This window comes from Phaenicophaeus curvirostris, chromosome 2 (assembly GCF_032191515.1).
Source record: "Phaenicophaeus curvirostris isolate KB17595 chromosome 2, BPBGC_Pcur_1.0, whole genome shotgun sequence".
NCBI lineage: Eukaryota > Metazoa > Chordata > Aves > Cuculiformes > Cuculidae > Phaenicophaeus > Phaenicophaeus curvirostris.
Window position 1 is genome coordinate 46,421,906 of NC_091393.1, and position 72,089 is coordinate 46,493,994.

At 39.3% G+C, this 72,089-nt stretch overlaps 2 long non-coding RNA genes across 2 annotated transcripts; one reads left to right on the top strand and one right to left on the bottom strand.

Annotated features, from left to right (window-relative positions):
* Positions 1-4,338: 4,338 nt before the first annotated feature.
* Positions 4,339-30,740, bottom strand: LOC138717458 (uncharacterized). The gene is made up of 3 exons (XR_011336862.1): positions 30,675-30,740; positions 29,902-29,981; positions 4,339-4,452 (listed from the first exon to the last, which is right to left on the bottom strand). It is a non-coding gene; the product is annotated as an uncharacterized lncRNA (long non-coding RNA).
* A 4,809-nt stretch (positions 30,741-35,549) lies between these two features.
* On the top strand, positions 35,550-40,170 carry LOC138717459 (uncharacterized). The gene is made up of 3 exons (XR_011336863.1): positions 35,550-35,682; positions 39,191-39,252; positions 40,008-40,170. It is a non-coding gene; the product is annotated as an uncharacterized lncRNA (long non-coding RNA).
* Positions 40,171-72,089: the final 31,919 nt, after the last annotated feature.

Sequence of the window (72,089 nt, forward strand, 5' to 3'; positions counted from 1 at the left end):
CAAGTTTTATTGAAAGAATTGAAAAAAAACTGGAGGAAGATTTTAAAAGCAGTTTCTTAAGAACCAGAAGAACTGTAATTGAAGCAGAAGCTTACGTTACATACAGGATTTAACATCCTGTTAAAACATCCAAACAGCAGTGCAGCAAAAGACTTGCTATGCTCCTGAAATTATGAGATACAGATGAAATGCTTTTAAAATACTTAAATTAGTCATAGACTTAGTCATACTGAGTGCAAAGATATCTGTATGCTAATTCATCTCTGCCTAGATTCTGAGCTATTAAGTGTCTTAGATACTGTTAATCCCATTCTCCATTTTATTTATAAAGCAGAACATTCTTCTAGTAGCGATACTGGGCATCTTGCCTCAGGTGTTTCATAACACACAATTCCAGCAGATTTATGTGTGTGCTTAAAGGTGCCATCACCTTTTGTTGTGTGAGAAAGGGAAATGCTAATTATCACTATACCCTGTGTCATTTTATAGGGGACAGGATACACAATGATGTTGAAATTTGGAGTTCAGAAGCAATAAAAACTGATTACATAATGTATTTTGGAACATTAAATCTTTACATATCTCTAGTGGAATACCCAGAAGTGCCTTCACTTTCATTCGGCACAGTGACTGAAGGTATTGCACAAGGTGCAACACAGGATTTAGCAAGAACTATTATTCTCTAAGTAGTAATTTCCAGGTACTACTAGATACCTCAATTTAAATACCTTTTGAAAGGAAAAGCAAATCCTAGAATAATTTCTCCTCTTTACTAAATATTCCAAACCCCACAGTTTATCTGGAAGAAGAACAGACATAGCTAAGGGATGGATAATTACACAGAGGCTGTGAAATGGCACTCCTCTCTCTCTGAATTAACAACAGAATTAACAAATTGATTTTGTTACCCAAGGCAAGAAACATATGGTGTGTACTGAAAATGCTTAACTGCAGAGTGGAATTTAAATGCCACAGGATTTTTTTTTCCCCTGTATCAGTAGTTGCTATATATACACACCTATATATATATTTCTTGAAATGAGATAGTGTTTTTCTCACTGCTAGGATATAACTCAGAAAAAATATTCACATTTTTACCCTAGGATAGTTGAGATCTTACTAATTTCTTAATTTCATTTTTGCTCTAAAACAACAATATCTAAAGTAATTTGTTTGGATTGCTTTCTGAAACCCCTAATTTAATTGATTTCTCCCTTCCATTACCAGAACAATAAGAAGTATCTTTTTTTAGCAGTAAACCTGAGTAAAGTTTAGTTGCCCCTACCCTTCACAATCATGCAGTGAGATCATATCAAGCCTCTGGTTTTGTTTCCCTTGGTGCTTGGACTCACTACAAGAAGGTTTTGAATAACAGCTTCTTGCAAGCATTTTTTCAGAAGTGGAGTATAGATAAAGAAATTCAAGAGTGACAAATTTGCATTCAGTGAGATCAGAGTGACTGTGAGACTGAGTAGAAAAATGATAGCCAGGAAAATAAAAGAGAGGAACATGGAAGGTTAAGAGAGTTGCGCGAGACAGGCATTTTCTATTCCATTGAGAATGATGAGTGTGTTTCCTGGATCTGTGTTCCCCTACACACATAGCCAGAAAATAAACTTCACAGTTTAATTTCTAGGAGCATGGAATGGTTTCCAAAGAACATTGTTATCTGGGAAATAGATTCTCTTTTTCAAAGTACATATTCTGTCTGTACTAGACCTAAAGAACTTGTCTGGCAAGCACATGATTTTCTTTTACATTGGTATTGCAAGAATTAATTCAAAGATCTTTTTTTCCCCTGTACTAGTTCTATTTCTGTAGGCCCTCCAGGAAGATAGTTTTTGGCCCTTTTCCAGTATATTAATGGCAAAACGACCTTTTAAAGAAAGAGGAATCAAGAGTTTTCTCCTCTCTCTCCCTGCTAGAATACTTGTGCTAAAGAAAAGGATGTCACTTCAAAGGAAAATTAATTGCCTGATTGTAAATAAATAAAGATAACTGAGATAAAACTGTAGATGCCCCAGCTCTTTGCTTAGTCTCTTCATCTCCCTGCAAAAGGGATTCTGCCCACATTGTGACTTATCAGTAGAAAAGGGTAGGAATTGTATTCTCCATTATATTTTAATGTTACCTGGCAATCATCTGGACAGCATACATGAATTACTCTGTGTACTTGAGAGCAGTAAATCTTTTTTCCATGCAGAAGACCTATACTGCATGTTGTACTGTTGGATTTGTAGGGAGGCTGGTATTTGAGATGGTATTTGTGATATGTTCTGAACTGTATGTCAAAATGAATCCAGCAACACTGAAAAGAAGGAAAATGGCATGAAATATTTAATTTCTGTTCAGAGAACCTATTTATCTAATGCTGTCTGTGTCACCACTATGTATGAGCAGGGTGGCAGGTGAGTATGACCATTGTACGTGGATGAATATCACCATCATGCTTTCTAGGCATTTATTTACTCTAGGGCCAGGAATCTGCCACCTGTTTCCCCTCCCTTCTCTCTGTACCGCTGCCACAGGAGCACTTGCTCCTCAGATCATGTGAGCCTTGCACTGTTCTCCTACCTAATACTGCTTGCAGCTGCATGCAGCTTTTCATGTCTACTTCAGCTTGGAGATGTGTGTCTGATGAGAAGGAAATCCAGCCACGAGACGCTTTAAGTAGCAGTTTGATCTTTGTCAGTGACATCGATTCAATTTAGACACGTACCGTTGAGAGGTCAAATCTGGACTGGAATACGTTAAGGGCTGTCAGAACATTGTAAGTGGGAAAGGCAGACATTGCAACTGCCAAGGGTTTGATTCCAGCAGAGAGTCTTGTAAATGGGGATGTTTAATAGACCGTGGAGAAGTTAAAAGGAAGGATTAGACAACTGGTGGGGTCAAGTGCACTTAAGTAATCATAAATGCATAGGGTGGTGCTGTAATTAAAAATGCTTCTGCACTCACTCCTCAGAGACAGAGCCTTGCCTAGTATGGGCATAACTTTGGATCCAAAGGGCTTATGTAGTTGGTCCAAAACTTCTGGAAATTTTAAAACTTGTACACAGGGTTGAACTGAAAAAGACAAGGTGGGAGAATGTACCATAATTATTCAGGCTCTTAAAAAATCAAATGTAACCACTCTGTACACTGAAGTGAATTTATTTGTGATAGCTGCCTGGAAAGCAGAACATTTCAAAAAAATATTTCAATTTTTATTTTGTCATGTTCAAGGAGACTGTTTTTAATTAGTATTTTTATTAATCATGTTACCTGAAAGGCCCTGATAATGTTTATCTGAAGCACTTTCATACCAGATGTCTGTAAAAAACATAAGCAACTTTTGGTTTTTATAATAAAAGGGTATTTTTTTGTTTAAAAAAATGTTTCTCTTGACTGTGTTTAGTATCTCTAACAAGCACACAAAGGTTATGCAACTCCATTAAATTCTTAGAATAATATTTCCAATGCACACTTTGCTTGTTAAGTTAATGGAGTGTTTTCTTACACACCAGGCCAGAATCACATGATGAAATCCAAACTGATTGCTCTAGGCTTTACTTCTCTTTGATTACTTATTTTGGTGAGTCATTTATAAAGAAGATAAATATAATATTTAGATAGATTGGGAGGTTGGACTAGATGACCTTCATGGTCCCTTCCAATCCAAAACAAACCAATCTATGATTCTAATATAAAAAATATTGACCTTCTCCTTGAAAACACACTTTCTAACAACTATGAGAGTTGCTGCTCTGTGCTCTGTGATGTGCTTATTGCTAAGTTAAAGTTCAGATTGATCCCTTCACAACAGAAGTGGAAACGGGAAAACCTAAGATCTTTAAATGCTGGAAAGAAAGAAGAGGCAGGAAAGGCTTGCTAAAGAAGGATTATTCCGAATATGATACTTATGTGACCCAAAATAGCACTTCTGTTTCTCTCATATTATATTTCTTGTATTTGGCACACAAATATTCAGCTGAGATCCTGGCTCCTCAAAAACCCTTTTTACATGAAAAGAGAAGTGACCTTTCTTCTTTAAATGTCCTGGGCTCTGTTGCTCCTTATATAAATTGCAGCCATGTGGAGTGGAAGAAAGTAGGTTACCCTGCCACCCTAATGAAGGTTTTCAGGAAACTGAAGTTAAAACTGGATCTGGAATTTATGTGGAAACTGATGGAGCTACAATGGAGCCTGTTCAGCAGCAATAAACTGATGAAGATTAACTGACATCGTACTACTAAGAATTTTGTTATGCACATTTTTTTTAATACCTTGTTATACCAAAGGCAAAAGTAAATGTCACTAATACAGAGACTGCCTTGGACCATAAGTGAAATGCCTTACGTTAACAGCAGGGGCTGGAAAGGATTGCAGAGGGAGATGGTGGAGTTGCCCTCCTGGAGCCTTTGCAGGTACCATCTTCAGGTGTTTTTCACAAACATCCATTAGACCATCAATCTAGAGAAAAAGAAAAGGAGGTGTGGTTTTGATAACACTTGAGAACTCATTTGAAGATGTCATTAGTGACATTTCAGGTGGTTTAGCATGAAACCCTCAGGGGATTTGTGAAAATCCAGAATACCATTTTCCTGCATAGATAATGAAGACCTGCATTTCTTGCTAGTATAATGTGAAGAAAGCATTTGTTCCTATATTCTGTCCCTGAAGGGGATACCTTCTCTCGATACCATACATTCTGAGATTGGGCAAAGCATGAAAGCAAAATCATGAGGAGCTGTATTTCTGCCTGGTTCTTACCAAGATAATAGGGAGTCTCACAGAGGATAAATGTTAGCTGCTTTATTATTTATTTTCTTAACATTATTTTTTGTGTTTTACCCATTCTGAACAATGCAGGCAGGGAAACAGAAAACTGCCTTTCCTCTTAGATTGTTTTGCATGCCACTGGAAGCATATTCCTAGTGACTTATCAGTCCCACAGAAACACTTCTGAGTTTATACAGCACCAAGAACAGCAAGGCTTTGCTCTATGATGATAATTTCCGGCAAATAATTCACAATAGTGATTTGTTGTGCAAAAGCAGATCCATTCTCCACCAGTAATGCCCTATTCACTGCTTGAGGGAAAGCAAAGGGATGCTCTGTGTCCAGTGGGCATGGCCAAGGCAAGGCCATGCAAACACTATCCGTCTGGAGGCTTTGGAGGAACTCCCTTCGTTCATGCAGCTTAATGCCACCAAAGATGCCTGGTCTGGGTAACAGGGAAGGCTGGAGATGCTGGCCTCATGAGCGGGGCCAAACCCGCTCCTCGCAAGCAGCAAAGCTGCTGTTTTTTTCCATAGTCACTTCCCAGTCTTGGATATTCGGTCTCCAGTTACTGGAGGGATTCAGAGCTGGCATAGGCGGTCTCTTAAGTATTAAGCTGCCCTGTGTGCTTGGCACCAAATTCAGACAATTTTGAGAACAGTTCAGATCTTCTGGAGAGTTTTTTTTGTTTTGGATTGGGTTGGTTTTTTTTGGTATTTCTTTCCATAAGAAAGCAGTTCTATATTTAGGACTTGGCCCAAATGGTTGCACCCAGCGGTCTGAGTTTTACTGTTGTTGTTTTTCCTTTCTTCAGTCAAAATGAAGTAGTTCTGGCTGATCTGATCTGAGCAATGCTGCTGCTTCTCTTAAAGCTACACTCAAGGACATTTTGTGAGTGCTTGAATGTGTATGTGCATGTGGAAAGTTTCTCTCCATTTCCTGGAATAAAAGAGGTCTTTGCTTCTTCAAATTCTATACTCTGTGCTTGTAAACGTCTTTGTTAAGACTGGTTTTGTGGAACATTGTGAAGGGAGGCTAACCTAAAATATGACATGTCATGAAAGTGAATTTTATATTTGAAACTCATCTCCCCAGTCTTTTCTCTATTATTTCTTGCTTCAGCTGTATACTATTGTGTTTCAATGTATAATGTTTGTCTTCAGCCCATATATATACCAAAACACCATGATTTTATCAGCTGTGGAAAATCAGACAGCATAACAAACCAATTACCAGAACAGTGATTGAAGCCAAGTATCCCTGTCCTCTCTCTCCTTTGGCTATGGCACATCTATAGATTCTGCACATCCAAGTTTGCTTCTGGATGAGAGGGAATTTTGCTTCCTCTGCATGCTGCTACGCTTCAGCTAATTAGCTTTTTTAGCTGTGCTGCTTCCAGGACCCAAAGGATTAAGGTTAACATGGTGAGCTACACGTCTTCATGTCAGCTACACATAGTGTATAAACCACCACTTGCTCTTCCTTTGTATCAGAGCATATATCTTCCGTTGCACAGGGTATCTGGGCAGGAGGGCATGTGCCTGTTTCTGGCTGGTTTAGGAGCTTTCCAGAGAAACAGGGTTGGGTGGAGCCCATTTCTCATGGTTTGGAAGGACTAAGGTGAGTAGCAGTCAGCCACTTCCCATAAAACTGTGAGTGTTGGCCAGGTCACTGTAGAGTATTCTGAGATCATTTTTGCAAAGCATAGCTGGACGTCTCTGCTCTGTGTTGTAATTTGGCTGTCTTCCTACAGATTTGATTTGAAGAGGGGAAGGCAACTTCCAGTAATGCCGAGTATGACACGTGGGCCATTGAGGACTGAATTAAAGTCTGTGCCTGTCCTTAGAGTTTTCCTATTTGCTTCTGGAGAAGCGCACTCAGGGTGGATGTGATTCCCTGTAGCCACCCCTTCACAATGGCTCGTGGTAGAAGCCCAGAATCGCAGGGCTGGGTTCTGGTTTTCTAAACACCAGACATCCCCTCACTGCTGCCCCTGAATCTCTTTCTAGATGTAGACTTTTGCTTTTACTAATAAGTATAGACTGAAGGCCCTCCTTCCAGGACTTGAAGATATTCAAAAGATCACAGGCTATTTTTTCAAACATCTGAGCACTCTCATCAAAACCATAATGAATTGCCAAACCAATTTCAGCAGTTTCCAAATGTAAATCTTCCCAGGTCTTAAATCCTATGGAAAAAAATGGAACCTGTATGGAGTTTACCGTTTCCCAGGTCAGAAGTGTTCTGGATTCTTTCTGCCTTTCACCATGGCTTCCAGAAATTCAGAAATGTGTGAAGCTCAAAACAAACCTTGTTTTCCCTTTCATTTCCATTTTGCTTTCCTTAGGCAGTTATGGCTTTTTTTTTTTCCCTTATATCAACTTGGAATTAATAGACATTCAAGGAAGATTGAATCTGATCGATTTGGGTTTTTTTTCCACCCTAACTTTCCTGCCAACACTCTAGCAATGCAATGTTCACCTAGCAAAGAAGCTTAGATGATTATATGCTAAAACTTACATTTTTCAAAGGAGCGAGGTGTTGCTTCAGTTTCCTAGGCAAATTCTCATACAAGTAATTATATTATGCCCACTGCATTCCTCTGCCACTTCAATTGGACATGGTGTTCTTCCTCAGTTGTGCCCTACACTTTTGCATAGCATTATTGAGTACTGTTAAATATTTGCTGTCCGCCATCCCAGCATTGACTTCACTATAGAGGCAGTGGTTAAAATAAACTGCAGGGTAAGTGAAAAATAGCATATTCTTGTGGTATTTTACCCTTCAAAAATACTTGTTAGTGCAAAACTTTCAGAATAAGATGTGTTTTTAACCATGACTAGGTAGTACAATAACTTGTGACGTGAAACAGCGACAAAATTAGCTAAGTTTGCCTTCAGATGAGGAATATTTGATGATGACTTTGATACAGTAATGTAAAAGGATAACTGTGGGCTTTCTGTACTAATATCTTTAAACTATGGCCATGATTCAACGATGGAAGCTGACATGTTATGTTGGTGGGTGAATTAGAGCGTGTTTGCTCTATGCAGAGTTAGGAAATGATCAGGATCATCCAGCCAACAGCAAAAATCTGAAGAGGGAGAAATAAAGGTTGCTCCCTTGGTGTGTTCACAGTAGGTATGAGCTGTTCACAGTGTTTGAAACAGCCCTGTACATGACCGCTAGCTAATTCCAGTGAACTTTTACACCACTCCCTGATAATCACAGCATTTCACAGCTCCCTGCCAGAAATAAGAGTCTTTTCCCCCTCCACATTTGAACATATTTATTCAGTAATGGCAGAACTGGGACCTGTGAATCTACTGTTCGAATCTAATTTTAGCTTTTCTTTAATTTCACCATGTTACTGAAAAAAAAAATCCTTTAATTTGCACAGTCCTTTTCCTGGCAACTCTCAGTCTTTAACACATTCAGTGTTGTGAACCAAAACCACTGATTCTTTCTTCCCCCTAAATTATACCAGTTTATTTGATTTCACCCACCCAGACTATTATACCCAAGAAGCTAGCTTTGTGTGTCACAGGGAAGGATGCCAAACCTGGTGATCATGTAGATGCTCCTGGGTCAAGACAACAGCTGCGCTGCCTTCCAAAACCACCTGCAGCCAGCTGCTGGGGGGCTGAGGTCAGCGTGGACCTGGGGAAAGCCACCCTCAGAACCTGGAATGTCATAACTTGGTGACCAAACCACACCAAATTCCTGTCTTGGAGAAAGAGGATAGTTTTTGTGGAAAGGAAAAGAAGGCAAGGCAAGGCAAGGCAATGTCATTTTATTTGAGGGCTGTAGTTATGGAGGAACTGTCGGACTTACAGCCCAGATGCCAGAAATTCAGCTAAACAAATCTAAATGTGACCTGACATAGATGCTGGAAAACTAAAATAATGAAGTATCTGACCTTCTTCTGTGTGTTTCCTGTAGTGGAACCATTCTTTGATAGCTCTGAAACACAATGGGTTGCTGTCACTCGGTTGAGCAGTAGTTGCAAAACTCGGCAGCAGTAGAAAAGCTCAATTGGAGTGGTAACTGTAGCCTTTGATATTGTATTTTTTCCCCTACCAGTCTTCAGGTTTGTTTGATATCTGATGCTGTAATATACTCAGATTTACGTTATACTGATTATTGTTGCTCTGTGCCAGGAGAGGAACAGCAGCAGCAGCCATTGGCCTGCACTTCCATAACAGAGTTGGGTGAGGGAGGAAGGTGAGAGTGCTTTTGGGGTAGAGGAAGGAAGGGACTCCAAGTCTGAAACATACAAACTCTTGAAAGGAAAAAGTGTTTTGATGTTTTTTTGACTAAAAAATGTAATCACTTCTAAATATTAGAGTCTGTTTGCTACCAGCACAGCATCCAGATAGTGGATGCTTACAGATACTCCAGCCCTTCTGATTTTTTTTTCCTTTCTTGTTTTTCTTTTTTTCCTTTCTTGTTTTTCTTTTTTTCCTGAAGGAGATGCCATAGTTTGCATTTGCCTTCTTGGCATGCTAAAGGCTTTAGAAACTAACCTCAGCAACAATTTTTGAACACAGAATTATAAGACAAAATAGTTCTCGTTTTCATGTATGTAGATAATGCTGTAAAAAAAAAATCATAAAGAAATTATTTTGTTTGTTTTCTTGAGTTGCACTGTAACTCTTGCATAGCAAACATTCTGAGTTTGTAAAGTTGTTAAGCTGCATCTACATATCCCCAGTTTTTTAGTGTTCCTTGAAAGATGCTTGCACTAATGGATTTCACAACTGCATTGCTTCACAATTGCTTCATGTCTTTTAAATCAAATGTCTTTTCAATTTCTCTCAGCTGGGAATTGTGGATTACAGAAAGGTCCTGTAACTACCAATGTGTTTCTCTTGACAAACACCTGGAAAGCTATAGTATTTCTTTCTATAAAGGGAGGTTATTCCAATCAAGAGGCCAAGCAATATCTCCATTTTTTGTTGGCTTTTTGCATTTAGTTCTGCTGAGAAGAACATTAACTTTTTTGGGGATCAAAATGTAAGTACTGTTTTGTCCTTTTTAATGCTCATTTTCTTCTGGTGGGCTTGGCCTGTTTTGGTTTGGTTGTGTGTATGCATACAGATGAGTGCTGGTAATCTCCTGTAAGATTTGAATTCAAGAACTTTGCAAGTTTTTCTGGTTTCCTTTTCAGAGGAAACCTCATGAAAACAAGGTCTTTAGACCCTGTCACCACACACTTGAAAGTCCCTGGGGCTGTGGAGCCCATGGGCACTGCATAGTGCAGCAGACCAGGAGGTTCATCATTCTCTTGATGTTGCACCGGGAGTGGAAATGTTGACAAAGGTGTGTGTAGAAAGTAGTGGAATAGGCAGTGGTTTCACAGAAGTACATGACGTAAATCTGTAAAGACTCCATTGCTACAAGGAGACAGCAGTGATGTGACATCAGCCATCTCAGAAGAGAGCGAGACTCTTGTGATCTCTCAATTTTATACCGAATATGACATATATAGCATAGGATATTCTACTGGTCAGTTTAGGGTCACCTGCCCTATTCGCCCCTCCTTGCAGATGCAGCCCTTTTTCCACTACTTGAGGATGGCCTTTGTTAAGTACAAGCATTGGCTTTTTTGCGTACTCGTGCCCTGTATTATCGCTTTTAGAAGAAAGCTATCTCAAAAATATGCAGTTAGCTTTCAGAGAATGAAGTTACTTACAGCAACTGAGTTAGTCACAAATCTGACTCTAATTTATCTCAAACAACAACACCCCCATCCAATGTAAAGCCATTCCTGCTCGTCCTATAATTACATGCCCTTGTAAAGAGGCCCTTCCCAGCTTTCTTTTAGGCTTCCTTCAGGTCCTGGAAAGCTGTTATAAGGTCTCCCCAGAGCCTTCTCCACTCAGACTGAACCATCCCAACTCTTTCAGCCTGTCCTCAGAGCAAAAGTGCTCCAGCCCTCTGATTGTCTTTGCAGCCCTCCTCTGAACCCATTCCAACCTTTGAATTCCATAGAATGGTTTGGATTGGAAGGGACCTTTAAAGGTCATCTAGCCCAGCCACCCTGAAGTGTGTAGGTACATCTTCAGCTAGATCAGGTTACTGACCCCTGTCTCACCTGACTTTGAATGTTTCCAGGGATGTGCACTGACCACCTTTCAGGGCAATGTATACCAGTGTTTCACCACCCTCATTGTAAACAATTGCATATTTATATCCAGTCTAAATCTACCTTCGCTTAGTTTAAAACAATTAGCCCTTGTCCTGTCACAACAGGCCCTGATAAAAAGCCTATCACCATCTTTCTTACAAGCCTTGTTTAAATATAGAAAGGATGCAATAAGATCTTCCCAGAGCCTTCTTTTCTCCAGGTTAAACGATTCCGACTCTCTCAACCTTTCTTCATAGCAGAGGTTTTCCATCCCCCTGATCATTTTTGCAGCCCTTCTCTGGACCTGCTCCAACAGCTCTATGTCTTTCCCGTGCTGAGGGCTCCAGAGCTGGATGCAGAACTCCAGGTAGGGTATCACAAGAGTGGAGTAGAGGAGCAGAATCGCCTCCCTTGACTTGATGGTCTTGCTGCCATTTGTTTGGCAGCAATGGGCATTTCCCCCTTCTACAAAGAGGGGAAAGATTCATTTTTTGGAAAAAAGCCTTGAATTTTGAAAAAGTATCAATGTTATCTAGAGGCCTGCAGCTGACTGAGAGGTTCGATTGCCCTGCCAGTCTCCCTCCCTTCCAGTCATACACTGCTGAGGGCACCGGCAGGGGAGGCAAGATAAGAGAGATGTGAGGGGTGAGCTTGGCTAATATCAGAAAAGAAAAAATTCTCCATGCTCTGCTAAAAAGGTAGAAGAAGGAAAAGTCCACAGTTAGGCATGTTTTTTCTTCTACTGCATTATAAAGGAGAATGTAGATACACTTTTAATCTAAACCATATATCAAATCTTATTTCAATTCAACTCTCTGAACAGATGACAGACACCCAGTTCACCAGGGCACTGTGTGGAACAATGATAGCTTGGTCATTCTTCATTCTGTAGGGATTTAGTGTGGACATGGTATCTGAAGAGCTGCTCTTCCACTAACATCTTCTGGGTGCACGTCAATGTTTCAGAAGCAGCGATCTGTCTGCATGCACACGTGGCCAGCTGGGTGCCGCTGTATGGCTGTTGGCTCAGTGGCCACCCTGAAGCTTTCAAGAGCTCATTTGACTGCCAGGTGTCACGTCACATAGGGGATGTGGCATAGGGGCCAGCCCGCTTTGCTCACAGGGAGGGTCAAACAGGAGGTGCTAAGCACCTTGAATTTTCTCAAGGCAAAAGGGGTCTTCTGGCCCAACAAGCCTATTGTAGGACAATACCTCAATATCATTGCACAAAGTTTCTCCTGTATAGGCAGACAAATATCATAGCCTCCTTGTGCTTTGCTGAGGTCTGAGCTTTTCAGTCCAGGTGAGCCATTAGTTACTCTCTGGCTCCCCTTTGACAGGCATTTAGACACAGGTTTTGTAGGGCAGCTGGTTTTCCAAGTGATTACTCTCCTTCTAAAATACACCTCACTACCATATAAAATACCACATGAGGCAAGGCTCTGTTAGAAGTAGTGACTATAAGATGAGACCAGAGAAAGTGAATTGACTTGATATTCAAATGAAGATATTTTTTTTTAAATCAGTTTACAAAATGGAGAGCAAGGGCTGGGGAGGAAGAGGAGAATTAAGTTTAGAACTTAATTCCTCCACTCTCAACAGCCTCATTTACAGGAATAATACAACATATCACTTGTTTTTGCAGCACAAGGGCTTTGTACAGGTAAACACATTGAGAACGTTGCCTGTAGTGTTTGCCCAGTTAGACCATAAAGAATTCTTGTGAGTGGGGGGAGCTAGTGCCATTGCACAGCCCCAGCGAGCTCTGCATTCCTCCTGCCTCCATCTGCCTCAGTGTCAGGGAGGGAGACTGCTGGAGTCATACTATTCCTGTGAAGCTGTCCAGCATGGTTATTCTGAGTACAGACACAGTGGTCTTCCATTTTGCAGTTACAGAAACAAGCATATTCTGTCAAGCTTTCTCACTTTCCTCCCTTCCCCGCTGCCACTGCTTGGTATGGCTGTAGGGAATATAAATGGAACAGGAAATTTGACCACGTCCAGGATCAATGTCATTAAAGACACGTCTTGTTTTAAAATCTAATTTTATATAACTGCTCTGTTATATAATATGCTTTTGTTTGTCGTCTCGATTTTTATCGAGGTAGTGTACATTCCCCTGGACCTTTTCATGAAGGAATGTTTATACCTGTGGGCAAGCACTAATGGCAGTGAAAGACTTGCATTCATGGGAACAGCATTTAGCAATTCATGGTTGCCAAGGTAAGCAGCTAAGGCATGCCCTCTGCCACTCCACTGCCTCTAAAAGAAACAGTCTCTAAGGTAACAGGGTAGCACCCCTTGAGGCCAAAAATCTTTAGCTTTTTAGACAGAAAAACACATTAAATAATACCAAGAAAAGCATTTTTTTTTTGTCCAGGCATTTTTTCTTCGCAACAGACAAGGGGCTCAAAGTGTTCTATTTTTGGTACCACGGAGGAATTTAATTCAGATGCTGCCCAGTGCTTTGTGCACTCAACACCCCTTTGACAGTTCAGTTTCAGGGGCACACAGAACTAATGAGCCAAGGCATGACTGCAGTTGGAGGCTGGAGTCTCCCAGGCCTGTGACTGTTGTTCAAGTGAATAGGCAATTTCCCTGATTAGCTTGGAATTTGCAGCATTATCTAGATGGTTATTTGGCATGAGCCCTTTTTCCAGAGTCATAGTCAATGTGGGAGATTGAGTCACCTGAAAAAAAAAGGTCTGCAGAGGCAGCACTTGCTAGATTCTGCTTGCGATGGGACAGGAGAATGGGCTTCTTGACTTCATCTTGCTCTGCAGCCACTTACCAACTTCTTTTATCTTACTGCAGCAAAGGGGAGAAGTGGGTGAGTCATCACATTTTCCCAGACAAGATTTTAATTAGGAGAAGAAATAAACAAGCAGAGGGCTGGTTTTAAAACTGAATTCTATCAAAAAGTAAGATGCAACAGCTGGATCACCTTCCCGCTAATCTTGATGCTTTAGACATCCTTTGCATGCAGAAGACTGCTGTCATCCGTAGGACATTCATGTGACTCTAATGCCAGTACAATATGATAGATATGGGGAAAAGCAAACGAAGCATCTTCTGGAATACTTATTTTTCGAAATGACTCAAGCTATTACAATTGCCCGGCAACTATGAAGTAGCAGTTCATGAACTGTAATTCAGTAATATAGGACCTGCTAGTCATAATACACCTTTTTACATCTGATGGAGTTCCTGTAGCTGTTACAAAGGTCTTAGAGCTCTTCATGATAAGGGAGATGCCTCCTGGAACCCTTATGCAACTTGCTTAGCAGAGTTGATGCTGACATTAATATGTTTTCACACAGAAGAGAGGCAGAATAACAATCAGACCTTGCCATATCTTCAGGTGCGCATCACATGCCACACATTTTGATGAGTCTTTGGGAATAAACCTATTGAGTTATTGAACTGACTTATGATAGTGTTGAGGAGACAACAATTCGCTTACTTTCAGTCTGACAGAAAGGATATTACCCAGATTGCATTCAAAGAAAGGATATATATCACTGACAACTTACTTCTCTGTTTACATTCACTTCATGTTCTACAGACTAAAGTAATTATGGAATGACTATGGACTTTTTAATGGTTAGAAGCATAGTAACACAAAGAACATTTAAAAAGGAAATTAATTAGTTATGTCATCCACCCGAGAAACACCCACAATGTAATGGTTTGTCATTGTGCAAAAGGTGCAAAGTCAAGGGCAAAATATGAAGTATCTAGACATTTTTTTTTAAGTTCAGGACCTTGTCATGTCCATGTTTTCATGCAGCACACATTCACATACTGTTATGCAAGAGAAGTCCTGCTCCATTTGAGATACAGATTGGATGAGGCTTACTAAATAAGAAGCAAATTAGCATTTGTTTGTTGCACAAATAGACTAAAATATCACTTCAGGTAGGTTGGAGACATGTAGTCGTCAGAGCAATTAGTAAGAAAGACCCTGTTTTCTGAGGCAGAGTCTGCAGGCACCTAAGCAGCCAACAAAAAAACATCCCTGCACTCCCTTAGTTCTTGGGATTTCACTGAGTTCTCTGAAGACAATAATCTCTTTCTGCTGTTTTGTAAGCTGATCAGCGCTGTGCCTAAGACCAATGGGACTGGGGTTTATAAGCAATAGCTTACCGTCCCTAGCATATAGCCACAACACTGTATTTGGCAGTCATAGCCACTTCCAGCTCAAACATGAACAAGATGTGAAATGAATTTGGTCAGGAAAACAGAAGCAATGAGTCCCTAATTTCTCGCATATTCTCTGGAACACCCCTATAGATTTTGGCTGAAACATTTCAGAAACATTAATCTTGAGGAAGATATACAATATTCAAAAGTTCAATTTGATACACTTTTAACTAATGGAAAATAAGTTCTTCAAATTTAATATTTCGGTCAACAGTAGTAATGGGGAGCAGTATTAGATTCATGTATGAAATAGCAAATAATAAGAATTAGGAACTGAGTTGAAAAACCCAGCTTTTTAAAACAGTGGCTTCAGTTAACTTGCTTGAACTTTGTATTGATATTTTTGTTGACTCCACTCAGAAGGTTAATATAAAAACTCTACTATCTATAGTTATAAAATGTGATGTGATGTCTGAGCAACCATTAATAACTGAACAGTCTAAGCTCTTTTATTTTCTTTTGTTTCCCCAAAGAAACCTTATGCTGTTACTATGAAAAGACAGGACCATGGGAAAATTAAAGTCAAACCCGATTGTTCATACTTTGACAGTGTGGTTTATAAAGCCTATCTTTCAACAGCTATAAAATACTCGCATTTGTGTGTTAGAAAGATGAAAATATGTTACTGCCATTTGCTTAACAGCTCTTAACTGCAGCTGGAAAATGTATTAGTTTCATCTGACTTAATTGCCATCATATTTTCTTTCTCTTCAATCTCTATTTTTTGATCTGTACTTTTGCAGATCCTAAGGTACAGTTTGCACATGCACTTATACAGCATCGATATTCCAATGTACACGCAAACTGACATCTGAGGGTCTGATCCAAAATTCAGCAAGGTCACAAAAAAGATTCTTAGCTAAGCATCAGTTTATCCCTGTGGATCTTTGAGCAGGACTTTTCTTACTAATGTATTTCCTAGAATCCAGTCACTACTCCCAAAGCAGGTACAGGGACTCCATTAATGAGGGGTTTTTTTCACATTCAACTCTTATTCATACATTTAGCAAAAAGGTGACTGATTACGGTTTTTCAAACAATCAGTGTTTTATACAGCAGCTGGATATTTGAGCTTTTAGAATATTCTTCCTATAACATTTTAACTTCCCCCATACCTAAATATTTTTGTCCCAAAATGTTGGCAACTTCACTTTAGTTTGTGTTTTTGGTCTGGCCACATCAGAGAGCTCAGACTCTTATCCAAACCTCACCTGAATGAGTCAAATGTCTTGATACTGCAAAACTGGAGAGGAAGTTATTTGAATATAAGACTTTCTGGACAGATTTCCAATATGTCTGATCCCAGTTGGCACTACACAGCTTCAGCTCTTCTTTTGTAAAGCTGACATTTATTTCCACACCTATCCCAGATCTAGAAGTGCAGAAGTAAAAATATTTGTGAATAAGACCAACCTAAAATTTCAGGAAGCAAGGAGAGCTTTGGGAAGTACCGATTCTAGGAATAGGCAAAGATTTTTTATTTCAATTAAACTACTTTTCTGATCTTCACCTCAGCATTTTTGAGGAAACCTCAAGATATTAAAACTCAGACCTCTTACAGGAATACAGACAAATGTAGTGATGTCTACTGATATATGTATTAGCAAAAGGAAAATAATTGTGAACTGTGTTGTCAAGGAAGGATTCATTGTATTTGCTAGGTAGTAGTAGATACTCATGAAGAAGGAGAGAAATCCTTCACTCAGACCAGTGTATTTACGGCTAGACTGCAGTCTAACTTCTGAAGTGCTTCTCTAAAAATGTTGGAATAGGCCATGGGGTTTGTCTCCTTATGGCTTAAAAATTTAATCCTGTAAGTAGATGTAAAAAATACTGGTTTTCTTTTGATCCCATGGGCATATATGTAATTTATGAAAGTAGAAGCTTTTAATCTTATCCCTGTACGCTGACACTTACCCCTCCACAAATACCATGTCAAGATTTGCACCTTGTGGTGCTTTCCTGGCATTTGGCCTTCTCAACATCTCCCTCATTTTCTGTGTTAGTATCTTATTGCCACTGGGGTTGGTTTAGAGGAGATGATACATGTGCTAGGAAGAATGTAGCTTATTTTCAAACCAAGAAATGGCTCATTGACCTCACAGCTAAAACTACCAGCATCCTTTTGTTTTTAAACTGAGGAAACATGAGGGGAAGTCAATGAAAGACAGTAAAGGTGAAACACTCTTAAATATCAACCTAGCGTTAAACAGTGTTTTGGCAATACAGAGGAAACTGTTTATTTTGAGACTAATGGGACTTATACAGAAGCTGGTGCAAATACAATAAAAATTGCAATGTTTACATGATCTATAAATAAAACAGTAAAGAAACCCAGGTCCTACCAAGATCACAAGTCAAAAAGGAGTGGGAATAAACAAGATTGTTAAGACACAGATTTGTTGATTTTTTTTGCCTTGATAAACAGTGAAGTCATTGAGGTACACATATCTGCAGATATATATAAATATGCAAAACTCAGAGAAAACAAAAATATTTATCAAGGCCCGTTTCCTAAAATGCTACTTACGGGAAGAAGTCGAAGGTTTAACAGGAAGGAACAGGTTTCACAGAATCACAGAATCACAGAATAACCAGGTTGGAAGAGACCCACCGGATCATCAAGTCCAACCGTTCCCATCAAACACTAAACCATATCCCTCAGCACCTCATCCACCCGTGCCTTAAACACCTCCAGGGAAGGTGACTCAACCACCTCCCTGGGCAGCCTGTGCCAGTGCCCAATGACCCTTTCTGTGAAGAATTTTTTCCTAATGTCCAGCCTAAACCTCCCCTGGCGGAGCTTGAGGCCATTCCCTCTTGTCCTGTCCCCTGTCACTTGGAAGAAGAGGCCAGCACCCTCCTCTCTACAACGTCCTTTCAGGTAGTTGTAGAGAGCAATGAGGTCACCCCTCAGCCTCCTCTTCTCCAGGCTAAACAACCCCAGCTCTCTCAGCCGCTCCTCATAAGGCCTGTTCTCCAGCCCTTTCACCAGCTTTGTTGCTCTTCTCTGGACTCGCTCCAGAGCCTCAACATCCTTCTTGTGGTGAGGGGCCCAGAAATGAACACAGGATTCGAGGGGCGGTGTCACCAGTGCCGAGTACAGAGGGAGGATAACCTCCCTGGACCTGCTGGTCACACCATTTCTGATCCAAGCCAAGATGCCATTGGCCTTCTTGGCCACCTGGGCACACTGCTGGCTCATATTCAGTCGGCTGTCAACCAACACCCCCAGGTCCCTCTCCTCCAGGCAGCTTTCTAGACAGACTTCTCCTAGTCTGTAGCACTGCATAGGGTTGTTGTGCCCCAAGTGCAGGACCCGGCATTTGGCCTTGTTAAACCTCATGCCATTGGACTCTGCCCAGCGGTCCAGCCTGTTCAGATCCCTTTGCAGAGCCTCCCTACCCTCCAGCAGATCCACACTTCCACCCAGCTTAGTGTCGTCTGCAAACTTGCTAAGGGTGTGAGTTAGATCCTAGAAAGACATTAGGAACAGTCAGACAATATTTTCTGGAGATAAAATTAATTGTGAAATACAACCTAATGCAGACAGAAACACAGCCTGACACTATGTGCTTGAAATTGTCCAAATCTGCACATGCAGGCTTGCTTACTCACGCAAAACTTCAAATCTTCTCTAAAAAAATTGACCTAATTATCACATATAGTAGAAAGATAATTCTTAATAAACTGGAGTGGAAGGATATCAACCTCAAGTGTTTGAGGGGGCAGAGGGAATTATATATTATGGTTCCTAATCTTCCTTAGGACTAGTTTTTTACAATGCATGCAAAATTAATGTAAATGCTTCTTGATCCTTTGGGTTCAAAGCAAAACCCACTTTCTTTTCCTCAGAATCTACTACTTATAAAAATCCAACTTTTCCATTTTTAATCTTCAAAGTAAATTAGAGCTAATGGATTAAGCTTCATTAACTTTATTTCCATAGACACAATATTAAATACAGTCTATTTTTCTGGTAGATATACATAAAAATAATGTAATTTTTTTGTGAAATACACTGGTGAAGGAATCACCAGCCATATAGATAGAGCAAGATTGCAAAATGAAGATAATTTAACTATTTACTTACACTTTGCACAACATTGGCAGAGAAGAAGAAAAATACATTTTAAAAGTTACACAATCCCATTCCCCTAGTTTTCCACCACAGAGAACCACTGAGCTAATGCTGAGCTGTACTGAATGATTTCCCCATCTTAAACAGAGGGCACAGTCACTGGGATAACTATGGCTTTTTTCACCTACATGTTAGTTAACGGCTGTGGCCACTGACCTTCTGTTACTGTCTTCTTGCAACCATTTATAACAGATCACTACATGGATGAGTCAGAAATAATGAAGCTCCTTAAGGAGCTATTTAACCAGGTATCCCAGTTCACCCTCCTGCAGTGTTCCTGAATCCTCTTAGCTTTCTCAGCACTGTCGGCTCCTTGCACAGTGCCAAACTCCAGGACTTGTGGCCTCTGCACTCTTGCCGTGTGTCTGCTTCCATGCAAGCACCTTCCTCACCTAGCTGGCAGAACACTGTGTTTTCTGGATGCAGAAAGTCAAATGTAATTTTGACACCATACTAATTGTGGAGCTAGAAATACGCTTGAGGCGTCATGCAACGGAAAATGTGGGTGGTTACGCCTCAGTTTGGGTTCAGATGAGCATATCAACCTGTTAACAAGAACTTGGTTGCTCTGATGTGCAATGTATGTTGGAATAAAATATCATAGGGAAGGTGTCAGGGAACCACGGCTATATGAAACTAACTCACAGGTTCAGTGCTTTTCAAAGAAAAGTTGATCTAGTACAATACCAAATAAATATGAATAAAGATATGAGACTTTTTTACAATGTCAGTGAAGAAAAAAAGATGAAAATTTATGTTTGTGTTAAAAGGAATGTAATTTGCAATATGGTAAGGTAAAATAGGGAATTCTTTTACCCTGCTTGGCTCCTAGTTACAATAGTGAAACAACTTTTGGATTGAGAGCTTGGGAGGGAGCAGTAAAAATTACAAGGTTATGAAACATGACGTAGAAAAGAGGGTAAATGAACTGGGTTTGTTTAGTCTAGAAAACAGAAGACTTAGAAGGGGCATGTTAACGTGATCCTGCAATATATAAAATATTGTAGAGAGGACAGTGTACTTTTACTCTTCTTTTCTGTTTGGGAACAGGACAAGAAGAAATCCATGTAATTTTTGACAAAGAAAGAATCATAGAATCATAGAATAGTTTGAGTTGGAAGGGAACTTAAAGACCATCTAGTTCCAACCCCCCTGCCATGGGCAGGGACATCTCCCACAAGATCTGGCTGCCTAAGGCCCCATCCAACTTGGTCTTGAACACCTCCAGGGATGGGGCATCCACAGCTTCCCTGGGCAACCTGTTCCAGTGCCTCACCACTCTCATAGTGAAGAAATTCTTCCTTATGTCTAGTCTAAATCTGCCCCTCTCCAGTTTATACCTATTGCCCCTCATCCTATCACTACAAGCCTTTATGAATAGTCCCTCTCCAGCTTTCTTGTAGGCTCCTTTCAGGTACTGGAAGGTTGCTATAAGGTCTCCTCGGAGCCTTCTCTTCTCCAGGCTGAACAAGCCCAACTCTTTCAGCCTGTCCTCATAGCAGAGGTGCTCCAGCCCTCTGATCATCTTTGTAGCCCTCCTCTGGACCCGTCCCAACAGTTCTATGTCCTTCTTACATTGAGAATTCCAGAACTGGACACAATAGTCCAGATGAGGTCTCGCAAGAGAGGAATAGAGGGGCAGAATCCGCTCCCTTGACCTGCTGGCCATGCTTATTTTGATGCAGCCCGGCATATGGTTGGCCTTCTGGGTTGTGAGCGCACATTGCTGGATCATGTCAAGCTTCTCATCAATCAGCACCATTAAGAAATTAGACTTCAGGTGAAAATATCTAATTGGGTTATTGATGTACTATCCCTTGTACTATTGATGTACACACCCTTCATGCAAGGATTTCTGAGACCAGTTTTAGATAAACATGTCAGACATGGGTTGTGTGTACTTCATCCTGCTTTCCTACTGGAAGACTTGTTGGGGGCTCCATTCTTAGGCATTTTGGAAGACCAGCTTCTTCTACAGCTTAGTAAGACATTGACAACAACATTGACAATCAAGTACCTCATATGCAAAGTAAGTTATGGACTAGATTTTTTAGATACTTTGAGTTATTTTGTGGTTATTAAACTGATCTTTCAGTTTCTGCTTCATCTTTGTAAATGATTGCATGCTTACATAATTGACTGTGTTGAATTAAGTAGTCAGAGGTACTCAGGGCAAGAACTAACTTACCCAGATTTTTTGATAGTGCAGCTGTTACACACCACCGTTTACAATTTAACCTCTGTTTACCTGGAAGTTCAAAATGTGGAAAGACAGCGTATCTGTTAATTATATTGTTTTAAAATCTTAAGCCTGCAGCACTAAAAGCTTTTTGCTATACTCCTTTATCTTCACTTTATTAGTCATTTGGATTTTGTCAAGGGACAGAAAAAAGCTAAAAATCCTCTTCTTTTAAAATGTTTCTAGCATTAAAATTGTTGCTACCATCCAAGTGTATGCGGGAGTTCTTATTAAGTGCCTGTAGTTATTTAACTCAGAAATGGAAATATAATCCATATCTTTTTGTATACAGTATCTATGATGCTGAAGATGACTTCCAGTCACTGACAAGCTATGCAGAATGAGAACATTCTTCTGTGCTTCCTACTGGTACTGTATGGTCAACTGTAAGGAAGGTACACTGGGAAGGATTGGGAAAGTTGTATTTTGTTTTTCAGTGCACTGTTAGTGTTTGGGTTGGTTAGATAAGAGACAGATCCTGGAGACGGTAAGCTGCTGGAATTCACAGGTTAACGTTATGCATGCAAGAGAGTTGCTACCTTTTTAGACTTTCATAAGAGTTGGTATAAAGGCAGCTTTTCTTAGGCTACTACCAACAGAGAAATACAGAAGATGATGACAAGCTCTCTCATTAGCTTGAACTATTTGGCCTAGGAAGCTTACAAATTGCTTGCCAGTTTTTTTAAAGCCTTTTCAGTAAATTTTCTAATAACAGCAAGGAAAACTCTTAACAGTTAAATAAGGATTTTAGTTTTCTAGGCTTTATCAACAAACACCTACTCCTAAGTGTTTAGGCTTTACACCTTAGTTGGTGATAAGTGACTTTCAACAGGCCAGTGTGACTGCCTACTTCCACTTGCATTTCAGTCAGGGGAGGCTAGCCTTTGGATTTAATGGACCTTGTACAAAGCTGATTTAAGGGGCCTCCAAAAGCCTCTTTCTGGGAATTGTTTCTCAAAATATTTTTTTGCACAAACCCCCAATGACTTTCTTATGAAGTGTGTGTTTTTACCCATAACAAGCAAATGTGGAGATCGACGGGACTATTACCGCTAACTGCTGACCACAGAGTCAGGACTCTGAAGTGTTTGAAAGTGTCAAGCTAATGTGGCTGAGGCAGCTGGAGGTCTGTCAGAGCATCACTGCCAAGCTTGCATTCCTCTCACCAGAGCAGGTAGACTTGCTTGTACAGTAGTGACCAAGACTGGAATGACCCTACTGGGATAAAACAAAATCTAACGGGTGGAGGTATTTGTCACAACAAGCTCTAATTTACTCCCAGAAAACAATAGTTCAGCTTGTTCATCTTTACACAATTTTCCTCTGCAATTCTAGCAAACTCATGCTCTCAGATACCTTCACACAGACTGATACCCCGTGTGTGCATTTATTTGACATCATACTATAAAGACACCTCTGCAGCAGGCTGAAGTGTTCTGAAAGGTCACAGCATAAAATTATTATGTCTTAGAGCCACAGGGACTTCGTAAGGGCTCCGGAAGAGGTGAGGTGCTGCACAGTATAACCCTGAGCAGTATAGATGCAGGTCACCCTGTGCTTCCTGGTGTAGGATTCTTCACTGGGGGAAGCCTGTAACGATGTGGTTGTAGATGGTGATGCATATATAAAAATGGTCAGTTCCCAAAACAGAGAAGAAATAGAGATGTTTTTCAGGTTTCTCAGAAGAATGAGGAAGACCTCAGAAGAAAAAAAATATTTACAATCTGTTCAGATAATAAAAGGGATGATGGATGAAAAGCATATGATTTTAATAAGAAGCTCATTGTACTTCTGCCAATACCTCATTGTAATGTGCCTCATCCAGGCCCCAAATTGTGATCTGCTGTACCACAATTCTGGCATAAAATTACCAGTGAAATACATTTATTACCAGTGGTTAGCATCCAGCCTTTGAAATGGTGCAATAAGTCCCTCCTTTTTATATTATTTAGTCATAAAGAGTCATAGTTTAACTTTGTTTTGCAAGTATTCTGACAGATTGAGGAAGGCTTTTTTTATTCTGCTGTCCAGAGTTTGGGTGAGTCCCTTGCAGAATTTTTCAGCATCCAAACTCCAAGAGTTAAATGCAGTATCTTTTCTCAGGATTCTATGCACTGAAAGCTAAGGGCTCCTTCCTGTGTCCCAAATCCCTGGAGAGAGAAGATGCAGAATGGTTCCTCAAACCAGCCTGAGGCTTTGCTCCAGAGATGCTCTAGCAAATATTGTGCCATTTCTTGAACTTCCTCTTCAGAAAAAGATGAGGACTTGGGAGATGAAAGAACTTGAACTGTAGAACTGCTGTGATAAGCAAACAGCAGAGCCTCCTTAGTACACCACCATCTGGGATATGCCTCCAATTGTATAGAAAGCAACCACTCACAGACCTATGGAAATATGTGCTAGAAATGCAATAGCCTTTTTCAAGAATTTCTGCTTCCCAGAGACCTCTGGCAATCCTGCCTCAGCACCAGCTGGTGTGCGCCCGGCAGTCTGGCCAGTAATATTTTCAGAAATGTGGGCAAGCACTGTATCAAATATCTTCAGTTTTGTTGTTAGCCTTCTAGCTACCAGTGCAGAAGCAATTCGTGGAGGTAGTCCATAAGAGCTTACTTCAGCAGCAATTTCTTCTGGAGCTGTGGGTTCTTGGCTGCCTGCATGTCCCAGATGCGTAGTCTTGAAGTAATGGGGATGGATTTAGAGAGATTTGGTGGATGCACTGACTATTTTATTGACCTCTTGGGCTTTCTGAGCAATAGAAGTATAGCAGAGCAAAGGATCTTCTGCATATACAGAATAAATCAAATGCCTTTATACTAAACATTAAATTTGAGGCTATTAATGTAAACATTTTGACCTCTAGCGGAAGAGCAGTGCAAAGCAGAGGAGAAGTATTTTTACATCATTTTGCCTCCGTGACGGCTCATGGGAAGAACTGCAGCCTCCGGCTTCTTTTTGGGGCCCTCCCTCTACTTAATAGTTTGGATATTTTATATTGGGCAATAGCAAAATGTTGGAACAGCAAAAAAAGAAAAGTCTTGAAGTATTTCAAATGCTGTTGTAGTCTTAAAAATTTGAGTACTACATGAAATAAAGTAGCAGGCCTTGCAGTTCCCTTTAGCTGTGATAGGCATGTGCAGAATGGCTTTCATCAGCTATCACTTTACCTCTGAAGTAAAACAAAATCATCCCTTTACTCAAAGACTGTTCCAAACAATGGTCCTATACTAATGACAATAAAAAACCCAGCTCTACAGGCACTCTCTGATTTGGTTTTAATTGTAGAAATCTTAATTTATGTGCACAATTTTAATTTAAAGTGCTGCATTCCTTGTTCAGGAAGGCTTTTCTTCCCTTTTGGGGATCTCACTTCCTTGAAGAATGCATGCATAAATACATATGTGTATTAAGCACAACACAGATCTATGAACTGGTCTCGTTGGGTTTTTTTGTTTTATTTTATTTCATTTTACAAGTTGGTCATGCTTCCGCATGCCGGTAGTCCTAAACCAAGCAAAATTGCTGAGATGGGTTTCTTATTTGGAGAAAATAAGTAGAGTTAAAACATGCATAAGTTTATTCCATGATCGGGGACACTCTGCACTGTCACTGCCCTCTTTCTCACCCATCTTGAGTGTATATAGTGGAACATCCTGAAAGAGAAGCTTCCATACACCACTCCCTTGATATTGATATAAATGCAGCTTCACCTCCACCCAGATTCTTCCCTTTCCTCAGTAACTGTGAAAACACAACATCCATCTTTTCCTCTCTCTCACTGTGCCTTTGGACTTTAAACCAGGCAAGAGTATGAGCTATAAATTGAAGTGAAATATACAGCTGGGTAAATAAAGTGAGACGAAAAGAAGAAAAAGGGAAATGTGTTTCCTATCAGAGTCTGAAAAACAGACTTGGCACACAAGGGGAAGAAACAAAACAGGAAACAAGGTTCTACATATAAATTAAACTTTTTCACCCTGAACCTTTTTAGATTGCTCAGGAGTAATAAGAACGTGTGTTTCTTGGACCAGCAAAGCAAGCATTCCAACACTAAATGGCTTCCTTTTCAACACGTTCAAAGCCAGAGACTGTTTTTGGGGGTTGGTTAGAAATATGTGTGAAGTATGCACTTTTAATGCAGGCCAAATAAAATGTTTTTAATGTTCCCCCATCCCTTCCCCCATGAAAAAAAAAAAAGGAAAAGAGAGAGAGAAAGCAAGCAAAATGTGACCAAAAGTGTCGCCTTCACTGAGGAAGTTCAATGATTAACCTTCAGTTAATCTGCAAACATTCACACTTCCCAGTAATATTACTTAAAAAGGAACTGGTCAATGTCATTCTGCTCTGGCATTTGAGGCTGTTAAGGTGTAATGAGTACATATGTACCAGAGTACAAGAACTTGGCCCCACACAAAACCAGGGAAACAGCGAATATTTGAGGGTGTGAAGTGTGTTACAGCATCTTCCCCCATTGGTGTCAAACCTATAATACACAAATTGCTGATCCATTTTCTTCTTCTACCACATCAGCCTCAAATATTATTTTGTACTGCATGTTCTTTGCAGATCTTTAGGGCTTTCTTTTTTTCAGGTTTACAAGGTTTGATTACATGGCCAAAAATGAAAATAACACGCATAAGAAAAAAGTGTGGAGTACCATATACCATGGATGTGCCAAGGTGAAGAGGTTTTCCAGTTCCTCACTGAAGCCACAGACTACTTTTTGCACAAAAAAATCATAAAGTACCATTTTGCTTTTACAGCTAGTGGGAAATAGTTACGTCTAACTAACCTAGGCCTCAATTTGTCCCTTTCAGTATAATTTCAGAAGTCTCACCAATTACTTCTTCTAGTAACATTTTTTCTCCCAACTCCAAACAAACAGAAGCCATGTAAATGGTAGCCAACTGTTTTCTTTTAATATTTTTTTTTCATTCCAGTGTTTTTGGGCAAACTTAGGATCTAAACACTGTTCTGTTTCAATATTTGAAGAATATTATGTACGGAGTACAGTCCAAGATGGTATGTCGTTGTGAGACATTGCTCTTCTCTGTTGTTTTTATGCCACCTTGAATGAACCTACCTGCATACTTTGTTTTGGTTTGCTCCATCTAATTTTTATAAAAACCCATTAGCAGGCCCTTATAAATGTGCATTTTTTGTGGTTTTGCTTGAAGAAAATGCATCTTAGGAAGAGATCTGGATCTCCAGTCTCACCTGATCAGCCTACGCTGACTGGCACCAAATTACACAATGATTTTCTTTTTGCCCAGCCAATTACAGTAGTCATTTCAGAACTGCTGCTGAAGATATAAGTAGTAATAAAGATAGTGGGACTTACTAGATAGACTCCACTAATGTCTCATTCCTGGACCTCCACGTACTTCAATATCACATCATATTGATATTCAGAGATACTGCTGGGGAGAAGCAAGGAAATGACCAATGAAGGATGAGTTTCCTGGATCTGTCCCTCTTTGAAAGTCCAGCTTTCCCAGGGAGATTTGTAGTTCAGTTTCTAGTGATTCTGCAGCAGCTGCACAGTAAGGCTCTTCTGCCACCTCCCTGCTGCATTTAATTTCACTTCAACTCCATGTCCACATTGTCCTCTGCCCTTCAGACTCCTTCCTTCCTGCATGCCCATCCAAAATAAAAGCATCGTGTTTGTTTGCTATGTCTGAGCCCTGTAACTTCCTTTCCCCTTGACTTTCACTATTAATCCTTTCTATTCTGGCTCCCTCACATCTAATACTGTATTCCTACACACAAGTCATTTTACCTATGTGTTAGATTAGTCATTAACAAACTAACATGGATTTTCAGAAAGGGAATTAGGTTTAGTTACGTCCCATGGAAACTGCAAGCTCAAAACTCTCCACAGAGTCGTATTGGCAAAACTACGGGCTCCCAGGAGGAATCATATCCACAGGTTTAAAAACAAAGGCATATTCTGTTGTGTAATCAGTATGTTTCTTGTAAAATTGAGTTTTGAAACACATCTTTTTACTTGGGACAAGAGAAAGCAAAGTTCTGCAAAATACTGTGAAGATACACATGAATTTTGTGACAGAGTGGTAACAGTTACTCCTCGGTTCCTCACACACACACACACTTTTGAGGAAGGACAGAAATAGAGCATGATGAAAAACCCAGGGAAGGGAAGGGAAGGGAAGGGAAGGGAAGGGAAGGGAAGGGAAGGGAAGGGAAGGGAAGGGAAGGGAAGGGAAGGGAAGGGAAGGGAAGGGAAGGGAAGGGAAGGGAAGGGAAGGGAAGGGAAGGGAAGGGAAGGGAAGGGAAGGGAAGGGAAGGGAAGGGAAGGGAAGGGAAGGGAAGGGAAGGGAAGGGGAAAGAGAGAAGGGAAGGAAAAAAGGAAGGAAGGGGAAGGAAAAAAGGAAGGAGGAAAAAAGAAAGATGGTTGAGAAAGGAAGGAATGAAGGAAACGAAGAAAGTTGGTTGAGAACACAAATACAGCTAAATATGGAAAAGAAAGCCAGTGAAAAAGAAAGATTTCAGGGATAATTTATTGCAGTTTAAAAACCTAATTCTTTTGCCACATAGAGAAATCCTAAACCTGTTACATGATCCTAACATCTTTCCAACTGCTTCAGTAAATCATTGCTATTACCAATATGGGCAGAAATTTACTATATCAGCTTCCCAGACACTGAACACAGTGTTGGCAGAGCTGATAGATATTAACTCAGTGAGTCAGATAGGGTGTTCTTTTTTTATCTCCAAGGCACACAGCAGCAGCTCCAGCTATGTCGCCACTGCAGTTGCTGCTGAAAGCTGGGCAGCCAATGTGATAATAGTGGGATTGCTGATCAGTGATACTGCAAGACTTGCATGGTAAATGCAAGTCACCCCAGAAGGTAATGAAACTATTGTTGACATCTTGGAGTACTTCCTCGAGGTCATGTCAATCATATTCAGGAATACTGAAAGAAAAACCCTAACAAAAAATACTGTAACTGTCATTCTAATGCTACATAGTTGCAGGCATCATTATGTCAGTTGATAAGCTTTTTCTTGAAACTATCTTTTCCAGTCTCAAAATGATTCCAAAAATCTCCCTCATTGGAGCTTTGTATCGGTAATATTTTTCACTGTGGAGGATTTAACATTTTACTATTTTTTCTTGCTTGCTTCTAGAATACACCACTTTCAGACACAACTGCTTAAGCAAGTGTTATTTCTTTTGTGGAAACGCATCTTTTGTCCACGCATCTACTCTTTACATAATAGGAATAGATTTCATTCCTTGGCAGGAAAGCCTTTGGAGCTTTTTCTGTGTCTTTGCTAAAGAAATAAGTAGGGCTGAAGGTGATCATGATAGAACAAAACAAGGAACAGACCCTGCACTCAGTAGAAACACACCATGAAAGCAATCCAAAGGTACTCTAAAGCAGTTGCATATGCTGTGGAGTCATTATATGGTTGACTTCTGCCAAATGGCATCAGTGGATGAAGTAACAGCCAGAGGCTCATGTTCCTCTTCAAGAGACATCAGTCTTTGTTTTCTCTGTTTTTTTCCATTCTTCTCAGCTTTTAGTGTTCCATACTTTAAAATATTTAAGAACTCCAAATTTCAAAACCAAATACTTGCTGAGAAAGTCAGACTATGTTGATTTGTAGGTAGGAAACTACAGCTATTTCTTCCAGATGGATGCATCACTTGTACTTCTCCGCAGCCACAGTTGGCCATAGGTCAAGAGAGAATGGTAAAGAGATGGTTGCATGTACCTCTTCTTATAAGTGACTTAACCTATCACTGTCCACCCTTTCTCTGCTACCATACTACATTACTCTGAAGCAATCTCCTTCAGGCCATCTGATAATCACCTCAGTTTCCACACTATGGGGGACTGATACTCTAGGTACTAGCAAAATGCATTCATAAACATTGGCCTACAGCTCCAGTTTCTATCCATGATATGCAAACATCTAAACAGTGGGACTTGTTTGACTGAGTTTAGCGGAAGGAAGTCTTTTGGTTTTCCACAGCACTTTTGTTCATCCCATTGGCCTGAATAATTTTGACAATGTTGCACTTCAGGCATATTCTGGACTAAAGAATGGATTCATTAAGTGATTTATACTGTCTTATCTATAATGCAATTGCTTTCTCAGTTCAGTTACAATTATATTGGCCCACCACATTGCTGCTGAGCAACCAGATGGGTATCAACACACTGCAGGGAGATCTAGGGTGTTGTTCTATACTGTCTTGATACAAGTTTCTGTGAAAAGTAACTGAGATATTGTTTCTGTAGAATGAAAATTATTTGCATACAATAGATTGTCTTACTTGTTAAAGCAAGCTCCTCAGATGAAACACAGTTCTGAAGACAAGACAGACTCTGAATTGCTCTCAGGAGAAGGCTTAAAACATAAAATTTCCAGCTTACAGAAGATGCATTTGCAGCTCACCAGATGAAAGACTGCAAGTTCTGACAGTGTACCTTCAGGCATCCTTGAGGGCTGTACTGCAAGAACAACCAGCAGGTAGGCTAGTGATGGAATAACATGAAACAAATTGTTAGTTCCAGCAGCAATGACTTTTCTAGTCTGCATAAATTACTGATGAGCTAGTATGATAGTTAAGAGAGGCTGATAGACTGTTATCCAGTGTTAGATGTTAGTGGTCTTGGTGCAATGACTTCCTTGCTCCATTTGCACCAGGCCATGATCCTTTGCTGTCCTTCTCGTCACCTCAGGACATCCCTCAGGTGCATTAAGTGCCCTGATGACAGATTGAACTGAATATGAGTACAAGGCCAATCTAAGTGATTGATTATCAGTGATTGTTAGTGCTCATTAGCAGTCAAGCCTTTTCAGGAACCTTACTAAGTGTAAACCAGCAACTTTCTCTTCCTTGTTCTCTGTCAACATGTACACATACACACACACACTCACTCACACACTCTAAAGTAAAAAAAAAAAAAAGCCCACATCAATTTCAGGAATGCTCAGATGCTAATGAGTGTGCTGGAATGCAGCATCAATGCACATGGATACCATGGATGCTATTACATTTGAATGCTGCTGTCACTAGAGAAATGCTCTAATCTGATAATTCAAGAATGGGAACTAGGCTGTTCTAGCCAGCTTGTTATCAAGACACCATATATTCATAGTAGACTAATTAATTAGCAGCTTTTCAAAAACAAGAACAGGAAACTTGCTATTTGACTTCAGGGTACCTGAAAGTCCCAGAAAATGCTTCTGAGCCACACACAGCAACTTTGTCAGAAGGCGTTGAGAGTGGAAAGGTGCAAGCAGGAGCAAGCAGGAGGGGAAAAAAACCCCAGAACCTGACTCTTTGGTTGTGCTGGGGGTCCTTTCTCCTTTCTTTCTGTGCATGAAGAAAGCAGCTGATCTGATACATTCTGCAAATAGATACAAATACATACATAAGAGCTGGGAACATCTTGTACAGAGATGTGAGTCAGTACTTGGCAGGTGGCTAAGTGGAGTCAGATTTCCCAGGCAATAATTACATTTTCAAAAAAAGAATTAAAGATCCAAGAGTAAAAAGACTAATTCCCACTGGTCAGGAATATGAGATCTGAAGTGAATTTCCCTTTTCTTTCCACATAGTTCATTCTATGTCACTTACAGTGTTGCCTGCATAAAACATCGAGGAAAGTTATAATGAATCTTTTTCTAAATGGGTGAAAGTTAGTCTTAAACAATTTTTTCTGTCCTTCAAGCTGCCCAGCCAGTTCTGATCTGAAAGCTGTACAGACAAAGTAATAATGTAGTGTGGTGTCCAAATATGTCCTGTGAAAATGTCACAAGAAGGCCCGTTTATCTGTATAGTAGACCAAGAAAAATGGCATGTGATACACCATTTGTTTTATTGTTGGCTGTGGGCCTGGAAAACATTTCCATAGCAAGACATCAAATGCACCTTGAGGGCTATGAACTCACATTCAGCTTCCTCTCAACTATGTGGGTCTGTATCTCAGGCTTACAGTGTGTTTTCTAATTTCAACATGCCAGATGTGGCCAGAACGACAGAGCTGTGGGTGGGTTATGAATCTGTATGCTGTAATTTGAGTTATTCTCTGATAATCAATCTTTTTACAGATATTTGAAAATCGTATTTTCAAAAACAGTAATACATGAGAAAATGTTTGCCTTTAGGAGAAAATTGTAGAATCATAGAATGATTTGGGTCAGAAGAGATCTTAAAGATCATCTAGATCCAAGCCCCTGCCATAAGCAGGATTATGTTCCACTAGATCAGGTTGCTCAAAGCCTCATCCAACTTGGGCTTAAACTCCTCCAGGGATGGGGCATCCGTGACTTCTCTTGGGCAACCTGTTCCAGTGCCTTACCACCCTCACAGTAAAAAGTTCTTCCTAATATAAATCTTCCCACTTTCAGTTAAAAACCATTACCCCTCATCCTATCACTACACACATTCATAGAGTCCCTCCTCATCTTTCCTGTAGGCTCCCTCTAAGTACTGAAAGGCTGCCGTAAGTTCTCCCCAGAGCCTTCTCATCTCTAGGCTAAACAAGCCCAAGTCTCTCAACCTGTCTTCATATGGAAGGTACTCCAGCCCTCTGATCATCTTTGTGACCCTCCTCTGGACTCACTCTGACAAAGCCATGCCTTTCCTGTACTGAGGACTCCAGAATTGAATGCAGTACTTCAGATGAGGTCTCACAAAAGCAGAATAGAGGGGCAAAGACATCTCCCTCAGTCTGCTGGCCAAATTTGTTTTGATGGAGTGTAAGATATGGTTGGCTTTCTGGGCTGCAAGCACACATTGGTGTTGAGCTTCTTATCTACCAACACCCCCTTGTCCTTCACTTCAGGGCTACCCTCAACACATTCTCCAACGAACCTGTATTTTTGTCCAGGATTGCTCTGACCCTTGCACAGGACTTTGCACTTGACCTCCCTGAACTTCATGAGGTTAATTCGTCTGTCTGTCTGTCTGTCTGTCTGCCTGCCTACCTAACTGAGTATCTATCTATGTAGATTACTGTCTATGGAAAAACGTAATACCAAGAGTCAAAACAAATTAGTTTTGGGCACAGCAGTACAGTTGAATCTTTGCGTTCAAATTTTCTGTTGGAAGGGCACACTCCTGTGTTGACATTTGGCTCCAATAGTGAAGCAGATCTCCTTTCCAAGTGAGGAGACTGTGATGTGCCCTGGAAATCTCAGTATAACTAGAAAGCCATGCCTAAAGAGGGAAATAGGAGCATAAAACTCAACAACTTTAACATATTAAAGGAATTATTCCAGTGAGAGCTGAAAATATTTAAATATTTTAATAATTTTTGTTAATATGTCACCAAATTTTCTGTGGAAAGTCTCCGTTGCCTTTATTCCTATTCAACCTCAATTCTCAAGGCAGGTCCCAAACCATATCCTGAGCTGCATTAAAAGAAAAGTGGTAAGCAACTCGAGGGAAGTGATTCTCCCCCTCTTCCGCGTTCTCATGAGACTTCACCTGGAGTACTGTGTACAGTTCTGAAATCTCCAACATAAAAAAGATATGAATCTGTTGGAATGCATACAGGGAAGGGTCACAAAGATGATTGGAAGGCTTGAGCACCTCTGCTATGAGGACAGACTGAAAGAGTTGGGGTTGTTCAGCCTGCAGAAGAGAAGGCTCTGGGGAGACCTTATAGCGATCTTCCAGTACCTGAAGGGGGCTGCAAGAAAGCTGTGAAGGGACTGCTTACAAGGGCATGTAGTGATAGGGCGAGGGAAAATGGCTTTAAATTGGAAGAGTGAAGATTTAGATTAGCTATTAGGAATAAATTCTTCATGGTGAGGGTGGTGAGGCACTGGAACAGGTTGCCCAGGGAAGTTGCGGATACTCCATCCCTGGAGGTGTTCAAGGCCAGGTTGGATGGGGCCTTGAGAGACTTGGTCTGGTGGGAGGGGTCCCTGCCCATGGCAGGGTGGGGGTGGAACTGGATGAAACTTTAAGGTCTCTTCCAACCCAAACCATTCTATGATTCTAGATGGGTTTTTTTCTGTTTATTTCTTTAATGCAGGATAGGGGTAGGTTATGGAAAAGCATGACCCATATAAGGTTGGACTGCATCTGAGACAGCATGAACCACAGGAACAGGGCTAGATTGTGTCTCTTCACAGGATTTTTTAAGATCCAAACTGCAGTTTGTTTAGTATGTTATCGTTTTCACTGTAATAATGTCCTTTAGCATGAATGCAGCTGTCCAAAGAAAGCTGAATGAGTAGGAACCACATCTCTCTAAGAGCCAGATATCACGACAAAACCAGTGGGATGTGAAACTTTCCAAGTCACAGAAGTGCCTCACCTTTAGATAGGACAATACCTCAGAACAGGATATATATGTTAATCATTTGAATAGGAGGGAGAGATATTTGGTGAGAGACAAAGTGCAGAAGATAACAGGTAGATTATATACAGAAAAGCCTTACAAAAATACTTGCTGGGAAAAAGTGAAATTAAATATTGCAAGAGATAATTAATCTGTTATGATGTTTCAAGACTAAACGCTTTTTTTTTTTAATATTCTCAGCTTCCTTTTCCTAAGTAAATTCCTGGGGTTTCTTATGGCACACAGCATTACAGCTTCCAGTTGTTTCCTATGACTGAAAGCTTGAAGGTTACCCAGCAGCTGTTAAAGGAAATGCTGCTCTGGGCAGGAAGCATCATTGTCAGTTCAGTCCTGACTATGGCTGATGGGAATCTTCTGGTTGACTGAAATGCTGTTGGATTGAGCCCTAAAGGATTTAATTTTCTGAAGCTTGTAAGGACCCAGGAATTGCTAAGCACATTTGTCTTTGGAACCATCATGTGCCTGGCAGGTATCATAAGAAGCAAGCTTGGTCTGATATTGCCATCCAAGGCTGCACCTTGATAGGTCCAATGATAGCCTGTAGAAAGCTTCCAAAATACTGGGTATATTTAGCAGAAAGTTGTCACACTTTGTCCATACCAATCTTCACGACTGAGCAGGAGTTCAGTGTGCTGGGCTAGCAGTAAGAATCTGGCCCCTCTCATTGCTTGCTTGCTTTTGGCCTTTCTAAAGACATGTAAGCTACTCAAAGGGAATATGTGCTCCATGGCCTGAAACAGTATCTCAGTTACCAGGCTCCAGATGCAAAAAGATATGATATAAAAAGTGTGTTATAAAAAGAACTAAATATTGATCTGTTCCTGTGGTGAATGGGCGTGAATAGGCTTAAAGTGCTGTGCTGTTACTTTTGTGGATCTCCGAATAGAAATCACTGTTTACAAAAACACATAAACAAAGAGCTAATTAAAAGCCTTTCAAGTCTAGCCATCTCTGAGTTTCAGGAGCCTGGATACCAGCTGGTTCTGAATCAGGGGTGCAGCATGCAGTTCTGATTTTAAGCAAATCTTCTTAGATGGGTGTTTAAGGTAGAATCTGTCCTCAAGAAGTCACTTATTCTGATGGTAGAGTTGTTCATTCCGTGGGATGACTGCTTTCACGTGTCCTTGAAGAATTTCTTAATCATCTGGCCTTTGGAAAACTTGTTTTCCACAGCTTCTGTTGAAGAGAAAACCTTATGCAAAATGGAATCCAGCAGTCACTGGGCCAGGAAGAGAGGGAGAGGGAACATGATGCTTAAGGGCCAGCAGGTTGCAGGGCAGTTATGTTTTACCCAATGTTTGCATAAAGTGACTCACCCTTCTTTGAGCTTCATCTCCAGCCTTGCCACTCCTGCTCCCTTCAAGGATTATTTTTATTTTTAGCTATGACGTATGACCTTCAGCAAGCAAGAATTTTGGCTAGCTTGAGTTCTATATCAAAACACATTTCTGTTTTGGAACAAAAATAACACAGATAACAGATATAACAAATAAGATGTAATTCTTTCTAATGTCTCTTCCCTTCAAGTGATAACTTGAAGGGTAGAATGTCTACTGGTACCAAATGGAGTTTTATTAATGGGAACTGACAGGGAATAAATACTTCTGTATCACGTACATGTACTTCAAACCACTCCTTGTTAGTACTCTTTGTTCTATATTGAGCATAAAGTTATAAACTGAGAGCATACCACTTGCATCTATTAATACATTGTCAGATTCTACAGCACTCACTACATCCAAAAAGTGCTGACTTGCACCAGCAAGTTCTGTTTAAAGTAATGGTGCTTTAGTTACTTTCTGGCTGCCTAATCTGGCCTACATTTTGGACTGCGACAAGAGTTTTTACAACACGGGTAAGATGATAAAAACAATTTATGGGAAAAGATTTTAAGCTCTTGAAATGATTGATGATGTTGTAAGTATCACTTTTACCGTATCCTTCTTAAAGCAGCAGAAAGCAGGACTCTCTTACTGAAATAGTTGCTCATATTTCCAGTTTCACACTCTTTTCCAAGAGGTCATGACCTCCCTACCTGTAAGTGGAGAAGAAGGTTGTCATGGAAGTGGCTTTTTGCTGTCTTGGAAGACTGATTTTGGACTTAAATTGCGAACTAAAGTAACTGTTAATGTTTGTTAGATACTTTTCTGTGACATTTGTTCATGTATTAAAACTTCATTTGCCTGCAATTAGCAAAATCTTCACTTTAAAAATGAGGAAACAAGGACTGCATGGAGAAGAGACTCAGAGTACTATTTTTTTCAACCCTTTAACCAATGTAGGAGGTTTTTTTTATGCAGCATTATGTGTTTTGTCAGTACCAAAGAGAGGCTTGAATATTATGTGAACAGAAGTGCTTGCAGCACCTCTTACAAGAGATCTAGACTCCTGTATTTAAACGTATTTTCTGTTGAAGAGAGGGGTCTCAGGCTCTCTCCTTGGATCATGCATAAAGCTGAGAGTTAATCACATATGCCCAAAGCCATGCTGCTGCATGACTTCTGTAGCCCCATTCTGACAACCATGCTAGCTGTGTCTATGGCCCTTATATTCCCATCTAGTCTTTTGTCAGTGCTGCTCTTTAAATTAAATCTTCTTTCTTGGTTGTTTGTTTTTGTTTGTTTTCAATTATTTTTCCTGCACTGTATTTGTAAAAGCCAAAAAATACTCCCTTTGCATTGTTTTCCCAAACCAAACAAGACATGCTAACTTATCTTCCATAATTTTTTTACCTCTCCTGATATTTTGAGAAATCTTCTTTGTCTTTACTTGACTATAGCTAAGTATACCGATATAAATGGCTGTACCTGTTCGCAATAAACCAGATGGATCCTAATAGTGAACATTGCAAAAAGAGGTTTTAATGAAATTTGTGCTGCCCTTAGCCTTATAACAATAACCCTGGAAATATTTTCAAATGGTGTGATCAGAATCACTAGTGAAATTTATCATCTATCTGCTTGAATCCACTACTTCTGGTGTTGCCATTTTCCATTCAGCATGTGCTTGGGGACCCCAATTCCTGTCACTAGAATTCAGATTCATCTCATTTAACCATTGTCATTTAAAACCTGACATCTAGTTCACTCTAGCTGTCTAGGGTAAGGCCCTACTCGATGTAAGGCCCTACTCGATGTAAGGCAATTCAGGTCACTGATTTTAAGGTGAACTCCAGATCAGAACAATACTTGAGAACTGGAGATGAGAGGATGAAAAAAGGTTTGAAGGAGGAGACAATACTGCATGTCTCCTGTTCCATTTTTAAAAAAGAGGGAATGTACCTAAAACTTCTGGTACTGCACAGTATGTTTGCAACAAAGTGCTCTCTAGAAAAGGCAGAGAGGAAAGAGACTCCTGAAAATATAAGTGAAGATTTGAACAGAGAATTGCAAGAGTTATTATTAACTCGTGTTTCAAATTTGTTTATGAAGACTTTTAAATAGAGATTTATTACAAAAATTGTAGTTCTGGCCTAAATGAGAAAATATTAGTAGTCTTTCAATGTTAAAGTACTATTTGAAGTTCATGATCTACCAAGACTACCTAACCATATCAGGAGAACCTGAAAGAAAACGTCTGCAAGTGGGTGTCACCAGACAAAAAGAAATAAACAGGGGCTAACATAACTATGAAATTCAGCATGTGAAAAGATACTAGGCAGACAATCAAATACAAGAACAAATACACAAGAGGGCAGAACTCCTACTGCCAACAATTACAGCAATATTACATATCACTTGTGTTCTCACATATGCTAATGTTATGCTAGTACAGCTTCCTTGATCTTTCTGGAACTAGTCCTGGTTTTCAGCAATGTGAAAGCAGAATCATCCAACATGTGCCTCTTGCTTTTACTTCCCCCTAGAACTAAGACTTGAGGAAAATGGAAACTTCTTGTGACTGATTATATGCTACACAAGATTGGGCTGAGAAACAGGAGTTTAATATTTTGTGTATCTCTGTTACATAAGAAATTATTTTTTAATGCAATCAAAACATTGACCCTGGATCTTATTGCATCTGACAGTGATGTTATTAATTCTCTGCAAGCTAGCTGAGCAAAAATAATGAAACACTAGTGAAAGTTCAAAGCCGGGCCTCTTGCCTCTAATAGGAAAATCCAGCAGATTCTCCAAATCTTGTCTTTCTCTGGTTCTGACTTTGAAGTGTTAACATCGTATTCAAGATGTTTTAAAGTAGTGCAATCAAATAAATAGTGCACTTTCAAGCACCAATTAGTTTCTTATGTAAATATTTAAAACGTATTAGAATAAAAGGTTCTGAATTTAGGGGCCATTTTTGCATTTTTTGAACGTTTGTTTCAGTCCTGATGAATAGGTCAGCTCTCTGTCTGGCTACCATAGTTATTACCATTGCTACTACAGCTACAGCTCTGCAATAGAGAAAAACTTTGAGAAAAAGCAAGTGCATCACTCAATGTAAGGAAGAAATCTTAAGACTTGAATGTCTTTTTATGAAAAGTCTAACGTAAGAAATACCACTCTCCCCGTGTTAGTAGGTCTCCCTAGTTGAGATGTAAGGGAATATACGTCACAAGCCCAGGGAGGTTGTTATTCTGCCTTCTGAGAACCAGGGCAAAAACCCAACTGGGCTATTTGCTGGTATCCTGAACCATTATTATCCTCTGAGTCTCATTAAAACAAAAGAAAAGAAAACAAAAACCTTGCCTTTGTCTCAGGTCATTCCAGAACACTTACCCTCTCCTGTTATGTATCCAGGCAGGAAATGTTTTTCTTGTCTTAAAATGAGCAATGCAAGGATATTGTGGAGAATGCATGTAGGGCAATATGCTATCAGCACCCTCCAGTTGTTTATCGTGGCCATTTTCAGCTCAAACGGGGACACTAAGTTCTCTGGATTCTCACTGTGCTGGCAAAATCATTTGTGTGTGACAACATAAAAACAACAACTGCTTCCTGATAGCTTTCAGAGGATTGCTTTTCCCAGACTTATCTCACAGTTTCACTTTGCTACTGAAAAGAAATGCAGAGTTTTACAGCAGGCTTGCCCATTTACTGTATATTTGTCAGAGATAACTACACAGTTTTGCCTTTTTGCTCTGGAGGAGATAATAAAGAGGACTTACTCTCCTTCACCCTGTGAATGGACATGGCCTACGTCTAAGGTTGCTTCAAAACCACAGGCCCTCAGCTGCAGTTGTGGCTAGGGGCCTTTTCTATAAAAGTACATTGTTTTGCTGGAGGCGGCAGACTCAGCAGGGTTATGGCATGCCAGAGATACACAGGAATGCGAGACTACTTCATAAGCACAATTTCCGATCTCAGCATGTGTCTCCACAGCAATGTTGTGTTATGAAATTAACACAGATTTTTTTTATGCAGGAAGCTTTACGTTCTAAAGTCCAACCATGGTGTCACTAAGGCAAAGAAGGTTTCTCCCTGAGGTAGGTCACAAGACCAAGAGCACAGCAAGAAGTCTCCTTTCTGCACATAGAAGGAGGAAAGAACAGCATAAAAGCAGTGTAAAAGTCCTCACACTTCTTCAGTCCTTTTTCTAAAGAAAGCAATTTTCAGGCTATTCAGGACTCACTGGTGTCGGCTGCTTGGTTATTTTATTCCTCAGCTTGTGACAGTTCTCCTTTATGCATATTTTGTATAAGTCCAAAACAAAGGACATTTTTAATTGTACCCTGAAGAGAAAGCAAAGCTCATTTTCCAGCTGTTGGTGCCAGCTGGAGAATACAGGGCTTGTTTTCTTTCTAAAACATAGACTTTCTTTCTAGCCTTAGCAACTACTTCCCACTTCGCCTCCAAATACTTATTTGATGCTTGGTAATGATTACTCTGGTGATGTTACTGATGAGAGGAAAAAAACAGGAGAGTGATCAGGATGATAGTCGCAAATTTAGGAAACATAAATTACAATCTGTCATAGACTTCGTGTGTTATCTTGCACAAATCACTGAGCCATAGAGCCACAACAGGCTGCATTTGTCTCAGTTTCTGTGCTTCAGTTTTACATCTGTTTAATGTGAAACGTGATTTCTATCACATGAATTTATGTAAATTCAAATTACAAAGTTCCTACCTGTTTGCTGTAATGGGGACCATGCTGCTTTTTAAACTAAGGCTTTTAAAAGTGATCGTTAAGATACATACCAAAAGGACTTGCCTTTATTTTTTTTATTCTCATTATGAGGAACTACAGTTTGAGCACAAGAATAAGTGCTGTGGAACTGCAGAAGAGGATTTCTTCATCAGGAACAGATGAACAGATACTTGCAAGCTTGTTGGAAGAAACTACTCCTCTCTCCTTGGGTTTTTTGGAATAATAAGTGTAAAAGAATGCTTGAAATAATAAATTCTTCTGAAAAATTAATGTTTCCTGTTGAGTAATCCAAGGCTTTCTTTTTTCTGAGGAAGAAGAGAACTGCAGCCTCTTAAAAAGAAAAAGAACCAATCCAACACTAATTAGAACAGTCTAACACTGGAACAGTTAACACTTAGTATTCCTTTCTTGGCATGCCTCTGTAGTGTATTTCTTGCCTCGGAGAATTCCCCAAAGGTTGTTTTCTGACTAATTTTGTTCGGTTCGTGGGAATTAGGGTCCATTGACATGAGTTACAACTTAGAAATACAGGAGGATAAGAAACAGTTAATTTCATTCAAGTAATTCTTTTATTATCTTCTTGTGAAGTACCTATTCAAAGCTGTCAGCAAACTGATAAATGTAAGTCCTAATCCCAGGCCTACACTGGCAGAAGTTGAAATGATTACCTTTAGTCAACATTAAGACAACGGACTTTTGCAAATGATAAACATACCAAAGCGCTGTGGACACAGGGCTTTTTGGAGTGAACCAGCACAAAGATCAGTTTGTAATTATCCAATGTAAGTGCACTGCTCTTGTGGGAGACTAGTTGCTGTGATCTCAGGGCTGGATCTAAGTGCTAGAGCAGCCAGCACCAGCATAGAGGGAGCAGCAGAACTGAGCCAGCTCAAAGTTTCCCACAGCTTGTCCGAAACTCGGCATCATCTTCTGACAGCAGAGGTAATATTTCAACTGGACCAGTTATTCTTCAGTTACCTGTTGTAAAAAAAATTAAAGCTCAATTTTGGTAGTGTGTTGCAACCATAAACTCTTCTGCAGCAGTGATAACTTCAGAATGATGTCTTTTTCCTACCAACCAATGTCACCTGCAAAGATTTTCATGAGCTGCTCTGGTGAGAAAACTTAGGAGGACAGAGTTATTTTAATTAATACTTTTCTCCTCAAACCATAATTTTGTTAACTTTAAGAAGTCATTAGAATGCTGGCATGAACAGGAGACAATGCTTATGGGTTTTAATGAATGCAAATGTGGGGAGGAACCCATTTTCATCTTCTAAGAAACAGAAGAGATTAATCCAAAATGACATATTTAATTACTCCAATCAGGCCTTCTTCACTGAGAGGCAATAAAAATAAGAGCCTTTGATTAGTTCTATATTTCTGAATAAAAATGTTGATGCCATTAGCTAAGAAATATTTCAGTGACAGTTCGAAACAAATGTCTCCAATACACTCTTAATGTAGATTTTTAATGCTCATTATTCTTGGCTAATTGCATGCCAGTTGATCATTAAAAACAGATTTGAAGAGGCTTAGGAAGCATGCATCCTTTACATGAATGCTAATTCTCAATAAACATGCTTTTAACAACCAATTGGCTCACTTGATATGTACAGCAGGGAATTAAAGTCACAGAATGTTCTTAAAATGCTTGCTTTGAAGTACTATCATTTCCTACTTATCCTGTACTGTCTTCTCTAATTAAAAGGAAAACCGATTGTTACATAGACATAAGACCTTTTTCTAATTTGGCTTTTGCCAGATCTCTTCTTTTCAGTAGTTCATTTCTGGTACGTTGCCTCATTTTAATATTAGTAGTGCATAAATAAGATATCAAGAAAAAAAAATTGTCAGAGAGAAAAAGTGCACCTCTTCAGTCCATACAAAGAACCATTGCATGTGAACACATCAATATTTTCTGAAAGATATGGTTCTGCCCTGAGCCTACTGACAATAGCTTCCAGCCTAAAGGGTTCAGAATGGTCTTTCCAAAGACTGGAAGCAAATTAGAATTTGATTAATGTCCAGGTACAGAGAAAATTTCATAGTGCAGATTCATTCAAAGATTCACAAACATGTGCAGTCATTTAAATTGGTTGTGTGAAAACAAAAAGCCTTGTTCCAAATTCTCTTGAACTTTGAAGACAAAAGGGGTTAAAAGTACAAAACTGAATTTTGTAACTCAGTTGATCTCCATTATCTAAGGAACGGGTAAAAAGTGCTTTCAGGTAGAAACCCTTTAGGAACAGGTGATGTCATCTAAAAATTGGACAGACTTACTAGTCTGCATTAATTTTATTTTGAGTTCATGCCTTTATTACAACACAAAATTCAACTAAAATTAAGATCACATAAAGAATTAACCAGGCATAGACACTAAGTAGGACAACAAACCTCCTCTCATTCTAATTTCAGTAATTTTGTGAAACGGAGGATATTGAGTTTTCCCTCTCATTCCGATAGTAGTGTATCACCCATGCAGTGCTGGTCATTTTTGTCTCAATTCTTTATAGTTTTTCTGAAATTGTGAAATATTTATGCCTGAAATATGTATTTAGCTATACCTTTATTATTTTAAATACATTTATAAGCTGACACCTTCCAGCACAGCTTGAAAAATGAAGAATATGCTTATTCCTTCTAACAAGTGTAAGGTTTTAAATCCTTTCTTTATTCAGCTATATCTCTAACCAGAAAAGAGAACATTGCTATATGGTTTGGTAGAGATGATTTCTTGTTTTCCTTCAGATCTTCCATGCCATCTGCACAATTATTAAATACAGAATTGGTTATTTTTATTTTGGCAACATCAGATATACACACATCTTTGTATGGATCTCCCTTTATTCCCATAGGAGGACAATGCCACATCCTTCTGCATGCTGTTTGTCCTGTTAAAGATCTACATCAAGGAGGAAAGGAATCTGCTTGGACAACCACCATGTGAGTTGGCCCAGCACTGTTTGGTATAATCCAGCTGACTGTGCTGCCTATAAAGCCTGTTAGCATATGAAAAGTGACTAAAGGGTAACTCTAGAGAAAAGCTTTTGAAATACATCTTACTGTAGAGAAATCACAGAACTAGAAGTTTTGCAGGGACAGGGAAGGTAAGAATTCTTCGCAGCTGAGTGATCTGAAGAAGATAGGTCTAGAAAAAGCTTTAGCTTTTCTCTAAACTATTTAAGTTGTCTGTGGAGAAGACAGTAGACTATCTTGCTTTGTCTTTCATTCTTTTTCTTTTCCTTCCAGAACAGATCAGACCTGAGATTCTCCAGATCATGATTATTTCACAGGGCTTTTTGCGATCAAAGTCCCTGGGCAAAACAGAAGGTAAATCATAAGGCTGAGAAGAAGCCCCTAGCCAAAATGCTAAAGGCTGCTGACCCAGCAGTTGCCTACTTCCTCTCAGGATGTCCTGGCTACAGAAAATTTTGAGGTCCCAGAGCGATGTATGCGTGCAGCTGCTCGCAAGAAGGGAAAGAACAGGCTTTTCTGTAAGCAAGTCATCCCAAATCCAAGACTGGCCTTATCTTTTCTGGTGGAAGCTGAGACTGGGTGGCCCTTGACTACTTGCAGATGGACATGTGGTTATGAACAGGGGTTATGTGATGATATTAATGATTGGTGATTAGTACAAGAAAATACCAGGCACAAGGCCCATTCTATAGGGGGTCACCAAGCTAGACATGTAGCTGTATTTCTAAAAAAAATGCCTAATAACCTGAAGGCTCTCTAATAGCATTAGAAGTTTTATGTTCTGGAGTAAGGAAATCAAATCTCATGCTTCGAGGCACATGCTGATCTCCACAGGAACCAGGAAGGCATTTCCACCAGAAGAGCTTTATGCAGTTGTCTGGGTGGTTTCCATCTTTTCCCAGATTGATGGTAAATGGAGGCCGTTGGAGGCAGGATGCTGAACTGCATGCAGTGACCCCCACATATCTGTGTCCCCATGTAGCTCTTTAAGTAGCTAAAGATTTTGAATCCTATAGAAATGAATGCAATATGACAGGAAAGCTTCAGCAAAATGCCTTCAAAGTGAAACCCTGGGCCAGCTTTCAGTCTCTATTAGGTAGGTGCAGTGCTCATTGAATTCACTCCCAGAACAGAGAACAATACTTGGCAAGCTGCTTCTGGTGAAAAATGATTAATGCCTTGTGTCAAGTGCTTATAAAATGGTGTGGCACTCGTACACAGTGTCTTTTCTCTTCTTAGGTAGGATGCTAGTCACTGCATCAAAGCAAAGCAGAGCATTCACAGCAACAAGTTTTTGTTCTCCGGCTCCTAATATGCAGTCATGCCAGCCAGCTTCTCTGCATCTGATAAAATCTGTGCCTGTTTTGGCTGCCTTCTGCTCCTCTTCTACTTTTAATTGTCTCTGTGGCTTTTTCTCTTCCTTTTTTTTTTTGTTTCCCTTTTAATTCTCTTCTGCCAAGCTGAAGGAAATAATTTGTCAGCTGTTATTGAAATTTCACTTTGATCTGGCTAATGTAAAATATTTTACTCCAGCACAGAATATGATGCTGCCACTTTGTCATTACCAAAAAGAATTTTTTTCTCACGGGAACATTTCTATACGCATATATATGTAGTTAACAGTATCATGGGCAAAGGAAAATTGCTTCAACAAGCCAACTTTCACAATCAGTTCAAGCCAATACTTGTGTTTTTTAATTCCTGGAACACAATGTTTAAGTTTATTTTTCTCATGATGTCATAGTCAATGTCTTTTTTGACCTCGCAGTTACTATTTTTCCCTAGAGATACACCATATTTATTGTCATTATTTTTCACAGCCTTGTAAAAGGTGTGATAGTGCAGCCAAGGAACAGTTTTAAGTTTTTACATCTCAGACACTGGGATTTAGAAAAATAATTGGCTTCTCAGTCACTTTGTGAGTTTGATCACCAACACTGCTAAAGTTTGTGCAAAATTGAAGCTTGCCTTCTGAGAGAATGACAAAGTAGAGAAATAAATCTATTATTTCTTTTTTATTTGCTGGTTAAAAGGGGAAAAAAGTGTTCTCTGTCCAGTAGAAGATACAGAAGTACTGAATGAGTAGGTACAAATATAATGCAGACTATAACAGTGTTACCTTTGTCATTCCTCACAGAAACAGCAAAACAAGGCAAAATAGTTCACAGAAAGTACTACTGCTGGAGAAAAGCCTCCAGCTTTCATTCTTCTTGGGATTATACCTGGATGTGCTGGAGTGCATAAACTCTCAAAACTGTTCAGATTTAAGGAGAAGCAGCAAACGAGTTGAGACAGGAAAAGGAGTGACAGCATGTTTGATATGACGATTCCTTGTACATATTTCTCCAAAGTGGGGAAAAGATGATTTGATTCTGCTTTACACATCTTTGTAAAGTTATTTGACTTTTAAAATAACATGATGTCCTTGTTCTTCCCTAGGTTTTAATGCAAATGACAAACTTGAGAAGAAGTCTGAAGGAGATGAGGACTATGGATTAAAGGAAGCGATTTGAGGAATGGGGAGTTATTGACCTGAAGTTGGAAAAGGCTGAAGCTGTGATTTTGTTGCAGAAAAACTTCTAAGGAACAGCGTTTTAAATGGCATTGGAGAAAAGGACAAGAATTGTAATCCTCATGCAGGAAAAGAAGTAAGTCCAGTAGAGAGATAAAAGAAGATGATCTGAACTTTTTTTAACTGGCCTTTGCTTTTTTTTTGTGAACCAGAATGGTACAATACTGGAAAGCAGTGGAAGCAGAGATTATGACAAGCAGATCTGCAGATATACAGAACACAGCTGCAAACAGCTTCTAGAGGATTTTTATCTGCTCCACTGTTTCAACAGAAGACCACCATGCACTCAGTGGGAGAGACTAAAGGTGGTCTGTGATCATCAGCCAGTCAGTCAGACACAACTCTGCTGGGAGGAGTAAGAGAGAATTGTTGGTGGCTTTGAAAGTTGGAGGAACAGAGTATCTTGGCAGGGAAAAGATTATGCAGGACTGATATGTGATAAGGTGAGTCTCTTCACCTAGAGCAATTAAGGAGCCAGCCTTGTTGCAATTACAACATCACTTACAAAAGTGCTCAATTGAGCCCAGTCCCTAAGGAGCTTAACTTTAAAAATAAGAGAAAGCATTTCTTGCCTCAGAGTGCTCGTTATGTACTCAGAATGTGCTGTTCTCTTTCCAAAAGCTTTTCATCTTAAAGTGAGTTTTCGCCAACTAGTCTGAGACAGAGCTCTGTGAAACAACATGGCAAAGAAACAAGACTGCATGCCATTCAACTTTAATAAGTCATGGGAGAAGATATTGTTTAGCCTTGTGAAGTTTATACTCTCAGATTTATAACTGTAAAAAAGGAAGCAAGCCTGCCTATGCTCCAGCCCTTCCACCTTGAATGCTGCATGTTACTCTCACCCTGTCATCTCAAAAAGGATGTATCAGAACAGAAGAGAGTTCAGAGAAGAGCAACAGGATATCTAGAGATAGAGAATGCCTTCTGCATGACAAAAAAAATAAGTAAACTGAGATTTTTCAGCCTTGGAAAGAGATGACTTAAGCTGATGTAGTAGAGGTCTATAAACTCATGAGTCGCACAGAAACATCAAGTAGTAGTGGATGTCATTTGAATATCTCTTCCAGCAATAAAACTACAGGATATCAAATGAGGCCAGTAAGATCCGTGTTCGGGGTGGGGAGGGGAGAAGAATGTTATTAACACAGTTGTAGTAGTCCAAGCTGACCTAAGTGCAAAGGAAGATTGGATGAGTTCAGGGAAATTTGCTGAGAATTTCTAAGCACTGAAATAGTGTCTGTTTCAACATACCACTGAGATGGAAATATTTGGAGTCTGTGACAGTATAATGGGGAAACATTATGCATACTTACTTTATTTTTAGGATGCCCTCTCAGAATTTGCTTGAAAATGCTGCTGGTGATGTTATGATCCTGTGGTCTGATCCATTGCAAGCTCTTATGTTATTGTGTGACAGTAATTCCTTATCCAGATCAATAGTGGCCAGAGGACTCCCAAACTGGGCTTGACATATGAATCTCCTGATGGTGTTTAGGCATGGGCTGGGCACTGTCAAGACGCAGAATAAAGGTTTGAGAGTAAAGCCAGTATGTGAAATCTCATGCTCACTGCCTTCTCCATGATGCAGCAGTTGCCAGTGTGTCTCTGCCTGGAGCAATCCATCCTGTGGCAGAAATGCAGCTGCTTCAGGAAGGGCAAAGCCCACCCTTGCCACTTCAGTGCAGAGTTTACAAGGGAACCCCACAAAAATTGCCCTGGCACAGCTGGGAAGTCCTCAGTCCTGGGGTGATGCTAACCAGCTGAAAAGAGGAAAAGGGAGGGGGAAAGCAAAGTCTTTGCTGAGAGAAGGTAAGAATAACTGCACCCTCCAATGCCTTGATATAATTTTTGCATTGTGCTCTAATCATGGCAATAAAATAATCTGGACTAAAAAGTGCACCTTTGTTTTATAGGACCTTTTATACTCCCCCAGTATTTTGTTCATCTTGAGCAGAAAGTAACACACCCAAAATGGTTGAGTTGCTTCAGCTGAGGGCATGACAAGGACAACAATAGGTGTTGGCTGCTTTTGCTGCCTGACAAAATAGATTGTGGACCTAGTCTCTAGGAGACAAAGGAGCCACTGGGTTTAGGGACAGAATTTTTTTTGTGAAGTTTCATTTTTTCACTTAGCAATCAAGGGTGCTGGCTAGGTACCTGTGTCTGACTCTAAAAGATGATCCTTGCAGGAGTTTTTTAAGCTCAATCACAACATAATTACTAAGGCAACAAAGGAGAAGCAATAGGAACTTAAAAGAATTCTGCTTTATGTAGCCTAAACTCCAGTCGTGTTCCTCATATAATAGCAAACTGATGAGCAAACAGAAAAAGACACAGTGATGAGAGGTATTGACATGTACAACTCAATCACCAGACCTGCTGCACAGTGAATTAGGCCTTCTTGAAAGTTTGTGCTGTCTTTGCCACCCATTGTTTCAGCTCTTCATAAGGTTAGAAGATATAGTTACCACAGTCATCCTCAAGTGGGCATGAATATTCATTGCTAGATTTTCTGTTTTATCTTAAGGAGGTAAAATTTAAAGTGAAAATACGTCATCAGTGAGGGGTTTTCCGGCAATTCTTACTGGAAAAGCCAGGAGAAGTACATGTTACACACATTTATTCACATTTTAGTAAATTCAGACACAAATATAAATGGACTCCAAGTGTTCAAGAGCTGCGCTGTAGCTGAAGATATGTGCTAAAGCACAGCGGAAAAAATACTGACAAAAGTGCTAAGTGTCTAGAGCAGTTTAAATACAGCAGACCAAGCATCCCTGGCTGCTGATGCACAGTCGTGCCAGCTGTCTTCTTGTGTTTTGTTGCCAGCAAGGCACTTGGGTTCAGAGCCACAGATCTCAAAGTAATGGTACCAGAGCAGAGAATGATTTATTTCTGTTAAGTCCTGGACATGGACATTTGTACAGTCATTTAAAGAGGGTAAAAACTACCGTTGTGGAGGCATGTTCATTTCCTTTGGCAAATTTGGGATAATTATTAGGAAACGTGACAAAACTACTTAAAATTTAAGGGGACTACTTAGACAAATCACAGGCTTAAATTAGAAGTGGAGAATGGAAGAAACATCAAAAGAAAACAAAGCTGTCAGTAGTTCACAAAATGAAAAAAGGCCCTACTGAGAAAGGGTAAATTGGGTAGTACCATTATGGCAGAGGAAAAAAAAATAGTCTATTGGGTGTCAGCTATACTTCAGGAAAGGAATAAAATAAGTTATAGAATGAAGGGAAGTATTAACACATAAAGCAAAGACTCCTTTAGTCAAGGTGATGGAGACTTTCTTATTAGGGCATACATTGTTGAATCACTAGGCTGCTAGAATAAGGGCTGAAATCAGTGGACGTTGATAGCTGCTGCATTTGACAGAGCACAGAAAAGGCTAAGCTGTACCGCAGGTGCCTTTTGTCACAGATGATCCACCACCAACAATAGTTTATTCTTTTGGATGGCATACCCTTCCCCAAACACCACTGCCAGCTCTGTCTCCATGCTCTAGGGAAAACACGACTGGTATTATGAGCAGATACACAACAGCAAAAAGAACAAAATGAATACTTCTACTACCTTCAGGTCATTTAAAAGCTGCTCACAGTCTTGCTTCTTGCTCAGGGTATTGCAGGAAGCTTCTTTACTGTCTTCCTACAGGAAGGATCTCAACACCTTAGCAGTAACATGTTTAATGAAAGTAATGGAACCTTTAACACACTACATATGTAATTGGAACAGGCTTACTGGCAGAAAATGTCTATATCTATTCTGGTACACTTTTTCAGCCTGCAAAACAGAGGCCTTGCATTCAAAGTCCCCACTGGGAACGATCCCAGGAATGTTCAGACCCTAGACCACGTCCAGGAATTGTTTGAAGGTGTTGGCTGGCAGGGACTGAAAGTGTATCTTGGAGTCATCTGACAGGGAACTGTACAGACAATTGCATTCCTGTGCTTGAGACTGTTCCTGGGTGCTGTTTAACTTACTAGCATAGACATAGTCTCATTGTTCAAAGTGGTGGACTCCAGAGAGCTTCCCTTTTCCAGGATGTGGATAGATGTCACCTTGTGTCCCAAACATGTTCTGAAGTGAGAGAAAGGCAATCTCATGCATTGATTTCTCTGAGAAGGAGGCTTGGATACACAAGTGAGAAGGATGACTATCCAGGTAACTGGCATATATTTCATCACTGGTTGTCAACCACTGTAATATTATAAGGTATTTCCTTATTTTATGAGTGTGCTAGGATATGGACCTAAATAATTGTGTTTGTCACGACAGGGCTCAGTCTGTATCTGTTTTAATTCTGTCCCTTTTCTATGGAAAATGGCTATTTTTGCCCTTGAATTCCTTCCAGAGCACTATCTGGGCATGAATTATTCTGTAATTAAACCAAACTATTTCAGGTCACAGGAATAACTGAGTGTAATGTATCTGAGAAGGACGATGTGTGTGACCCCTATGGAAGCCTGCAAACACTTTATCAGCATGTCAGAATAATTTCACAGCTTAAGTACAGAGACCTAGAATACAGTCTGCAGTCTTCATGTAGTACTGTGTATTTCTAGAGCTTTGCTATACTAATTGTATCATATTTGCTTAAAAATACCATATATGGACACAAAGAAGATTTTATTGCTAATTGCACATTGGGAAAACACATGAGAGTTATGTATTGAGACCAGCAACCTGACTGCTGCTCAAGCTGAGAGCTTCAGAGTTCTTCAGCGTTAATCAAATGATGGTAGGTGGAGCTTCATCTTCTCCTGTTGCATTCATGATGTGTTTTGCACTGCTAGAGACTTTAACAGTTTTAAAAGAGGTCAGAAGGGAGTTTGAATCTCAGAACTTGTATCTGTCAAGACCCACTTCTAGGGTCATGACCCCACTTCCAATTATACTGCCAAGCTTGTGCATAAAAGTAAGGTTGTGACCCTTGTTTGAGAACTAGTGGCTTAAAATAGGCTTTGTGAAGAAGGCATTAAAAACATTTACAAAGCAGTGTATACTTGGAATGCATGTCAAGTGTAGGGTACTTTCCAGAGAGGTGAGACAAGGGTGAGGTCATGCAAACATGAATGCATTGTATTTCTGTTTAGGTCATCCTTTTTCACCATAAAAGGGGAAGAGAACCATTCTCAGGACAAAAAGAATCATAGCAGCTGTGCAGGTTCTGCACTATTAGATGATACAGATTCCTGTCCTATGTTCAAATTGTCAAAGTGCAGAAGTTACAAGCCTACAAGTAAATAGCAAGATTTTCCATTGGAAACTGTGAGTTCACCTATTGGAAATCAGGATGTAATGTATATTATAGGTTGAGGGTATTGGTCAGTTATATGATAAATATGAAAAGCACACATCATCCTAAGCTTTATCAGATGTGATGCTTCTGACTTAGCCTGCAGATGAGTCCAAAACATCACGGTGGATTTTACCTCTGACACATAGTATAATTTCTCCAGTAAGATGAATTTAAATAACACATGTTCAACAAAGATGATTGAAATGTTCTGGGGGTGAGAGTTCTGTCTTACAATATATTGACTAAGAAAGACTGGCTTATACAAGCCTAGCACAGTCAAAGAAAGAGTAAGATTGCATTCCCTAAGTCCATTGGTTGATGAAGAAAAGCAGTGGAAGTAACTGTCTAGAGTTTAAACAAAGTTGCAGTGTTCCACAGGAAGAAAAAAAAGATTTTTATTTTAATTTGACTATGAATCACTCTGGGTTAGAGACTGAAAGAACTGGCAGTACTGCAAAGCTTTAGCAGAGGTATGATGAGCCTATGACAAGGAACTTAACTGGTTTTGAGACACAGCTAGCTGAATGGGATTATATAGGAAGATGAACAGCATTCATCTTCCTATATAACAACAATAGGGAAGAACAATATGGACATTAAGTAGGTGACATTCCTCGTTGTCAGGGACAAGAATAATATGATTATCCTTCTGCCAGTAGTGTACTCTGTGTGTGGTATATTGCCCAAAGCTCTCCCAAGCCTGACACTGGAACGCTTACAGAAAACTAAGGTGGAGTCAGGTCTGATGCTATATTGCAGATTAATGCAATATACAAAGAGGGTTGTTTTCCAGATACAAAATCAACAACTTACATTGCTCAGTGTCATACTATCACTCAGAATTATATGCAATTCGTTGCAGTCTATGGAGTCTTATGGAGGATTATTTAGCTTAGCATCCTAAAAATATGGAAGTCAGTGGGAACTGGAGTGACAACACCTACTAGGAGTGGATCAGTTTTTTTCTCCCTCTAGGTGCAAAAGTCAGTTAGCAACCCTTTTCCTTTTGGCCGGTTCTCTTGTCTTTTTGGCCTTTTTTCTCCCCAGGTGCAGGGGAGGATAAGAACATGCTGAGCTGGTTTTGAGAATTTAAAAATGTGAAGAAAGGGAAATTAGACCCTAGCTGTGGTTTACATTGAAGTGGAGATCAAAGTCCAGCACTTTCAAGCATAAAGGATGTGTATACATTCTGGGAGCAGCTCTCTAAGTTTAATAGAGTTCAGTCTGCTTGTGTAATTCTACCTTACCTAGCCCAGATTCCTGTCTGAATTTATGTTTATTTTAGAAAATGTCTCTGTTGGTATTGAAAAAAATCAAAACTAAAATTTTCTCATTCAAGCACAGTTATTAGTAAAATTAGGAGGAGAATTCTTCTGAGAACAAAGGTCAGCTAGCTGCTACACTAACACTAAGCTATTTCATCTCTCTGAACTAAGAAGTGGACCAATTTTCTAACTTACTACCACAAAGCAGCACATGAAACGAAAGGCACTGTAGAGGGCTGGGTGGCTTTCAGTGGTGCTAGGTGACCTCTGATTACAACAAGCGGGAATGAAGTGCTGAGGCCACTGCACTGTGCCATGGCTCCTACCAGAAGTAGGAGATTGCTAGATGCAACTTCAAGTGTAGGCACAAGAACATTTCTTGTTGTTGTCTGTCTTGTTTGTATGTGTGACATTTACCTGTGATTCAGGGATTCCTTTAATGTTTTCCTCTGAAATTGTGCTGAAATTGAAATGAGTAGTCTTTTGCAGTCACTTGTTGTCATCCAGAAAGGGTTCTGGGGTGTCAGTGGAAGAAAATACATCTCTGGCCTTACTTTTTTTTAATGTCCAGATGGGATGGATTGTTACAGCAAGGGATTCAGGAAGCACTGAAAACCATAGAGTAATCTAGAAAATGCTATACTAAAGCCCTGCTTTATAGAACCCTGGGCAATGGTGAGTAACACTTTGTCCTGGATACTCCACTCAGGGCAAATAAGCTATTGCAGTAATTTGCCTTCTGGAAAATTTTCTCTTGTGGGTAATGTCTGCCAAACTCCCCTGAAGACAGGGACTGACCTGTGTGTTCTTAAAGTTTATAATCTGTAGGGGTGCAAGTCTTTCAAATACTTTGGCATTTACCTTGCCAAAACAAGTTGAGAAATATCACTCTAAAAATAGCTCAGTCTTTTGGTTCTATATGTGTTTTAGGTAAGACATTCCTAAAGTTTAAAATGATGAATACTGTTTTTCAGAATTCTCCTGCAGAATGAAACTTCAAAGCTAAGAAGGATAACATTCTTTTTTTAATTAATCTTTATTTGTTTTAAGGTCAAATCCTGACCACATTATTATTTACATACAGTTGTTTGCTTTTTTTTTTCCTTATTTTGATTTTGTTGCAGTCCAAAAATCTCAGACGATAAAGATTAAATAAATAGAACTTCTACCTGGGAACTCTGAATATGGCAGGATCAATTTAAGTTAGGCGCTTATGGTATAGAGAAATGAAAAAATAGGTGTCTCCAAAGAGAACATATTTCAATTAATTTATTCTCCCCAGCTTGAAAATAAAAATTCCTGGCCCATTTACTGCTTATGGCTGCAGGTGAACTGGCAATAAAAACCTGACGCCTTGCTTTGTTGGAAGTACCTGCTAAAAAATATTTCCTACCACACAAAGCTAACAAATGTTCAATTATTTGAACAAAATGCTTTTGCCTAGGGATATGCTGTCATCCTTCTTGTTATGACGTCAAGACTGTGAAGATATGCTTGTGACACGTGTGTTATGCACATGTTTTACAAGTTATGTGAACTCTCCAGAAAGAGGTGAGTTGATTCGTCAGATGAACAAGCCTGGGAATAAAATAGACGGCCAAAATCTACAAAAGGATTTAAGTCTGTAACTCCTTTTTAGGCACCTATGCTCACCATGAAATTGATGGAAGGATAGGAACCTAAATACTTATGTGGATCTTGGCCTGTGCCTTGTTGATCCCTGTTCAGTGCCTTGTCTTAATAGCTTCTCTTTCTCTGATCACCTCCATATTTCCTGGAGACAAGATTTATAGCTATTTCAAGATTCACCTTCTAAGACAAGAATGAAGATAATTATTTCTGGGCTTTGGTTACTGAGACCTCATGTTGGTGATATGATGTCTAAGACACCTCACGGTTTATGTGGGAAGTCCATTGGTATGCTGGCTTTGAAGGTGTCCTTATGTGAACTTGGCCGCCTGTCAGCAGCATGACTGCACAGTTCTGGTAAGTTTGGAAAGTTCCTTTAAAGGCTTGAAAAAGGGAAAGGCCTCATTTCAGCACATTTTTACCAGTGACATAATCTCCTCTTAATGTTTTTGTATATAAGGCATCGTGTCATGAAACACAGGTCAAGAAACTCGCTCCCAAAGAATGTATGCCTCTGACTCTAGGAGAGAGGGTTTGAAAAAAATTTGTTGTTGCTGTTCAGCAGCTTTCCTGGGTGTCTCCTTCTCTAGCTGATCCACATTCTTTCCCAGTGAGTGAGAACATGATAAGGTACTAGTGCCTATTTATAACTGGCAGGGAGAGATACTTGCTTAGTGATCAACCACCCAGCAAAGGGGAAAAAAAAAAGAGAAAAAGCAGCCCAGTCCCTAAATGCTTGTACTTAGTTCTGCTGATGGTTACTCCTCCGTGCTGGCATCCTTACTCTTCTTTGAAGGGCACCACATGTGACTTGGCTTTTGAGAGCAAAATAAAACAACGTGTTCAGGACTGTGCAAAATGACTCAACATAAAACCATGTGTGCTTTTCATCTTCTAGTAGCTTTCATGTTTGATTTTTGTTTCTCTGAGAATGGCTGTTTATACAATGGCAGTATTTAGCGGCCCTGATCCAAACTGAAGCCTGCATTGCTAGGCTATCTGCAAACACATGGTGAGAAACAGGCTCTGCCATTAAAAGTCAATTATAGAAATGACCCTGACAACTAAAAGATAGGACAAGTAACAGATATGATGTAACTTTCCCAAAACTACACTGCAGATAAATCGCTTGCTAGAGGGAAGAATAATGTACTGTTCATCTTCTCCTTTCAAACAGTTATGAATGAGGTAGAAGCTAAAAAAGCAGACCTCAACCGGTCTTTGGTTCACTTGAGTTGCCTTGTGCTGGCTGAAAGAAAGAAGGATCTTGGATCTCTTTTGTACATCCATCACAAATGTCCTTCCTTCAGTGGTATGTAGATGGCAACTTTCCAGCCCTGCTGATTTTATGACTATATAGTTTTCCTTTCAATAAAAGTTCATCACACAATATATGGTATCAGAAAATAATCTTCATCAGCTGAGAGGCAGCCTCCAAACAGAATAACTTTCCTTTTGATATCCTGTTCAGCTGTAACTGTATGAGAGCTGATAAGGAAAATACTTGTTGCCAACCTAGTATTTCAGCATGCCTGTCATCTAACATGAAAGGAAATGGCTGGGTAATTTTATTCCTTTTCTCAGAGATGTGAACAGCTGAATATTAGGAAAAGAATATTAGGAACAGACAACACAAATTTTCTGAATTTCCAATGAACATTGACTTTATTCTTTCAAGAAGGTCTGGTTCCATATTGTTTCACTAGTGAGCACTAAGTGAAGCAAGGCACCCACACAGGCTGTCTTCTTGGATGTCATGTCATTATTTGTCTGGAGTACTGATGTGTCTTACGTAAAAGTTTTGAAGAGTATTATTTGAATAAAACCAATCGTGTTCTAAAGACATGAGAATTCTACTGGAATCACTTTAAAATTTATTGACTATATGGGCAGTTGGTACCCTCTTTAAAGACTTCGGTAGGATGATCTCATAATTCCCTATGAACTAGTAAAATTGTATGCTTTTCTACAATTTTTCTTTCCAGGCTTTATTTAGGAAGATACAATCTCTGCATGCACCTGTAAATGTTGTAAATAGAACAATATGAGGAAAAATTAATTTTGTTAATTCAATTACAACATTTCTTTATAACTGTTCTGAAATATAAGCTTAGTTAGTATTACTCTGAAGATCTGACTGACGAAAAGAGAAACTTCCTGAATGTCTGAACCAAGTGTAATGGGGAAGTGAGGTATAAAACCCTTGCCTAGTACTTTTACTAAAAATACATTTTTGAGGTAATGTTTGCATTGTGCCTAGGAGCCATAGTTATAGACTATGAACACAACATACTGGTGGGCAAGATCAAAAGGCAGAGACTTGTCCACAAATTTATTGTCTCTTTGAAAGAAGATGACAAAACTGTATACCTACAGAAGTCTGGTTACAGGCACGTTCAATGCTCTTGGCAGTGTCAACTCTCCAGTAATTTCACTTTTGTCAAGATTATCTTGGGAACCTTGTCAAAAGAGAGAGTTCAATAGAGATTTGAAGGAAACTGATAAAACAGCTTTGGTTTTGAGATCATAGTCCAAAATTCAGTTATGTGGAGTAATGTGGCTACAAAAGATAGAAGTTGATTATCAGTACAGATGAAGTAGCAAGGGAGAAATGAACCAGCTTGTGAGACCCTTAAAGTTTTTCTCTGATATAAGAGTGAAAAAATACAGTTTATGTTGCAAGGAGAAAGGTGACAGTAGTTAAAGACATGGATTAGGAAGATATTCTTTGTAGTTAGTAACTTTCTGAATAGCTAGCAGGGGTACTACTGTGTTCATAAAACCAGAGGACAGCAATGGACATAGAAGGTGGCATGGCTAGGCAGTGCATCCAGCTGATGGTACAGTAGCTTTTCACACCCAGAGTAGCTTTTCACACCCTTTTCTGAAGAAATGAGAGAAAATTAATGCCAAAGAGCTGCCCTACAGGACATGTGCCTCATGCAATGAGACCTCAAAAAATGGGGGCTTCTTTGGCTGTGAGAAGTACCCATCCAACTTATTCCCTGTAAAATAAACCTGCTTCTTCCGTTGAATTTCTCTGCATGGAAAACATAAGGAAAATATTTTTTTGTACTCTGTTTTCTCTTACTGCAGGGGAAGAATGTCCAGAAAAGCAGGTGGTGATACGGGAGTGAGGAATAGATGGCAATCCTCTCCCCACGGTGTCTGAAGTGGCCAGTGACTGACCCAGCTTGTGGGAATTCCCCAGCAGTGAATCCCTCTGCCTGGCATATGCTTGCTTTGTATAATGTAAGATGAATGACACAAACCAGACAATTTGGCCCTGAGATGCTATAATTGTGAACAAACTGTCTAAAAAAAAAGTTTAGAAGATACAAATCTCACAATCCTCCCTGACTTTTGATTTTCCTTTCCCCATGCTGAATCCATTAACTTCGGTATTTTGAACCATGACTTAAGGCAGGCCTTAACTCTGCAGGTACTGACTGCTACCAAGTCGTACAATCAATCCATGGGTGGGATTTTAAAAAAATACTCTGAGGTGGCCCATAGGAGAATCCCATTTGCCTTGTTTAATTTAGTGGGTACAGGGTAGAATTTTCTTTTCCATACTTATTTAAAGCAGTGAAGCAGGCCAGGCTGTCACAGACAATAACTGATGTTATCATAGTTTGGAAAGCACATATTTAGGCAAAAATAATACAGACTTCATACAAATTGTGAAACTGGACAGCCTGCAGCCATCTGGAACTCCACCTGTGAAAGAACATCTGTAGGGACAAAGTGGTTTTTTCTGTAAGAGTACCATCCCTCTAACTGTAACCATTACAGAAAGACCCTTGTCAAGCTGAGGTTTATTCAACTTTCAAAGTTCATATGAAATTAAATGCTATTTCCTGTGCAAACCTAAATATTCACAACTAGATTTTTTGTTTTAATAACCGTTTCACTTCACAGTCAGCTTACGGATTGTGGAAGCCAGCTTACATGCCAGTGGGGTGTGGATGGAATAGGAAGTGATGACAAGATAAATGTGCCTCAAAAAGATTACAGTCTATGGGCATAAAGTAGGTTGAATTTTCTTCAAGAGGTGCAAAAATTAACATAAGTCAAGTGTGGCTTGTAAATTCTTTTTGCAGGGTCTTTCTGAAGAGAGACCATGCTTTCACTGTGCAGTGAAATTTGATTTCAGAAAGTTTCAGTTTTGCTAACTTGCAGAGTACAGACAAAGTACTTCCTATTTGGGATGCTTTTCAGACTGCAGTAGATCTCTGGAGAACCCTTCTTAATCTTAATTTTGGAATATTTTTAACAAAGTTGTTCTATATGCCTAGTAGAATAAACAGCCGTTCAGTATAATTCTCAAGAATCTGATACAGCTGGACTTTTTCCTTCGTAGTACACCGTGATCAGAATGTTTTGCTAAGTGTCAAAGAGAATCCAGCCTTTCTGATCATACTTTAATTTTTCCAAAGAAAAGTATTTTCTTCTTACAAAATCACTTTCTTCCTCTGATGATATCTTTCCCACTTCTCTAAGGTGAAATTGTAGCATTACAAACTGAAACGACAGAAATCAAGTGAGAAAACAATAGTGCACTAATCAAAGAATTTAAAACTAAATAGTGTGGTAGTAAAAAAGTCTGCACTTCATTCCACGGGTATGAAATCTCTATTTGGTCTGTGGCTTTGTGTTTGATTCTGGGCCAGTGCCTCACTGAGAATCTGACACAGACATGCATTCATATCTTGAGTATTTTCCTGAGGATTTTGTACTACCATTCATATTTTCTTGCTGAAACTAGACAGATTGTCCTTTTGTGTCTAGGATCAGTAGAAAACACAGTTACCCTCTGTCCATACGTAACTCTCCCTTGCAAATGAAAAACATAGGGATAATAGAAGATCTTCTAGAAACACCAGAAGCTCTTAAGAATGCCTCAAGCAGTACAAAAGAAACATAAAGGTTGATCAGCTTATCCTTTACTCACATTTACCTTTGTATATGAAAGCATTTCAGCCTGTAGTTCATCATTGTCATTTTGCCTGTGGAAGACAGTACTCTCAGTTGGTATTGCTACAGATCTTTGGTATTGTCAAAGCTGAGCTTTGGTTTGGCATGCAAATACAGGTAAAAAAAAAAAATGGCTGTCAAACAAGCAAACATAATGCAGCTCTACTCTATTTTCAGATATTAGCGTAGAGAAAAATATTTTCATATCCTGGACGGTTTATTCTGTATTTCAGCACTTTTAGTTCCTTTATTGGAGCTTAGAAAACCTTGCTTGACCAGCAACTCCTTGAACTCAAATGTGTATGAAGAAGCTGTATTTCATTCTGGCTCATAATCAGACTTCTTCTGCAGACATTTATTTTCATGTCTGAAATGGATTTCCTATTGTTTTTGACAAGGGTGGGAACTAGATCTGGCTACCTTTTTTCATCAGGATTGTATTCCATGGCTTGATTATTTTACAGGATCATTTTAACATTTATTAATTTTTAAAATTCAAGGACAGGTTGAGGAAACAGGAGTTGTACACCCTGAAAAACTCAGTTAACTACAGGATTTATACCTCTGCTATTCCTCTGTTTTATCTTTTGCTTTAGGGATCTGATGGCCAGATTTTTCAGTAACATTTATTTACTTTGCACTTCCAATACGACAGTATTTCCCTGCACCTAAGATTGCCGCTTCTGGAAAGAGAAAACAGGCCACAGTTTGTTTTCAGGATCTCAGTGTTCATTTAAAACAAACAAACTGAAGGACAAGTCTAAAAAAACCCCAAAACAATTTGGATACTACCACAGTGAACATTGTAATGCCTAATTTTTAAACATCCAGATTCCCTGTGGATTGCGTGGCTGTTGTGACTCAGGGTTGAGGATGAGTATCATTTCTTGCATCAGCATCACCAATAACCAGCCAATAGGTTGCCAGAAGGGACCTGCTGTTGGCTATGGTGATTTTTCAAAAGAAAATATTTCTTTTCACTGCTTTCTGTGTCAGTATAGTACTGGATCAGGTATGTTCTTTACATGTCCCCTTGCTCAGGGAGAAGGAAAGTCTGCTTTGTAGATAATTATTGTACCTATGCTTGAGTTAGACATCAAGTTCACAGGGTCATAGGATAGTTCAATTTGGAAGAGACTTCTGGCATGTGAGGAAACAAATTTAGACATGCAGGAAATTTTAATGTCACGTAAAGATGCACATATGGAATTCAGTTTCTGCCAGGGTTGGTTGATAGCTAAGATGAGATTTCCAGGACCATGTTTCTACGGTTTTGTAGCCTAAGGGTTTACGCTGTCCAAGGGTGGTCTATTAGTTTGAAGACACTGGAATCTATGAGCAATGGAACTTTAGAAACTTCAGTGTAGTCTTTTCTTATCACTCTGTTAAGGTGGTGACACACCATGACAACAGAAGAAAAACTTATGACATGTAAAATGTTACACCGAGTTTCCACAGAAACTATTCTTTTACTAAAACTTAAATGTGTCAGGCATTCTTGTGTAGCCATGTGCCCACATCAGTGGGAATGTTGCTGCTTACCTTTGAGCCCGGAGGCATGAAAATGTAGGAACCAGGACTGATCATGAAAAGGTACAAGGTGTTTTAACATGGAACTGTCATCTTTTCTGCTTTCCAAAGTCAAACCCCAAATTATTAGCATGCTATTAGTATTATATTAATGATGTATAACCTATATTGTTTGTACTTTATATGATGCTGTTTTCTCAAATCTTTTTTTCATTACATGGGTGCATATGTGCTTGCAAACACACACAGTCTTGGACTACAAATACAGAATGTAGTAGCAGTTCTGTAGCACAAATTATCTCATTAACTTGTAGGATGCTAACTCTAATTCTTCCTTCTAATACTGTAAATGTCCATTTTAAACATTCTAATGCTCAGAAAATTATACAGGCAGTAACTGCTTTTAAAATATGTGGAAACCTTTGAATAAGGAGACAGGTATTTCACCCAGAGAACAGACTTGAAGAGTTCTAAGACCACAGAAAACAGGTAGAAACTGTGTGCTTCAGAAGAACAGTCATAGTTGTAGAGTATTTTGTCTAACTTAGGAAAAGAAAGTTTATGATTCCCCCAAAATATCCTTTAAAATCAGACATCTTGCACAGAAAGCTAGAAGTGAACTTCTCTGGTATGTGGCACTCCTTTGAAATTCCCTGTGTTTGATCTGACATGTACCATTATAGGGCATGTTTTTTAAGCCAAATAACATAGCATTTAATCAAAATTACATAAGGAAATGTTTATGTATCCACCATATTTTACACAGCAGCATTAGGCAATATGCAAGAGGATATCCTGCAAAAGTATCATTGCATTGTAACTGGTCAAACTCTTCCAGGACAACTTGAAAATGTACAACAGAAAAGGTAAAACACCACCTGAGCAAAGGGCAGTGGTACCTGGGAAGCTTTCTTGTGTTTTTATCCTCTCCAACCAAAATTACCCTCAAAGATCCTAAGTGTGTGTTCTAGTCTCTGTGTACTCATACCACCTCACAGAAAAAATACGAGTCTTAGGGGTATTGAAATGTACTGTAAATATGCTTGCGAGGATATGAAACCAGAACTTACATTAGAAGCTTTACCAGAGCTGTATCATTAGCAGAATGATACCATTACCAGTGGTTAATGCCTTTTTGCTGCAAAGTGCCATTAGTACCTTCAGTGATTATTTTTTACTAATCAAACTGTGGGCGCTAGTTTCATCCTATTATATAAAAAGACTAGAAGAGTCACAACACTTTCTCTGATAACCTATCCTTCTCTTCCTCTATGGAAAAATAGGCCCCAATGTTCATTTCTGTGTCCTAACTTTGATGTTTCCCTTGTTAAAATTCAGACTTGGTGCCAGCTCTCTCCTGACCTCATCATAAGAGAGAAAAAGCAGTGTGAGAGTTGCAGATAAATAAATCTCAAGGCTTTGCCTAGGTCCAAGGGAAGAACTGAATGATGAGCTGTATATTTACATGGCTTTTCCGTACTGCATTTAGCAGAGAGATATTGGCACTTGCAGAAAGGGAGCCAGCAACAGGCCTGGAAGCAATCTAGATACATTCAGCTGTCAAACACACTCCTTAGGCAAGTTCTGCCCACTCTGGCACCCCAGCAAAATTATTTAGGCATACCCATGCTCATTCCCATCTTCAAGTATGCTTAAAATCTGATTCAGCACTTAAATTCCACTCATAGCTTGACCTTCAAAAGGTTTTCATCCTGAAGTTAGCAGTTAAAAGCAACTAAAAAGGAAAAGACTGCAAGAGTAAATAGTGCTATAGCCATCTCATTATACCAGTGCTAATGGAAAAGAGGCGAATATCACAGGAAAGAATTAGTAGCAGCTGCAAATTACTGTCTACAAACATATCTGGTCACCTTTACACTGTCTTTTGTAGAGTGAGGGATGGGAAGAAAAAGCTAGCCCTAGAGTAAAGACATTGTGTGATATATTCTAGGCACAGATATCTAGCTAAGAGAAACCTGTGCAATAAATGTTTATATTTATTGTGGTGCTGGAAAAGAACTTAATCAAATTTCTGCCTTTGTGGCTTCTGACCTTCCCAATGCAAGAGTACATCAGGAACTACAGAAATTAAGTCAACAAATTCAATACAACTGGTAGTGCAAAATAATGACTTTGCACATACCCATATTTCCCCCTAGGAAAATGAGAGTAACACTAGCTGTCTGAAATCTTCCCTTTTGCCTGTAACCACAATGCTATGATCTACTTAGGCACTTGTATGTGCACCTCTGAATTTTAGTCAGAGGAGTACTGTTTCAGTCAGGATCTTTTAAGACCAGATTTGTATTTGATCCAGCAGAACTCGGATGTGTTGACCTTGAGGTCGTATTGTCGAATTGCTATATTATTATTTTAGGCTCTCTCTGGGCTCATGGGTTGGGATGTGGGAGGAAGGGCGAGGTCAAGCTCTGACTTCTATTCAAAGTTAAATATTTTTCTATGTTCATTTTAAATCAAATTAGACTAAACAAATGGACAGGCATGATACTGTGTCACTAAATTAAATAAATAAATTATCTTTGGTTTCCCCCTACATTTTGGAGATATAATTGCACATATGAAAAGAAATTGTAAGACAGATATGCATAGACATAAATGGATAACTAGATAGATTGAAATGCTCTATATACATTTGAGTTTAAAAGGTTTAAGAAGAAATAAACGGCAAGGCAAAATACTTCTTCACATTTTCACTGAAGTCTTCTTTGTTAGGGAAATGAAAATAAAAGTGAGAGAAGCCACTGGAGTGGCAGCAGTTTCATTTTACCTGCCTCTCTGTCTTGGAAAATGTCCGGCACATTTAGCATTATTCTAATAAACTGTTAGAAAGGAACAACACTAAGATACGATGGACAGAAACTCTGATTCAGGAAAGGATCACGACATGCTTAAATGCTTTATTGATGTATTTGAAGTGTCTGCTATCAACTAGAGCTCATTGTCATTGATGCTGTGCAAACACTAGTTATTTTTTGTTTTAGCAAGAAACTAGTTGATCTAATAAGTCTTTTTGTTTGTTTGTTTAATTTGTGCTTTATTATTAACTTGCTCGATTTACTTGACTTCATTTACACTGGGTTTGTGTTAACATTGTAACAATTTCTGTAAACTTTTTTAAACAAAAAAATACATGGTGCAATGTCTGAGAAAGATCTGCAGATTCAGGTGACTACATTATGCATATGTCTTCTTCCTAGAACTGCCTTGAATTCAACATTATGAAGGTAAAATCTTTTGCTTTACCTATGCTCTTTTTGCTAGAGCTCAATAACACTTCAAATTTACTACAAAAAAGGCCAGATAATTTGCTGTAAGAGTAGATGCACTATTTAGACCTGTCTTTTCTGAGTGAAAAGCATTGGTCAGGATGTGGAAAACCAGGCTCATTTCCCTCATCTTCTTCGGTAAATCTCCTAGATTTCAGGATTAATAATCCTCATAATAAATGGCTGTTGTGAAGCTTAGGTAAAGGAAGGGGAACTCCATTTTTCTTTTGGTAAATACCTTGTTTTGTTGAAATAATGCAGTAATGGGCACCAATGGCCCAAGTACCAGCTCTGTGCTCCAGTTGCCAAAGCAAGCAACAACCCTCATCCACATCTCACCAAGTGCTGCCAAAGCAGGGCATCCCTCCAGCAGCACTGTGGACTGGAGAGGCAGGAACAGACCTACAAGCCCATGCCCAACTGTTCAACATCCCTGCTTTATGTTGGCCGATATCTTTTTCATACTTGGACAAAAACCTCCGGCAAGCTCATGGTTGTACACCTGCACAGGAAAAGCCTGCACTTCTGCAGGAAATAAGTTCTTCTAGAAATGTGTTTGGCTAGAAGACATTATCTTATCAGATAAGGTGATAAGCCTAATGTCTGCAGTTTTCACCAGTATAGGCTGGAGATTTGTCACACAGCAGGCAATTAAAGAGTGAAGTTGAACAAGGGAGAATGTATGAGTCTACTGATGCATGACTTTGGAAAGTAAATCCCGATACATTAAACATCATCCTCAAGGAGATTACAAAATATTATTGCTATTTTAGAATTACTTTTCCATATAAGGGGTGATTCCATGGAATAATTTTATGATGTTTTAAAGGATAAATATCTGATCTCCACACTGCTGCTTATAAGTAGTCATCGTTGATGGCTTTATTGACACTGAAGTGAGGTGGAAAACCATATATGAAATGGGATTCTTACCTAGATCATAAAAGCACTTAGGACTTTGTGTTTATTATTAATTAAAATCTGACTGCCATCAATATGCTCAAGGGTATTTCTGAAGTAAGATTATATATATTTTGCACTAAGCATGTGATTGTCATGGTAACAAGAAACAAATTTTATATGTGCCACTGTAATATCACTATCTTAAATGTGCATCTATCACAAAATGCGTTTCTGGATTAGTTCAAAGAAACAAATAGCTCTTTAGGGACCTCATAGCTCAGACTGGAAAAGTTTTGTTCTCTCTCATGTCTTGTTGCAATCAATTTTTGTCCAGGCCAGACAAAGCGTTCAGCCCAGGAAAGGCAAGGTCAAAGACAAACAACAGCAGTACAAGATGACTGTAATGCTCTCCCTTATCACTACTACTAAGACAGAACAGAAGTTTATTTCCTTTTCTGATAATGCTTATTTAAGCGAGATGACAAGTTATTTTTCTCTCATCTTTGTGAAAATTGCATTTAATTTTCACACATTTCAAAACAACACTTTTTTTACCTTCTTGTTCTTATGAAAATGCCTTCAAGGATTTAGAGGACCTTCACCTTCAGAAATTGAAATACAATTTTATCAGAAGCACTATTCTAAAATGCATAAGGTTACACCTCAGAAGGAAAAGCTGTGGGACAGTTCAGAACTCTCTGGAATTTGGTATATAATCCATTAGTCTCTGCAGAAGATCTCTTAACTGTGCAGCAACATACTGATTGACTATGTTACTTTGTATACTCATTTTAATATTTGTTATATCAGTCTTTGTCCCCTACCTCTGGCCATGTTATTCACTTTTTTTCTTTTTTTAATTCAAAGCTGAAAATGAAACACATGAATATGCCCATGGATGCTGCTGCTTATATGTCAAACCTCCTATGATGGCTTAATCTTACTGCAGCGAGCAAATCTTACCTGTATGTTACCATAATTGATATTGCACGTCCTCCATCTTCTACTCCTTTACCAGAGAGGAAATTCAGACAAGACCTAAACAGGCCACATACTCTAAAAATGAACCTTTTTTTTTTTTTAAAGTACGGCTAGCAACTTTTTTAACTCGTTATTATCATTACTAGAATTAGGAATGCAACGTGCCAAAATAAGCATGCTAAAAGCATAGGTCTTATAACAACACAACATTGACTCCAAGAGGATTTAAATCAAAATGCTTGCCAGGTACTGCCAACTTTAACTGCATAATTGTGAAAAATATTTAAATATGGCAGACTAGCAAGACTAGAACTATGTGGCAACAAAAAAATGAATATGGTTGCAATTTTCTTTCGAACATAGCACATAAGAAATGTGCTAATAACAACTCTGATAAAACTCTTGCCCCCTCCCACACATAAAGCTGTCATTTATAGTGCATTTGGATTTTAAAGTAACCTCCTCTTCTTTAGTTTAAATAAGTGTCTATCCTTAGCAACAAATGTCACCTAATTAAAGTCTGTCACTCAGCTCAGCATCTTAATAAAAGATTGAAGTAGGAAGGGGACTGTGAAGCAGCTGAAAGCAAAAGGGAAAAAATGCAAGGAATGCCAAGGGCCCTCCAGGAATATCAGATAAGAAAAGTCACTGAAAAATGAGCTCATTAAAAGAATAAAAATATATGAAGTGACACTTGTTTAGAATTGCATATATGCCTGGACTTTTCATTCTCCATAGGTTTTTCAGGGTATCATTAAGTGTGTTTTTTAGGGTTTATTTTCCTCCTAGTGAGGAAAATAGTACATGACCAACTTCTTTCTAAGTAACTAGCTTAAAACCATCCCAAAAGTTTGAGGTAAGAAACCCTTTTAATATTGTTAATTAATTAATACTGTTCACTATTCAGAAAACAGTGTGGGAAAGTTCAGGTTCTAGAAAGGAAAATGCCTTATCCCGTTGTCACGTAAGTGGGATCGAAGGAGAAGGCCTTTTGAAAACACTCAGCAGTTTCTTGAGTGTTACTGACATTTCTTTGAATAGAAGTGCATCTAGGGGAGTGCTGAGCAGTCCTTGTAAATCTCATTTTCCTTAGGCCTCTCTACAGCAAATGAGTTGAAGAACAAACTCACAAACCACTGAAATTCCTGTGGGAGATGAATTAGATAGGTCTAATGACTTCAGAGGCTTTGAAACGGCCCCTATGATGTTGCCTACAGTAGAAGTGAGGGTCACTTCTAAATTGTCCTGTTCTGGGGTAAGTCTAAGACCTGGTGAAGTTTTCACTCCTGAGACTGTCTAAACCTGGCTATGTGAAACAATACAAGATAAGAGGTGCTCTCCAGGTCTTCCTCAAGGCTAGGCCAGTCAGCTGGGTGGGATGTCTGACCTCACACTATTGTCAAGGGCTTATCAGAAAAAGGAACGCACAGGGGAAACAAACCTGCACCCATCAGGGGAGACGAAGACTCTTTCAGGCAATTTCAATTTCTTTTTCAAATACTTGGATCTAGAGCATTGTTGGAGTCGCAAAAGACAGTGGAGCACCAGGAAGAAAAGCAGCTTGTGACTGTCACCTACAGGATAAATAAGCTGTCAGCTTCTTTGCTCCATAGACAACACTGAAACTCATAAGGTTCTAAAACCTTTGCGATCTGAAAGTGGGCTAAAGCTTGTTACTCTAAGATCTCTTCCTCCTAAATATGACCTTACTCACAGGCTTCCTCCTGTGAGTTATTTTGCTAGCCTGTATTTGCAGCTACTTTCCCCTTCCCACAAAAATCTCCTTGTATCCGCGTCAGGTCCAGGCAGCCTCAAGGCCAGCAAGGAGCCTCTGCCTTAGCCTAGCAGTAACCCAAAGCCTCTCATCTGTGCCTTGTTTTGCTCTTAATGCCAGTTTGCTTGACTCAGAATCATAGAATCATAGAATAGCTTGGAAAACTGTCCATTAGGATCAGAAAGGTCCAGGCTAAGTAAAGTTGCTGTTGGAGCCTCTGAGTTTTGGAACATAAGGTAATTCCTGCTATGACTTTTAAGACTAAGTGACTCAACTCAGACTAAAGCTCAGAAGGGCAGTCAGACAAACAGGAAAATGCCTGAGGAGAATGCAATGATTCTCTTGGACCTCCAGAAAAGTTTGGATTGAGCTCAGGTGTTGACCAAAGACATTTGGGGAAGGATTCCTAACCTGAAGATGGTATTGACATTGTATCACCAGAATGTTGTCTGGACTGGTTAATAATATCCCCGTTGAGCACACATTCATCACAGCTTTTCCTCTGACCTCATTTTACTTCCTGATGTTTTTGTAGACAATCTTTTTAAAGTTTTTCATGACTCTGGGAGGCCTCTATGTGCAGATGATGAAAAGGTTTGCTTATTACAGACCACTCTTGACATTCATTCTGCAGCTCCCAATACCACAATAGTTATTTGTGAGTCTGGTCCTTTTCAAAACCATGTGGGTAAGCTGTGCTGAATCAGACCTTCATATGTAATTTGATTGTAAAATGAAGGTTTCAAAATAAAAGCTTTTGACAGTCCCCTAGCATATTAAAGCAGGTCCCTGCACAAAGTTGCAACTGAGTTTCGGTAACAGAACACAATGTATTTTGATCATAGGCTCCATAACTTGCTAACTGGTAAAGGAAGGGTAAAAAAAATTTGTGATTAGAAAGATTTTCAATTCAAATAAGTTATCTTTGCCTTTCTGAACTTAATGGCAAAATCCCTGTTCCTTTTTGTGGATCCTAAAGCAAATCAGGCCCTGTTCTCATTTACCCTCTTCATATATCCCATGAAGACCTAGACGCAGGAGCAGTTTATATCCCTGGGGAACAATCTAATGTTCCACGGAATATCAAAGTAATTATGAGTATTTGTCATATCAACCATATGTGACAGCATGAATAACATCAACAAATAAAGTGAGATTTCTAGAGTAAATCTCTGTTTAGGTAATAAAACTACACCAGATTTTGTCTCATTAGTGGAACTTCGTAGTAACTCTTGCTTCTCTGCACCCCTTCTGGCTCCAGGATTTCAAGTCTGTGATGACCAGTGCATGCCTGAACTGCACTAAAAAAGCTTTACATGTTTATCCACCTGCAGCACTACGGCATGGAACTCACATCATCAAAATCCAGTAAGACAACACATACAGCATGCTTTCCAGCACGTTTAGAGAGCAGAGAACACAGTGTACTCCTCACTAGAGGATTTTAAAACCAGTACACCTCAGTAAGCAGACTGTGGATACTGTGTAAATAACTTGGCCTGTGGTTCCACTCAGCTCACTTAGCTCTGGATTTGCATGCAAGACAATAGTATAAACCTGCTGTTTGAAATAGCAGAGAATGGCTGCACACATATGCATGCACGTACAAACTCTGAAGGCCAAATAGACTGTCTGGCCTCATTGTCATTACTTGGGATGCAGAAGCTTGGAGGACTTCTTTTGTATTTACTGCTTGAACGCAGTCATTACACAGGCTCTTTATGTTCCTGAACAATAAGTGGAGGCATATGATTCATCTGGCATATGAAGATCCCTGGAGTTTCTGGTAGACTTGCAGTTTGGATGCTAGAATGTTATCTAGGGATAAATGACTGCTGAATTCATGGTTACTGGATTAGAGTTTTTTTGGGGGAAATAGGTCATTTTCACCAGTTCTTTGCAGAAAACAACTGATTCCTAAAAAGCCACTCCTGTGTAAACTAGCAGTATCACCATGTACCTAATAGATACCTTTCAATATCAATATTGTGGGAATATACAGATTTAAATGGAAAAAAATATCCAAATATTTGTAAATCATGAGCTTCTGATATATCTGGCCCAACACTAACAAACCAAGTTTATGTTGCACCATCTGTAAGTGAAGAGCACACTAAAGAGAGTCTAGTACCAAATTCCCCAGTTTTATCTTCTCCCTGTTCTCTTCATAGAGCTTCCATGAAGAAAACTCTCCTGGAAGCACCATGGGAGACATACTTTATCTCTGCATGTCATTCACGCTTTTCTTCCGAGCAATAGCACGGTGGTACTCCCTGTCAGCAAATGGAAGCATTTTGATTCTGTGGAGGAGCAGGCAAAATTTACACCTATGCATGTAATACCTGGTTGGCAGGTGAGAGAGTTTACAAAATCCTAAGGAATTTATGACACTCACATACATGACACTCACAGTATGTGTGAGTTCCTGTTGCATACCTCAAATCAAAATGCCAGCCTTTTGCAATATTCAAATGTCCATGGCCCCTTCCCTTTACACACAAATAGAAAGGCATAGATACCTCTTCAAAGTTCAAATCGTCTCCTGTTAGATGGCTGTAGGGAGGTTGAGAGGAAATACTTTCTGGAAGTGCTGATTACTTCTCAACTCAAGCTAGCTCTAAGAGTTAGATTGAGTTTTTCACTAAAATTTGCACCTTTTTTAAAAAATATTTCAGTTCTGTGAATGGAAACTCACCGTAGTTTTTGGTGACAACCCTATGAACAAACTCATTAAGTAATCTTCAAATTATAAGTTACTGATCTGACCCCATTTAGCAAAACCTTCTTTCCATCAATTCCTTTTACATGGCAGTTGCAGTATACAATGTTTTTCCTTAGCTCAACTTCAAGATACATGAAGAACTCTATTACTGAGGCAGGGAAGTTTGTTTTCCAACTATGGACTCAATGTAGGTTGTAGGCAAAATATTCCAGAAAGCCGGAATTGTGCAGCACTAGCTCTCCTTTGGTCATGCCTTTTTTCTCAATAGGATCTTCTCTCCGCTTGCACAGAAGGGACAATAAGTGGCAAAAATTATATTATGATTTGATCCCTGTATGTAGTGCCTATGTTGAGATACGGCTACTGTAAAGGTCCCTTGTTTTTTCCTCTCTGCCCTTGCAAGAGAGTCACTTAATTTCCTCTGCACATTGGCTATGACTCCTGTCCTGACCTACTCTGCAACCCCATCTACATCATCTAAAGGCTTCCTTTTTTTTTTGTCTTTCATTTTACCTTCCAGGATAACGATGGATCTTGGAAGGGAAAACCTGAGCTGAGAAATGTGGAATGCAATGTTGGAAGGAGCTTTCTTATTTTTGGTTTAGCAGTAGTTCGGAAAAGGACAACAGCAAGTGCTTGAGATACAGCCAAATGGAGTTTACTTCAAGTGCTGTCTACAGGGTGATGGAATTGAGATGCTTTTAGCATACCGTAGTCATTAGGTACTTGTAACATCCAGCACTTCTAAGTACTGTAATCTGACAACAATTTTGCGTAGCACTCTGAAAAAACATATAGTTCCTTTTGACTCAATGAAGTTTCAGTAGAAATTAATTTGGGGTGTTTTAGACATTCATTACATTCACAGGGGAATGAAATACTGCTGAGGCACTAACTTAGATTTAAGAACAGAGCAATACTTTTTATGGTCACATTTTAGGTCTATAAGAATGTACTTTCACAGAATTGCTTTCTTACCATCTAATTAAACAAATAGAAAGGCATTTGTTTTGTACTGCAAACCAAACCATATCAGCTCTAAGGCTATTGTAGTTGTACATCATATTAAATGCTATACCTTTTAAGGGACAGAACTTATCTCAGGTTTGGCATGTATATGAGTAAGTTTTCTATATTTTGCCTGAGACTTTGTGCAAGTTAAAAATATGAATGACTGTGTGCTTGAACACTTTAAAAAGTATGGTACTTATCTGTGAGATAAAGTTTTATTCTGTGTATTTTTAGCTCAAAGTACCTGAAACCTCCACCTCACTTAGAGGAACTGATGTATTAATATTTGTTCCCAAACAAATAAATACGTATTTCAAACCTGCGATATCACATTCAATTTATAGAAAATGCAGAAAAAAGTCTGCAAATTAGAAGAAATTAAAAGAAGACCAATAAAGTAATAAAATAAAATAAAGAAAGGAAAAATTGATTTTTCAGGGATCTGTATTAGTAGATCATTATTTTGAAACCAATTTATTGAATCGAAGATAATGGTAAGCAAGTATAGGAGCACACTTGTAGAGATCTCTTTTAAGACCAACACATAACTGGGGGAGCATCTATGCATGCATTATATAAAGGTTTTGAGAGTGTAAACTCCATGGAGATATGATTTGCGCGTGAGTGCAATTAACAACATGAGTTACATGAAAACACAATAACATTATGAATAATTTACTGATTACATCTAAGGAGAAATTTTTGGCTCCGGCATAACCTCCTGAGGAAAAAAATGGGAGCCTCTATTGTGTGGTTCCCTTAAACAGAACTGAAAAAAACCACTGGAAAAACATTGCTCAGAGAACAATTGTTTACCAGGAGAGGACTGGGAACATGAGTTTATTGACTTAGATCATTTAATCTGTTCATGACTCTCACAATTCTGTGAAGCCATAGAGCTGCCTTAAAAAAATGTTACTGGAGACCTAATACATTGCATAATATACACCTGACTACTTGCACTTACTAAGAAACACACTGAAAAACATTTAGAATGCCTTTCTCCTGCAAAAAAATACTATGTCCTTCCCTTTCTTAGATATTTCTTTAGTTCACAATTTATGTAGAGGGGTTTTTTTGCAGCAAAGTGAAATACAGTAGGTTTTTCCACACTAAACAATTCTTCACTGATTGAGGACATGGCTTTTAAACAATATGCTGTTTACTGTGCAGGTAAGTATCTATTCGATATTTCGGATCTTAAGAATCTTTATTGCTGAGTAGGAAT